At 41.7% G+C, this 71,311-nt stretch overlaps 5 protein-coding genes across 5 annotated transcripts in view; all 5 read left to right on the top strand.

Moving 5' to 3' along the window:
• LOC133019493 (ubiquitin carboxyl-terminal hydrolase 2-like) overlaps positions 1–6,036 on the top strand; it is a 10,004-nt gene extending 3,968 nt beyond the window's left edge. Inside the window, exons 2-12 of the mRNA XM_061085999.1 lie at positions 1,556–1,603; positions 1,728–1,851; positions 2,633–2,744; positions 2,873–2,983; positions 3,076–3,140; positions 3,232–3,335; positions 3,471–3,551; positions 3,662–3,740; positions 4,370–4,477; positions 4,577–4,697; positions 4,848–6,036. Coding sequence (XP_060941982.1) covers positions 1,556–1,603; positions 1,728–1,851; positions 2,633–2,744; positions 2,873–2,983; positions 3,076–3,140; positions 3,232–3,335; positions 3,471–3,551; positions 3,662–3,740; positions 4,370–4,477; positions 4,577–4,697; positions 4,848–4,953 — 1,059 coding nt within the window. The 3' untranslated portion in view covers positions 4,954–6,036. The remainder of the gene's footprint in view (positions 1–1,555; positions 1,604–1,727; positions 1,852–2,632; positions 2,745–2,872; positions 2,984–3,075; positions 3,141–3,231; positions 3,336–3,470; positions 3,552–3,661; positions 3,741–4,369; positions 4,478–4,576; positions 4,698–4,847) is intronic.
• An 11,575-nt stretch (positions 6,037–17,611) lies between these two features.
• Positions 17,612–38,429, top strand: tlcd3a (TLC domain containing 3A). Its single transcript, XM_061086440.1, has 5 exons — positions 17,612–17,908; positions 25,535–25,621; positions 28,134–28,353; positions 34,746–34,841; positions 36,399–38,429. The coding sequence occupies exons 1-5, from the start codon at positions 17,787–17,789 to the stop codon at positions 36,702–36,704; spliced, it is 831 nt and encodes a 276-aa protein (XP_060942423.1). The 5' UTR covers positions 17,612–17,786; the 3' UTR covers positions 36,705–38,429.
• A 6,665-nt stretch (positions 38,430–45,094) lies between these two features.
• Positions 45,095–54,597, top strand: LOC133019764 (smoothelin-like protein 1). Its single transcript, XM_061086320.1, has 13 exons — positions 45,095–45,619; positions 50,451–50,511; positions 50,587–50,739; positions 51,454–51,594; positions 51,773–51,904; positions 52,189–52,242; positions 52,333–52,485; positions 52,581–52,643; positions 52,770–52,827; positions 52,933–53,052; positions 53,135–53,240; positions 53,381–53,532; positions 54,471–54,597. The coding sequence occupies exons 1-13, from the start codon at positions 45,095–45,097 to the stop codon at positions 54,595–54,597; spliced, it is 1,845 nt and encodes a 614-aa protein (XP_060942303.1).
• A 1,725-nt stretch (positions 54,598–56,322) lies between these two features.
• On the top strand, positions 56,323–62,851 carry LOC133019353 (adapter molecule crk-like). The gene is made up of 3 exons (XM_061085792.1): positions 56,323–56,825; positions 59,261–59,859; positions 61,318–62,851. Exons 1-3 carry the CDS (start codon positions 56,612–56,614, stop codon positions 61,450–61,452), a joined length of 948 nt encoding a protein of 315 aa, XP_060941775.1. The 5' UTR covers positions 56,323–56,611; the 3' UTR covers positions 61,453–62,851.
• Positions 62,852–67,378: 4,527 nt separating this feature from the next.
• LOC133019069 (14-3-3 protein epsilon-like) overlaps positions 67,379–71,311 on the top strand; it is a 15,239-nt gene continuing 11,306 nt past the window's right edge. The window contains exon 1 of the mRNA XM_061085423.1: positions 67,379–67,574. Coding sequence (XP_060941406.1) covers positions 67,511–67,574 — 64 coding nt within the window. The 5' untranslated portion in view covers positions 67,379–67,510. The remainder of the gene's footprint in view (positions 67,575–71,311) is intronic.

Genomic DNA, 71,311 nt, shown 5'->3' with positions numbered 1-71,311 from the left:
TGAGTCACCACGTTACTCAGTCACTTTGTTCCCTCAGTCAGGATGAGCTGCAGGTCAGAGGGACGGGTGTCACCTGTCAATGAGCACTCACACCGAGAGTGAACGAGGGATTACAACATATTAATGAGTTCACAGCAGTTATTCACCGGTGTGTTATTTGGTTTGTGACGTTCAGATCAATCTCTCGCTTCTTTTAAATGGTGAAAGTGAATTTTTCTAGTTGTAACAAACACTCAAATCACTTCACACACACACATTCGTACAGTGCTTCTATAATCTGGGATCTTTCTATCACACATCTTTGAGGGTTCAGATTCCTGCCCGAGGACACTCAGGCAGGCAGACTGAAGGAGCCACAGCCCGCCACCCATAATTAAAGTTATTAAACCCTTATGTAATAAAATCTCTCCTGAATCATGAGCATGTTATTTTCAGCAATATAGCAAAAGTTCAATATAACTCTGCGTCGATATGTAATTGATCTAAGTGTTAGTCTTTCTCTGCGCATAAAGACGAGTTTCAAACCTTCACTCAAAAGATCTGTCTTTAAACTTAAGATAAATAATGATAATTATCGATAAAGACTGATTTAAATTTGGCCAAATCGTTCAGCCCGATGTAGAACAGATAAACTAGACAATACTAGTTTGTTTTTGAAAGAAATAATAGTTTTGTATTATCCATCGCTCCATTACCTGTAACACTTATTCTTTGAGGGTCCTGAGGGGCCGGGAGCCAATCGGACATTGAGCGTGAGGCGATTGCCTGTCACCATAGCAACCAAGGCTATAGGACAGACCCTCTGGGGGTCGGGTGAAGGACACAGGGTCTTTTCTGACTAACTTAGAGGTACAAAGTAGAAACACAAGTTAATACACAACCAGGCTGCAGCACAAAAATGTGTAGCTGCTGGTTGACGCTTCACGTTGTGTTCTGAGAATCTCAGGCAAACTTTTCCCATCAGCCTGCATCACATGTTTGTGGGACGTCACGGTGGTGTGTGTGTGTGTGTGTGTGTGTGTGTGTGTGTGTGTGTTCATCGGTGCAGGGAAAGGTCAGAACACACTGTGGCATTTCTCATCAGAGCGTGTGGAACAGGAGCTCATGTCTCCAGCACGCTGCTGCTGCTGCTGCAACAGTGTGACCGTCATACCATGTTGTGGAATAAATGCTCCACAGTCCTGTGAGGCTGATTCACACTTCAGGAATGTAGCACGGTTTGCTGTCATACAGTCATGTGCAAGCTGCTCAGCTGGGATGTGCACGAGAACACACTGATGAGAGGGAAAACTAAATATAAGTTCCTTAGTTCTGTCAACGTGTGGATACTAGAAAGACACATCTGCACAGTGAGCTCCAGGTTTGTCGTCTGCTTTCATGTTGTCCAGATCCCGTCAGAGTTTTTCTTTATCGACCAACAACCTGTTCGTCCCTGGTGGTTTTCTCCCGTGTGTCTCATGTTATTCGACTCCTCTCGGTCGTTCCTGTTAAACTCATCATCCCCTGACATTTGCGTGAATAAACAAGAATCTCTTCTGTTTTTTTCTTTGAGCAGAACAAGAGTCCTCAAGGCCTGGTGGGACTGAGGAACCTGGGCAACACGGTGAGTTCTCTTACTCCACTTTGTAATAAACTCTGTATCTCGCTGCACTTTGACCCACTCGCGCCATCATCTGACTCCACATCTACATTTGATTAATCCTTCTCTGTGTGTTTGTGATTTTCAGTGTTTCATGAACTCAATCCTACAATGTCTGAGCAACACTCCGGAGCTGAGGGACTACTGCCTGAGGAACGTCCATCACACAGACCTCAACAACAACTGCGGGTCGAGTGCAGCTCTGATGGAAGGTAAGACGAAACTCCGAGCGAGACACGTTATCAGATCGCTACGAGGAACATGAGTCACTTCATGGCTCTGCAGTAGGTGACATTTTATTGGTTTATATGTCGTTTAGTCTCCAATTGCAGGAATTAATTGCTCTGCTGCAATAAATCATTGCTGAAGACGTGACAGCTTTGGACCCTGATCACTGAAAGACACAGAGAACAAGCGTCATCCGCCGAGTCCCAAAAGTTCCCTTAAATCCAATCAAGCTGCACCAAATTTCACAGACTCAACGATATCAGTTCCCTAAACGTGCCAGACTTTTTACATAAAGATCCTTTTATTATTTTCTGAGAAATCAATGAAACGCTCTAAACTATCTCCTGGATCTAGACTAAATTTTCATCGGATCTGCCCTACAGCATCATTTAACATGGAAATACATATTGGCAGATAAACCACCTAACTGAATTGAATCACAGAATACTTAAATCATTATCTTGTATTAAATAATAGTACATAAAAGGACTCCTACATGGCTTTTGTGTTGTAGTAAAAAACACTTGTTTTCCAATATTCGGTACAAGTCCCTGTTTTTCTTGTTCTGGAGTTTTATAATGTGGTTTAGTTTTTATATTCCCAGGCTTGAAACAGCATCAGTATGTTTGTAGTGCTGCTGTCCGTCCTCATGTGTGTCTGACCCAATCGCATTGTTTCCAGAGGATCAATTCCCTATTTTTGAAAATCCACACTTCATTCAGAATTGTAATAACCGTGTTCTCTTTCCTCCGTCTCCTGTCTCAGAGTTTGCTAAACTGACTCAAAGCCTGTGGACGTCTGTCAACAACGACGCCATCAGTCCGTCCGATTTCAGGAACCAGATCCAGAGAGTCGCTCCCAAATTTGTCGGCTGCAAGTAAGTTTCTCCCTCGTCCCGACTCTCAGCTTTGTTCTCATTTAAATCGACTTTATATACCTAATATAAGAAGTAAAATGCCTGTTGAAACATTGACGTTAACGGTTTCTCTGTCCGTCTCTCCGCAGTCAACAGGACGCTCAGGAGTTCCTGCGAATGCTTTTGGACGGACTCCATAACGAAGTGAACAGAGTGACCGTCTGCCCCAAGGTGTCGGCCCACGACCTCGACCACCTCTCGTAAGTCCCCGACACCTTCGCTGCTCAGTAGCTCTGCTGCACGTGTGAGTTCAGGATTTCTCCTAATATGTGAAAATGATCGTTGTCCACAGGGACGAGGAGAAAGGCAACAGAATGTGGAATATGTACCTGGAGCGAGAGGACAGCAAAGTAGTGGGTGAGTTTTTGTTGTAAATGTGGCTGTGAAATGATCTCAAACCACAATTGAACATTAAAGTTAATCCTCCATCTTTTGTCTCCGCCTGTAGATTTATTCGTCGGACAGTTGAAAAGTTCTCTGACTTGCTCCGTCTGTGGTTTCCGTTCCACTGTGTTCGATCCGTTCTGGGACTTATCGATACCTATTGCACAGGTCAGCACACTCACACTCTTGCACTCACTTTCCAAAGGTTTTCTACACATCAATCCTTTATAAGAAGTAGTAGCTAGTCTATTGAGTCCTGAAGTCTGCACTGTATTGACACCGATATCCTCCGTGTCTCCACAGAAGAGCTCAGGCGAAGTAAGTCTCAAAGACTGTTTGAGACTCTTTACTAAAGAAGATGTGCTGGATGGAGACGAGAGGCCGGTAAGAGGCCCCGCCCGCTCCCTGATTCTATTCTGGAGGTGACATGTGATGTTATTCAGCAGCAGCAGCATCTCACTGACTCAACCTGTGTTTGTCTAATTTTCTCTCAGACGTGCAAGAAATGCAAAACCAGAAGGAAATGCACCAAACGATTCTGCATCCAGAAGTTCCCTCAGATCCTCGTGCTTCGTATCCTTTCCCTCACGCCTTGGTGACACTTACAGCAACTTACATACCTACATACCTTCCTACCTACCTACCTACATACCAACCTTCCTACCTACATACCGAGCAATCCATCTAGTCTGTCTAGTCTGGTCAAATCTGGTTATCTTATGAGTTTGTTCATGCATCTCTCACAAGTAGGTTCCACTCAGCTTTCCAGAGCTTTCCGTACGTACGTCTGAAACGGTGGCGTTGTGTTCTTGGCTCGTTCGGATAAATAAACACACACGTACAGCTGCACAAACCTGCGGGTGGTCGTTGCATGTGTTGCTGTTTGTGTTTAAGCTCAGCCTCCGCCTTCATTCACACAGACACACAGACCTGCAGCTCTTTATTCACGTAATGTCTAAAGGATGTAATAAAGAAACGTAGCAAACACAGTCAAGTTTAAATGAGAGATTTAACTAATACTGAACTTGTCAGTGCATCATATTTGATGAGCTGACAAACAACCACACAAAGTGAAGTACAATCCAATATAAAGTACATTAAAGGTTTAACTGAATACATTTACTGTATTTGAAATGTCTAGTATGTCGAATACAATGTTGATTTGAATCAGTTTGGTTTCCTTGACCGAACGCTCCTCTCAGACCTGAAGCGTTTCTCCGACTCTAACGTCCGAGCGAGCAAACTCTCCACGTACGTCAACTTCCCTCTGAAAGAGCTGGACCTGCGGGAGTTCGCCTCTGAGAGCAGCGGTGAGTACCCGGCGTCCCGGACGAGTCCTGCACTTTTTTCCGAAGCGTCGGCTAGATTTGATGAGCTCTGACTGACTGATGTTGTGTCTGTCCCTGCAGAGCGTCCCGTGTACAACCTGTACGCAGTGTCCAACCACTCGGGAAATACTCTGGGAGGCCACTACACAGCGTACTGCAAGAACCAGGCGCTGGGGGAGTGGTACAGCTACAACGACTGCAGGTAGCAACTCCCATCCACTCTCACATCATCATATCACTTTATAAACCTGATAGAAAGCTGTGTGATCTTATAAACATTAAAATTCTCCAAGAACACAAAGCCATGTGTGTTTCCAGTGTTTTAACGACCCGTGTGTTGTGTTCTCTGCAGGGTGAGCCCCATGTCCTCCAGTCAGGTCCGCAGCAGCAACGCCTACGTGCTCTTCTACGAGCTGACCACATCCCCACACGCCAAATATCAGACATGTCGGCTCTAGACGCCGAGGAGGAGGAGGTGGAGAAGGAGGAGGAAGAGGAAGAGGAAGAGGAAGAGGAAGGAGCTGCACCAACGACTGAGCCTGTGAATGCAGACTCTGCCTGTGTGGAGAGAGCTCCTCCTAGTGGAGAAAGAACTGCCATTACAAGGTTGCTGTGGAGGAAGAAAAAAGAACCTTGAACCTCATGAAGGTGGATGTGAATGCGTCGCCACCACGGTGGAGGAAGAAAATGACGTTTTGCTTCATTCTAGTTTATTTTCATTTAAAAAATAACATTTCCAGCTCTTCATGGACCCTTTTGCCAAGTGTGTGGATTTGTTTTGCCACTTTGAATATGGACACATGGACTTGAAAGATATCCCACACACTGACTCCAATATATTATGTATTCTTATTTAATATGATGCCAGTGATATGACAGCGGACGCTGGTTTTCTGCTGGGAACAGTGGAAACCCACGGATGCACAGGGGAGGTTTCATGTCACAGCACATTTTTATTTTTGTACAGTATTTATGGGCAGCGAGGTGAATGTATCTCAACTGCGGGAAAGCCTGGTATACCAAAGCAGCTGTATAAATATGCATCGGCACTACTTCCCCCCCCAGGAAGTAAAGTAAAGCTGACTTTACATCGAAAACTCAACTGAGGCTGAATCATCCGCTCATTTTTATCATATCGTTATTTATTCAGGCAACAGAATGGAAGCTGGGAAGGAATGTTAAACCAACAATACAAGCTTTATACTGTGTGTTTAACCAGATGCTCTTCATTCAGCTCATCCTCTCCGACAGATATCTTTGCTAAACTACATCGAGAAGCAATTACAAATTCCTCTGGCCACTCGGGGGCTCGTGGGATGAGATGAAAACACAACGTTGGACTCATTATATCTTTCAAGTTACTGTTGTAGACATTTGAGCGAATATTTGCACTTTCCAGGAGACAAAAAAACAACTTTAACATACGTTGAATGTCGTATTTCTATTGTCATGATGGTTTTATTACCTGTGTTCTTTTGTCTTTGAGCTCCCGAGGAAAAACATGTTGGAAAATATTAAATATCCCAGTATTTATTCACTAACCTTTGTGTGTCTGCTGTTTGCTGCGGTGCAGGTAGGGTTCAGTGGGTTTAAAAAGAAACTTTCCTTTGTTATTAGGTTCAATCGATTCCTGTTACCGAAGTGCAGTGACAAATCTGTGAAGCTGAGGAGGAACTGCAGCGTCGGCGATAATTCTCTATGAATCAATTATTACGAGTGACTCTTTGCACATAACATTCAGTCATTTCATCCGTTATCCTTTATATAAAAACATTGATCGGTGATATAATGTCCAGGCTTTTTGTCAGGTTGGATTTGTGCCAGTAGTGCGACCTCTGACACACATGCGGCAAGGCCATGTGACAGAGGGTGCTAGTCCCCATCTGCACCACTAGAGGACGCTGTGTGTTCTTTTGCACTGAAGAAACACTTCACCCACACAGAATAAATTGTCAGATCATTGTTGGACATGAGGAATAAGAAGGACCTGGTTTATCAGGTGAAAATCACACAGTAACTGGTTAATATCTGATATTCAACAACATCCATGTATATTATAAAACCACTGAAGGTTCGACTGTGGACGTCATGTTTCCTCTCTTCGTTAACTCTTGTCCTTGAGCTTTTTAATGCCTGAGGAAAGAGAAATGAGTGTGTGTGTGTTTGTGTGTGTGTGTGTATCTGTGTGTGTTCGCGCCTCAGACAGATGTTCTGCTGGTAACAAGGCCGATATGAGAACAGATCACGTTATCAGCAGCAGAGTCTGAGTGTTGCTGCAGCTGTAACACAAACTGAGCCTCTCACACAGTCGGTGTTGAGTCTGGAACTAAAGGGTTGTGAGTGTCGGGAGTTTCATGGACACACAGAAGAAAATTGACCTTCAGCGAGTGTAGAAATGTGCAAGCGGAGCCGGTGTTGCTATCGAAGGCTCATTCTGAGATACTGACATCACAACGACACACAATGATCTCAACACAAAATGTAATACATTCAATTTTCCCTTCTACACACTGCACCTTGGACCCATTAACGTTTAATGGTTCAGGTCACTTAGTTATCAAAGTGAGAATTAGGATAAAGCATTAAAACAGCCGTTATACTCCGATTCTACTTCAAATTTACAATACTTAAATTTAATATACGTTCTGTGTCTTTTGCATATAGTTTTTCTTTTGTCCTTAAGTTGCTTAGTTAGATTCTCTTTTCACTTATTATGTAAAACTGTTGATAGAGGTTGAACCGTGTTTACTTTTTTGATTGTACTTTTTTGATTCTTGATTCTTGAAATCTTGAATAGATACATAAATATAAATATTTAGGTATCATAGATATATAGGGGTTCATTTATCATATCATGGTTGTGTGGACACAAGTTGAACACAAGTACAAACACACACATACTCTGAGTTCTGGGGGGGTCACACGTTAGAGCCTGTGCAAAAATATTGGATTATATAAGACTAATTTAATTGAAATATTTCATTCTCATCTTTGCAAACATGCTCCGATGGGCGGTCCCTTCCCCCAGCATGTGCACACACCCCCCCGCCGGCCCCCCTCCTCACCATATGGGCCAATCACACAGCTCGGGGTATTAACAGTGATTTGGGGGCAGCGATGCTTTCAGTGTTCTTAACGAGCACTCGCCATGTTGACACTTCCACAGCTAATGACCGAACCATAAAACCTGTGGCCGCCTGCCGGGGGATGGGGGGGGGGGCAAAGTCCACTCTGGAAACCTGCTCCTGAGTTTGACCTGTTCATCAACTCACTGTATCTTTATCTTCAGCTGCTGTAACAATGATCAATTATGATTTCGTTGGAAATGATTTATTTGGGAAGAATCACATTTTCTGTCAAATATTTTTTTATCTTAACAATTAATAATACACATTTTTGATTAACAGTGGATTATTAACAGGTAAAGATTTATCTGACAATGAGTTACCTGCATTTACCCAAACAACTGTAGCACTAACATTAAGGGTTTTGACCCCTAAAAAGAAAATAGCCAAAATATATTTTACTTAACCGCAGCTGGTTTATATCTGCTGTCATAACCCATTCTCAATAGTTATATATAAGTACACTATGCATATGTAAGATTAACTCATCATCCGATATAGCTGTTCAATGTTTTCTGACTCAAATGCTAATTGAAACAACATGTGCCTGTGTATGTTTATCTTCTTTGCTTGTGACCATGAAAGGAATCTGTTTGGTTCTTTGCAATACTGCATAATTTACGACAGCATCAGTACAAAGAAGTTTAAAAAGAGTAAAGTCATAAATGTCCCAGTCTTGTGGTTTAGGTCTTAATTCCAAAGGATAAAAGAAAGTTCAAGTTTAAAAATTTTTATTGTGGCCTAATAGTTTCACATTTTGAACAATAAGCTTACTGGCCTTATCACTGACGGTTATATAAGAAGATTAGTACCAGTGTGAAATCTGTCCATAAAATATGAAGCTCAAGTCAGCAGCCGATTAACTGAGCTTAGCTGTTTGTCCACAATCTGCCACCCAGTTTGTCTAAAGCTCACTTGTTAATATGACAACTTTATATATTGTTTAATCCATACAGGGTAAAAATTACACTTTTCAACAATCGTATTAAACTTGGTGTCACAGAATGTTCGAGTAAGACTGATTCTCTTTTAATGCTTCAGTTTCTAGCGCCAAGCCGACGTGACGTGGACCAAAGAGTCCAAAACAACAAGGAAGTATCGATGTATTTAACTTTGATTCTTTCTGAATTTAGACTTTATAACTTACGTTATCAGGTAGAGGAGGTAACAAAATAAAGTAGCACTAAAATGAATTCACATTTTGACCACTTGGGCTGCTGCCTTATTATTATTTGCCTTATTAACTATTAAGTCAAGACAAGTCGATTATGTTTGAAGCCCAATTCACTGACGATGTGGTTGAAAACTCCATATTTAATTCTATAATTTCCAAAGACAATAAATAACGTGTCGTGTTCGGTCTTTGTCAAAGTGAAACCGAGTAGAAACCATCTTTGTCATGAAAGTCACGTACACACCGAAACCTCAATATCCTCATAAAATGAGCAAACAAGGCAGGTTTGCCGGGATGTACTTACACAATCAACATGTGGACTTTGCTCCGATATTTTCAGCTATCGTCACATTTACCAGATATAATAAAAAAAATCACAAACGCCACTTTAAAGTAAGGGAAAAGTGTCATTTATTAAAGATATATAGTGATTTCACAGTTTTTGCTCCATATATAAATATAGACTTTCAATTCAGAATCCAAGCGGTAATTTATTTTTTCCCCTCTGCACCTGCTCCAAATATAAAAAAATACATATTAGGAAAACTGTATCATTATTGTTAATATTTACAGATTTAAAAATTAAAAAAAATAAAAAACCTTAGCAGTATCTTTTAAATTAAAAAAAAGTGACTTGTACAATTTTTTAAATTAACTTCTATGTACCAAAACAGGTTTTGATCAACTATGGGATGTTTCCCGATCTACACATGTCTTCCTCCCGGCCCATTAAATTATCCTAAGTCTAGGACAACAAATGTATATTCTCTCATTGGGCCTTTCAGACATTTGGGCCTTTTTCTTTATCCATTTAATATGGTCACTAATTAATCAGTTTAGGAAGGTTATTGTTTACTATGCTTTACAATTTAAACTGCTGTTTGGCTAGAGCTGTCCTCAGATCTTCCCGGTGAACTTCAACAAACCAAAGATCCCACCACCTGTAAGAAAAAAGATAGACAGATGCTTTTCAGTGTTTGTTCCCGACCTGTTCACACATTACATTCTAGTTTTTTGCCACATTTTTACTTTGTTTATCTTGTATTGCTAGTTTGGGTGTGTTTGCTCGCTGCTCATCAGTCGAACTTCCTCTGGTTCAGATTTACGGCTGATTCACACTAAAGTTTATTTAATTTCATTCATAGGAAATTATTAAACAAACAAATAACAGATTGAAGCAAAGCTCGATATTAAAACTCTCCTGATAGGTCGTGATTAAGAAGTACTAGATGAAAGGTTGCACTTCGTCAAAATGCTCAAATACCAAGTCTGAGTAACAAAGCCAAATTTATGTGGCAGACAATGTTAAAATGATGGATGTTGAGTTATGTGATAATAAGATGACAAAGAAGGTAAGTTGCGTATCATCTTATCATTTTTACTTGTCTCAAAATCATGAGGTCGTGAGTTTGACTCATCTGGACTTTAAAACAGCCCAGTTGGGAGTATTTTGCTTCTACCAATCCAAAACTTTTCATCGGTTTTGTTTTCTTAGTGAGAACCGGCCTCGTGCACTGTACTCACCAACTGCAGCCACTCCAGCGATGGAGCCAATGGTGATGCCAGCTATGGCGCCATCGGAAAGCCCAGGGGGAACCTCTTCCTGGGGCTCAGGTGTGATGGGCTCTGTCACAGGGGGCTCAGGGGTCACAGGGGTCACAGGGGTGCCGGGGACTGTCACAGGGGTACCGGGGACTGTCACAGGGGTAGTGAGTCCTGGCTCAGGGGTAGTGAGTCCTGGCTCAGGGGTAGTGAGTCCTGGCTCAGGGGTACCGGGGACTGTCGCAGGGGTAGTGAGTCCTGTCGCAGGGGTAGTGAGTCCTGGCACAGGGGTAGTTAAGGTTGTCAAAGTGGTTTCTGGTGCTTTCGTTTGTGTGGTTGTTGCTGGGATGGTTGTACGAGTGGGAGGGTCAGGTGTAGTTGTGGCGTCCTGCCCTCGACACAAAGCCACTGTGACAGAAAGAGCCAAAAGAAAGAAAAGAGTTGAAAAAGAGTCATTGAAATCTAGCATTTTTAATTTCAACAGTATTTGCGGCAAAATGTTGAAGACACGTCCACGGGATGACGTTATTTAATTATAGCGGTGCAGGACATGTTTTACAATGAGGATATGTCGACGGTAATAAACGTAATCTTTGACTCACCAGCACCAGTTTAGTGAGACGATAACTGTGTCTAACCCTTTTAACAAACACTTTCAACATTTATGACTGCAGCTATCAACCTTCCACCATCAACCATCAACCATAAGGAAATGCAGCTCCTTTATTTTCAGAGGCTCCCTTCAGATCGTTGTGAAGCAATACATTTTTTTCCTGTTATTTATTAGATTCCTCCACAATAAATGAATGTGCCAACACCATGACATGAATAATCACCGGGCCATCGAGGTGAGCTGGGTGTTGCACGGGTAAAGGTTGAGCTTGGGTTTGGTACAAGCCAATAAAAAACAGTACAGTTTCGACTTCTGAGAGAAAATAAGGCTCACTGTTCCACGCCTTAATGTCCATTACGTCATCTCAGTTTATTGCATAGAAAAGAGCGAGATTAGAAGGAAACATAACCTTATTTGCTGATATAGTTTTTTACACTTTTTTGTACTTATGGATCAGAGGTCTCACACCGAACCATTGTTGTCTAAACCCACTGGTATAGTTTCAGATGGTTCCCAGTGGGGGGTAATAAATTCTGGTTTGACTTTTTCTCATGGTACAATTTATTAAATGGTTATAACTTTTAATACTGGCTTAATAGATGGTAAATAAATAGTTACGTAAAGCTTCGTAAATCATTCATAAGCAATATGAAGAGCAGGGTTTGTGTTGCCAGGTTGAGATAACGGGTTCAACTACGTTCTTGTAATCTAGACTAACATAAGCTTAGCATCTTTAATCAAAACAATCCTTAATAAACAACTAAACCTTCTAACGCCTGTTATAGAAAAGTGAGAAACATTGATTAATGGAAGGCAAACATTTATTACTGCATCCTTATCCAGCAGAAAACACAGAAGCGTGGGATTTCAACCAACCTTGCAATAAATATGTTCTCTATATGACTTGGTTGTATAAGGCTATGATAAATTGTTTATTACCAAAGGATAAATAACAGCATCAAGTACAGCAACTCTTTATTTAGGGAACCTTATTTGATAGCGGTACCAACAATTTCTTTAAAAGGTCTGTATGGATCATTTTTTTTTACCTGCGCCAAGAAGGAAGAGAGTCACGATGACGGGATTCAGCTGCATTGTCCCAGATCGATGTGTCAAGCGTCACAAAAAGTGGTTCTTGAAGTCAGGAGCTGTTTTCCGAAACACAGACGCACAAACACAGAGACACAGTTCATATCTGTGCAAACACACGCATCATATTTCACTCTTTCCTTTCGGCAACATTCAAGCTTATCCAACTTTCCTCCGTCGCAAACTGGAGAAGTATTATCACCACAGCAATTATTTCCCCCACCCCTGCATTGTCAAGTGTGAAAAGACAAACTTATTCGCGAATAAAATCCACCTGAACTCATTTAGTCCCCCCCCCCCCTTCAGGAACAAATTGCAACCCAGATCTATCATTTATGTAAATCATGCAGAACATATCAGAGTTTAGTCGATTCTCATCCGCATACTTAATTCAGTTAACATCTGTATATATTTCTCAAATATAATGTATATGTGAACATCAGAGAGACAAAATATTTCTGCCTGATGATTTTCCCCGGAAAGGAGTTTGAGATTAAAGGAAAGTAACACAAAGATACTTGGATTCTCAGATAAATTAAAATAGCTTTTGTGTGCAGTCCCAGACTTTGCGTGTTCAGATCTAAGAGGAAAGGTGCGACTCACCTGAGAGGTTGTCAGTGATTCTTCTGTCAAGAGACGAGGATATCTCCAAACACTCGCTTTTATTACCGTTTTTTATCACACCAGTCCATCATCTGCAGCCCTCCCACCAGTGGGTGGCTGTTTGCGCAGGGATACAGGGAAGACAAAGCACATAGTGATGTGATAGGTTTATTAATCCTAACCATGGGGACATATTTGTTTTTTTATGGCACGCTCGCTGCATTCGGCCGACTTTGGACTTTTTCTGAATAAAAAGCGAGTTGAGAGTGTGAGAGGTCAAGGCTGCAGCGGCGTAATGAACATCCTTTTTTTTTGGCATAAAACGGATTAGACCATTCCACTTTTTAAACTTAAACAGGTCTTTGTCAGGATATCAATACCTAGTGGAAATGTAGTTTTTGCAAACCTCGACAAACCAGGCTCTCCTCGAAGGAAGTTACTGTGTTGGTGTATCTATCTATCTATCTATCTATCTATCTATCTATCTGTCTGTCTGTCTGTCTGTCTGTCTGTCTGTCTGTCTGTCTGTCTGTCTGTCTGTCTGTCTGTCTGTCTGTCTGTCTGTCTGTCTGTCTGTCTGTCTGTCTGTCTGTCTGTCTGTCTGTCTGTCTGTCTGTCTGTCTGTCTGTCTGTCTGTCTGTCTGTCTGTCTGTCTGTCTGTCTGTCTGTCTGTCTGTCTGTCTGTCTGTCTGTCTGTCTGTCTGTCTGTCTGTCTGTCTGTCTGTCTGTCTGTCTGTCTGTCTGTCTGTCTGTCTGTCTGTCTGTCTGTCTGTCTGTCTGTCTATCTATCTATCTATCTATTTACTATCAATCTATCTGTCTATCTATCTATATATCTATCTGTCTATCTGTCTATCTATCTATCTATCTATCTATCTATCTATCTATCTATCTATCTATCTATCTATCTATCTATCTATCTATCTATCTATCTATCTATCTATCTATCTATCTATCTATCTATCTATCTATCTATCTATCTATCTATCTATCTATCTATCTATCTATCTATCTATCTATCTATCTATCTATCTATCTATCTATCTATCTATCTATCTACCTACCTACCTACCTACCTACCTACCTACCTACCTACCTACCTACCTACCTACCTACCTACCTATCTATCTATCTATCTATCTATCTATCTATCTATCTATCTACCTACCTACCTACCTACCTACCTACCTACCTACCTACCTATCTATCTATCTATCTATCTATCTATCTATCTATCTATCTATCTATCTATCTATCTATCTATCTATCTATCTATCTACCTACCTACCTACCTACCTACCTACCTACCTACCTACCTACCTACCTACCTACCTATCTATCTATCTATCTATCTACCTACCTACCTACCTACCTACCTACCTACCTACCTACCTATCTATCTATTTATCTATCTATCTATCTATCTATCTATCTATCTATCTATCTATCTATCTATCTATCTATCTATCTATCTATCTATCTATCTATCTATCTATCTATCTATCTATCTAAGCTATCTTGAGTTACAGGACTTCCTGAGTGAATTGCTCTTCTTCCTTTTGTCAGGACCATTAGTTATAATATAATATATAATATAGTGTAAGAAGATATACTAGTAAAGACTGAGAAATAAAGTAGCTGTCTGAATGGTCCTCACTTCGCTCTGCTTGGCGGGCTGTCCATCAGTCCGAAGCTGAAAACACACGGTGGCCTCAGCACAGGAGCATTTTATTCACACTGTGGACGAGTCTCAGCTGTTTTTTCCCAGGGATCAACCTGCCAGAAAAAAATGATTTCCTGCAGCCTAAACCGTGTTGTCTCTGCTGACGGCCGATACAAAAGAGAAACCGTTGACATTCATGTGTAAATGTGTTTGTCTCTTGGAACAGAGCTTCCAAGCTTCCACTATTCTCCGCTATACGAGAAATAATAAATGAATAGAAATAACAATACCATCTGAAAATTGACGAATGTCGATATTTTTCACTTTGGTTTGTGTAGATAAAACCAGAAAGTAAATGAAGTCCCACACTAAGTTGGTTATTTGGGAACATTATTCTTGTGGCAGCTGATGCAGGCTGGAGCTGCTTCCCTCGTCTTGTGGGTCAAATTTATCAGACACAACTTCCTATGGACACAAAAACGTGTTTAAACGATATATTCAGATGTTCAGTTGTACTCAGTGAAGACTTGTCGTTAGATGCTGGTGTTTCAAATCAGTGGAGTTCCCTTAAAAGCACCTTCTTGTAGGAATTCAACATTTCTGACCTTAGTGCTACTTCACCTGAGAGCGCCCGACAGGAACATGAACAGTAAGAGGGCTACAGTTTCATTTCTCTGACATTAGTGAAGGGGTTTTACAACAAGGCAGGATTTGCTCAACTCAGTTACAACAACTGATATCTTTACTTTATAATACTTGTGACATCTTTGGGTTTTTTTGGTGGCGTACCATTTCCTTGTTTTTATGGTACTGCACTTTGGTCTAGAGGAGAGACTCCACCGAAGCATCCTTGCAAAATCGAGCGGGAGTCTGTAGCTCAGGAGGCACTGTTTCCTGTATGGCACCTTCGAAACTTATGATAGTCTTGAGAGCATGTCACTGGAAATAGAAACTTAACAAAGGCTAGTAAATGTAATAAAACCATTTTCACATAGAAATAAAAGGCACATTTAACAGTCATATAAATCTTAGTTACATCTTATCTGAAGCGACTGATACGCTACCTGAATTCTCTGGTTATCTCGGAGAGGTGAAATTTTGAAATGCACCTGTGCTTTTAAAGTACAGTAGTTACTGTTATCTATGAGTCATGGACAATTCGAATTCGACTTTAATACTGATTTAACTTAGTCAGTGATTAACACTGAACAGTTTAAACAGAGTATATTGGAAAGGTTTTTCATTATTTAAGTTTCCTTCAGGGAATGTACTTGCGTCATATAAGAGAACGACAATAGTCTTCCAGTAACAAGAATTATTTTAAGACCTGAAGAGAAAATTGCATTGATTTACCATCAAATATATGACATCTTGTAGTCTGAGAACCCATAAGAATTAGACCTGAAACCGATTAAATGGGATTAATCAATAATAATAAACAATTTTTTATAACCAATTAAAAATGCCAAATATTCGTTCATTCCAGTTGGTTTATTTTATTTTGTGAGAGTGAATTGAAGAGATGACTTTAATTTTATTTAAAGTGGACTTTGACTTTTTAGTTTGGTCCATGTCTCATCTACCGACGTGGGGGGGCCTTTTTGACCTGTACTGCAGACAGCCACCAGGAGGCGATCCAAATAAGCTGTCATGTCCTGCATATACAATTTATGTTGAGACAAAACAAGTGATGGCCATTTCCACAATGTTCTGACATTTTTAAGACAAAAGAGAACCATTATTAACTAAGGAAATAATAACAGGATTAATCAGTTATGAAAGTTGGGGGGAAAAGAGGACAAAACAAATAGAAGCTCTCGAACATGTGAGTTAAATAGACTTTGTAAAGTAATAAGACAGAACTTCAAGGCAGAAATATGTGTCTGGCACCTTTTTCTGGTCCATCGAAATTGATTGTGAGTCTATAAAACATACTTTCAGTCTTCAATGAACTTACAGTGCGCATCATCATCCATTCATCGAAATACCATAACCTAATTGTTGCACTGTTAACCCAAGTGTATCATCTTAAAATACTAAACTAATGTTTAGAAAATCCATAGCGTTGAGAGCAGTTTGCTGTGTGTTGGTGTAACTTAGACGTCTTGTCACATGAAGCCAGGCGGCCATCAGACACTCCTCATCAAGACCAGTGCAGCCGGGTCAATTGAGTTTAAAAGGAACGCTTACTTGACCGCTGATAGCCAGATCCGATGGCTGATAGTCTCAGTTTAGATAAGACGAACCACAGATAGGCCCATTGAGACAGTGTGGGTTCAACAGTGTTCATGTTTCACCATTCAGCCCCTTATAACACATGTACTGTTGTTTCAGACTTAATTCTGTCTAAAAGTGTATCAAAATGGTGATACTAGAAGTACAAGTACCTCAAATGTTAGTACTTGATTGACTGTACTTTCTATCATTGTAGCATTATTTTCACTTTGCTTGTTTTATTTTTATTTATTTATTGCTTTATATGCTTTACTTAATCTGAAAAGTGTCCTTTGGTACCCTGAAAGTTTCAATATAAAGTTATTATATGTTATCATTATAATATCATTATTGTCGTTGTTATTGTTTTTTTATTATCATCATTATTATTTTGTATCATAATGCCACTATCCTTATTTGTATTATTATAACAATCATTCATACTATTACAATTGATTCATTATTAACATATAAAATAAAATAAAACTCAGAATAAAAGACAAAAACTATTGATTTAAATTTAGAATATAATACAAACAATATATTTAGATTAAAATTACAAGACAAACTCATAATTTTAACTAAGAATCAAAGACAAACGAATTATTTTAACTAAGAATCAAAGACAAATGTATCATTTAAATTAATAATCAAAGACAAAATAATAATTTTAACTAAGAATGAAAGACAAACTTATAATTTTAACTAAGAATCAAAAACAAGCCAATCATTTTAACTAAGAATCAAAGACAAACTAATCATTTTAACTAAGAATCAAAGACAAACTAAATATGTTAATTAAGAATCAGAAAAACTAAATATTTTAATTTAGAAACAAAGACAAACACATCATTTTAACTAAGAATAAAATACAATCTAATTATTTCAACTTGTTCATGATCCAAATGACCTCGGTAAAGTTTGACCTTCAAAATAAGAGCATCGAACCCCTTTTACTCCCCACCCCCCTTGTAAAACTCAACTAGTTCCGGCGCAGGGTCAGGACTTTTACTGCGACAGTGACCACCGGATATTACGTGAGTCCCCTCACCGCAAGCTCGACAGTGCGGTGTGTGTGTGCGTGAGTGCATGAACGAGTGTGTGCCGCCCGGTGTGGATGTCCCTCTGTTCCCCGGTGAAGACGCACCGAGCCCCGGCCTTGTGAGCATGCCCCAGCCCGGCGTGTGACCCGCCGGACGTCGCGGAGCGGCCGCAGGGAGCCAGTCCAGATCCCCGGGGCCGCGTTGGGAGCTCCGAGCACCGGCAGGATGTTGCAGGTTCTGGCGTGTGGCGCCGTGGTGTTCCCCGGGCTGTTCCTCGCCTTCAGGCGGCTGCTGCCCTGCGTGTTCCGCCGCTGGAGCGAGGCCGACGTGGTGCTGGTCAGCGAGAGGTAAACCCGCCTAGCCCGCCTCCATTCCCCGGTGTCTTCTCTCTCTCTCTCCGCGGTAGCTCCGTTATAGCATCGCGGGCTTTAAGCTAGTAACGGTGCCGCTAGCTTGCACCGGCTGCCGTGCTCGTTTAGCCGCAGTGCCGCGGGTTCCGATCCGCCTCTTCGGGCCTTGTACGACCCCGGATCCAGGGTCGATTCCCGGGGATTTTCCCATTCAATCCGCGTTATTTAAATTTCTATAAGGATGATTTGCAAATATGTGTCCCTGAGATTCTGTATGAATACAGGCATGATATAACGGGACGGGAAGGAGGGAGGGGGGGTTGGGGGTGATTAATACCAACGCAGGCACAGTATTACTAGTGTGGATGTGAGTAATAATGTATTTAGTACTCGCATTGCAAATACTGCAACCTTGCATGTATTTGAGAAACTAGAACCCTGCATCCAGCAGATACTCCACTGTATACATTCACATAAACATTCCAGTAAGAGATCAACAGACTTTGGCTTTATTATCAGTGAAAAATACAGTATTATTAGTGTGGATGCGAGTAATAATGTATTTAGTACTCTCATTGCAAATACTGCAACCTTGCATGTAATTGAGAAACTAGAACCCTGCATCCAGCAGATACTCCACTGTATACATTCACATACACATTCCAGTAAAAGATCAACAGACTTTGGCTTTATTATCAGTGAAAAACACAGTATTATTAGTGTGGATGCAAGTAATAATGTATTTAGTACTCGCATTGCAAATACTGCAACCTTGCATGTATTTGAGAAACTAGAACCCTGCATCCAGCAGATACTCGTCACTGCTCCACATACACATTCCAGTTTGAGATTAACCAACTTTGGCTTTATTATCAGTGAAAAACACAGTGTTATTAGTATTAATGTGAGTAATAATGTATTTAGTACTCTCATTGCAAATACTGCAACCTTGCATGTATTTGAGAAACTAGAACCCTGCATCCAGCAGATACTCGTCACTGCTCCACATACACATTCAAGTTTAAGATCAACCAACTTTGGGTTTATTATCAGTGAAAAACACAGTATTACTAGTGTAGATGTGAGTAATAATGTATTTAGTACTCGCATAGGTACGTTGCAAATACTGCAATTGCAACCTTGCATGTAATAGAGAAACTAGAACCCTGCATCCAGCAGATACTCGTCACTGCTCCACATTCACATTCCAGTTAGAGATCAACCAACTTTGGGTTTATTATCAGTGAAAAACACAGTATTATACGTGTGGATGTGAGTAATAACATATTAAGTACTCTCATTGGTATGTTGCAAATACTGCAACCTTGCATGTAATTGAGAAACTAGAACCCTTCATCCAGCAGATACTCGTCACTGCTCCACATACATAGACACATTAGAGATCAACCAACTTTGATGGGTTTATTATTATAAATAACAATAAAAAACGAACCAGTGTTTTTATTTCCCCTACTTGATGTTTTATTACTTTAAATGTGTGTTATATATATTTGTGTCCTTTTGATTGATCAGTGTTGTTTTCCCCCTTCACAAGGATGATTTGCAGATATGTGTCCCTGTGATACTGGGAGAATGCACTCATGATAACAGTGATTGAACAATACTACAGCAAATACAGTTTATCAGTATTCTTGTGAGTGGAATTGATTTGGTGGTACCTTGCTGATACTGCAATTACTGAAAGACTAAAACTAAACCCTGCGTCCCTCAGAGAACTCGTCTCCACCACATAGATCAAGACATTTTAGTTGGAGGCGAACAAACTTTTGCTTTATTATCAGTGAACAACCTCAGTATATATAAAAATAAAACAGTATTTCTATTTCCTCTACTTGGAAGTATAAGATATTTGTGTGCTTTTGATTTATCAGTGTTTCCCCTTTTTATAAGAATGACTTGCAATTATCCCTGTGATAATATAGGACAGCATTCATAATAATGTGTCCTGAAAAATATCTTAGCATAAATGCATAGTGAGTCCTGGTAAACATGGTACAAGAAATACAGTTTTATTAGTTTCCATGGGAATGAAGTTGATCTAGTATTTGCAAATACTTAAATTACAACCATGCGTCCACCAGGGGACTCGTCACTGCTCCACACAGGTAGAGACATATTAATCGGAGGTGAACAAACTTAGAGTTTGTTATAGATCAGTGAGCAAACTCAGTATAAGTATAAATAAACAAATACCAGTCTTTTTATTTCATCTACTTGATATTTATATATTTGTTTTCTTTTGATTTATCTGTGTTTTTCCTTTTACAAGGATGATTTGCGTGTATGTGTCCCTGTGATAACACAGGAATGCATTCATGATAACATGGACTGAAAAATACCAAAGCACAAAGCACAGCGAGTCGTGGAAAACATGGAACAAGAAGAACAGTTTTCATAACGTCCGTGTGAGTGAAATTCATCCGCTCTTTGCACGGAACAACGTGTGTGAGAATACTCTACTGCCCTTCTACTTGTCATGGTTCATGGTTCATGGTTCATGGTTCATATCCTCCCGAGACCAAATGCGACACCTTGCATCCACCGGGGGACACGTCACTGCTCCACATCCCAAGTGACATTTCAGTTGCACAAGAACCAACTTCAGATTTGAGTCAAACAAACAACAGTTAATCTGTGTAAATCAAATACAAACAAACACTCGATTCACGTGCGTCTTCTCTTTGTAGCTGTGTATCTCCAGGGTATCGGGCTGCAAAGTGGAAGAAATGAATATAGTGTGTCTTTGTGAGTCAGTGTGGCCGGCTCACTTGTGCACAGCTCAGTTCAATGCTCATTTGTACGCTGTCGCTCTCGCTAATCCGCCTCTGAGCTCTGGTCAGAGCCGACTGCTGAGTTAGCTATGCACTGGGAAACACAGAGGCCGACCCCTGGATAACGCTCCTACTAATTTACGAATGCTCATCAGATGGAGAATGTTGTTCTTACAAGCGTCTCTGCCTCGGGGGGGATGTCATGCTGCTTGCTCCCCAACACTAAACCAGTCTCTGATATCTACTGTGGTCTCTGCATTTTGTGGAAGCAGCCTCAGTAGGTTTGTGTTACGACGATTTTTAAATTAACAATTATCAGTAATAAAATAATTCATCTGTCTTCCACTGCCTTGCACAAAGACCATCTTGTTAACTATGTCAAAAACTGACTATTTGGTCAAAATCAACAAATAAAACCACAATATAACCTACTTCCTCAAGTTTACTAAAGGTGAAGAAGCTTGGTTTGATATTGGTACGGCCATCTTGCATTTTGGCTTCTTTCGAGTTGCTTGAGAATGCGTAGCAGTGATTATGGCGTGGAGCTGCAGGTTAAAGGTCAATCCAACACACATGCTTGACCGATTCCAAGTCAATCTTAGCTGTCAATCATGACGTCTCAGATAAATGACAGATAAATGAAGTTTTCTATCATGGGCCTTAAAGGAAAACTGTTGAAAACCTAAAGATATTCATGTTTTTAAGATTTGACTTTTCTCTTTTTAAAATCGTTTCAATAAATAAAAAACAATGGTGGATTGTTGCCCTGATTGTTTTATACCTTATCCTAAGTTGTACTCTCATGATCACTGTTTGTTAAAACACACACGATTCATTTGTTCTACCCCGTTATAATTGCGCCGACTAACAATGTCAGGGACGGGTCACATGACTGCGTTAACATGTGATGTTTAGCACTTGTGCTGAAACATACAGTGCGTGTTTCACAATGATCCTTGATAACGACAGTTCATCACCAATCTAACGCTATTATCATATAGTATCAGAAGAACCCTTGACCTACTTGACTCGACAAGGGGTCGTAATGCTCCACATCACCAGCTGTAGAGGCTGAAGGCCACAGTCACTGTTTGCCTTTTCTTTTTTTCACACAGCAGTGGAGTTCTTAGTGCATTTTCTGAATCTGCAGCCTGTAATGTACAGTTTACTCATTCAATGAGGCTTACATGACCAGCTGCCAAATACTTAACGTTATAGATCTAATATAATTATACAAGAACACAGTAAAATAACCATTAATGCATGTCATCAGTTTTGCCTGTCTCGTGCGTGAAAGATCTACTTGATAATATGTCCAATACAAGAGGGCCAACATTAAAGCCTTAGAAATAACTAGACTTCCATCCACATCTCTCACCTATACTATTTATCCTATAGAAAGCAAGTTACATAACGCTGTATTGTTGTTCTGTCAGTTATATAAGAACAGTGTGAAGGACGGATGCTTCACTAGATGTGACAGCAAATGTCAAGTACATTCCTTGGGTCCTGGAACTAGACATGTAAAGATAATAGAGACAATGAAGGAGATTGAAAAGAAGAAAATGTATTTATATATTTTGAAGGTTGTTTGCCTCATGATGACCATGTAATATTTATTAGTCAATTTCATTATTTGTCGATTTCTGTTAGGAAATGGAGAAAAAGATGGAAACAGCAGCTCAATGCTTCCCAAAGTGTTTTGTTTTATTAGATATTAATATTAAGATATATTAAATTAATTTAGATACATGTCCCATTTGCTTTAAGGTGGAATTTTCGCGTGAATTGATACAACAGAAGTAGCGCACATTTTGTTGATTAGTCTAATTGGTAAACCAGTTAAGGAACAGTGCATCTGATTGATAAGTTATGACAGTGATGAGTTTTATCTTATCATTTAATGCACTTTACCCCAGTTGCCTTTTATTTTTTACCTCCGCTGTCACTTTTCTTTTTTTCTCCGCCCTGCTGCAGCGCCGGTGGAACTACACATTACGTAGCCCATTTACTGGAGGAGCAGGGAGGAGAAAAAAAAAAAAAGCACAACTCCTCCCGAGTGTCAGACGCCGTGTGACAGAGCGAGCGCTCCGTGGTGAACGTAACAGTCGGAAACCCGAGGTCGCTCGCTGGCCTGACGCAGCAGGAAAGAAAAAAGACAACATTGCCAAAACAAGGCTGCAAAGCATTCTTTCCTTTTTCCCCCCCCTCCGCTCGCTCCTCTAACCCGTCAACCTGAACCTTTCATCAGCAGAGAGAGCGGGGGGGTTTACTGACAGACACACAATGAATGGGTTGTGTAAAATCTGGGTCTTGTGACAGAGAATGCGACCGTACAGCTCCAGCACGCAGCGAGCCGTGGGGGGTGCAATGTGTGTGGGGCACGGGAAGGAGGTTTTAGGGGAAGGGCTGAGAGAGAGAGAGAGAGAGAGGCCAGTTAGCATTTTCCGGCTCAGTCGCTAGTTGCTAGTCATGCGGCCGGCGTTGCCTTGCCAATGTTGGTGTCACGGCCACATTCCTATTGGATACTGGTGTGAGGTGACAGCAGGTTCACGCCCGCTAGTACACTCCTCGGAGCCAATGACACGAGCTCTGCTGCAGCATTGGCTCGGCTCTTTTCAAGAAATCACACGATGCGTCATCCTGTCACAGGGAAAATGTCATATTTTGTGGCAGGAACAGATTGTTTTGTTAATTGCTGGAAACATTCTGCCCCTTTTTGGCTTAGGCTGCCTGTTAATTGATGGCGTGTCATGCTGCGGCTGCCAGTTCCTGTCCTCTCCTGCTTTGTGGGTCGACTGCGTTTTTAGATCTGGTGTAATTATCCATGAGTTGAGCTAAAATTGTGAAAATCACGACCTCTGGCTTCCACTGCAACCCCACAGTGAGAAATATTGGACTGACATTGTGCAGTTTTCAGATCTGTATAGAAATAGAACAAGACATATCAAATTTGATGAGTTAAATCATTTCTTTTGAAGCATGAAGGGGCTGAATTTACTTTAAATCTGTTGCATTACAAGATATCACAGTTGGAGGTTGCGCAACTAAAGGGTAGTTTGTGGATTGCCATATATATTTTGCTAATCTCACAATTGTTTTTGGTTTGAATTTGGTGGCCTTGGAAGAAAGGGTCTCACAGAAAACATTAGGTTTGAATCTCTGAGGTCAGTTCACAGAAATACACTCAATTTTTGAGATTGTGTTGGTCAGGGTATAGCCTTACCTAAGGGTGGCTGCGCAGAGGAACTCATTGGACCCATGAGTCCATCCATATCCTTTATCCTTCGTGGAGGAGCTGGAGCATGACCCCGTGGACAGGGTCTGGCGTATGGATACAACCATCCAGGCTATAATTTACACCTAGGGTGGAGCTGGGGATGCTTGAGTACCCAGAGAAACCCCACGCAAAGTTTAAGACAGGAAAGTTCAGGTCAGCTGGCAGGTTCGAACCCAGAACTTTATTTCTGAGGAGCACAACCATGTTGCCTAGGACCATGAACGTCTTACCCAAACTTCATGGAGTCCAATATCACAAAGCATGATTTCCAACTTTAATTTTCGCTTCCTTGTCCCAAATGTGTGCTGTACTGTACTAGTACAGTATTAATCCTATGCTAGGGCTGTAAATCATAACAAAATGTGGAAATTGGAAGTTAGACTTCTTTCTAGAACACACAAACCTCACATCCATGAAGACAAAAGACTGATTCACTGTCCCAGCAGAATGCAGCCTCAAGGGAAGAACTGTGTCTCCCTCCACTCATTTTGTCGTGGGTGGTGATGTAATTCCAGAACGCTGAGACATTTAGTTATAAATCTTACCACAACACTGTGGTGTGTTAAAGGGGTGACTGTCTATTATGGCTGCAGCAAGTGCTGGGGGAATAAATTACATGTTTTTTTGATTTCAAAGCAGCTTACTGTCAGTGCTGCAAAGCTGGAGAACAGCCCGGCTGGAGAGCTTGTCTGTGCAAAACCAGCCATTCATAGTTTGAACAAATTGGTATCATAATTCAATGTCTGGTTTATAATGGACAAAAAAACCTCTGTTGCACCATTAGGAAGAAAAATCATCATTCCTCTAAGGACACAACATAAATCAAGTTTCCCTCTGGCCACTGGACACAACATCCGGTTTTCTTCATCATGTAAACTTACAATCAACCAGATGCCCGAGCAGAAGTTCATACCTTGTGAGCATAGTCTTAAGATAGATATGAATGTTATGAATGCAATGCCCTACGCCACCTCACAGAGTTCAAATAGAGATACACCAAGTTCTCCTATGTCACAGTTCTGTTTATAGATGATAGCTGAGCACTGCTAATCCCGATGACTGTTCACTGAAGTTGTAGTTCCCCTGAGGGGACACCTTGCAAAACAAAATGTTGATTGAGCTGCTAGTCAACAAGCCTACAAATCAGATGTCACTTCTTGGGTTCGCCCAATGTGACCTTTCAATTCCTTTCCGATATTTGTTAGTGAGTCGGTTTAATAGTTGTTTCCCATAGCTAAGATACAACCAATCAAATGTCAACCAGTTTTAAAATGTTGAAAGTCTAGATCTGGATTTGATTGGGCTGTTTCATCAAAGGGTCAGAATCATACTTAATAAATAACAGTATTATCAATGCTCAATTAAATGCGTTGCTTGAATGCTTGATACCGGGCAGGCCTGGTGCTGTGGTATAATTACCTCAACCAGTTTCCCGCTCGGGACACAAATGCCAACAGGCCTTCGTCCTAATGTCTTTTTATTTTGTGTCATAACGTAGCCACCCACAATGTGATTAACCAATGTCTTTTTATGTGTCTGTCTCTTTCTCAGAGTGGTGTCCTCCATCCATGCCATCATGGCAACAACTGCAGGAGTCATCATTGTGGCATCATGCAGGGACAACGTCATTAACGACAGGTTAGACTCCATGTCATCTGTTCCCTTCATGAAACTTTCCACTCGTGCTGTTAACCTTTACTTCTCTGAATCCCCTGGTTTCCTATTCCCTTACACTTCATTTATACATTATGATGATGTGTTAATCCTCAGCTATAAGCGTGTGAACGCACTGTTAGCATTGTTCTGCATCTTCTCACATGTTTAGCAAGTTATTTACTGGGGCTTTTGTCCTCTTAGAGAACCACTTAGAGATGCTGAGGGTCACATGTTTCCACCCCCGCACGCAACATAAATGTACTGCTGTATGTGATAATACTGCACTTCCTTGTGTGAATTGGAACTAAACCGATCTTAAGACTTGCACCGATTTGCTTGAGTAATCGCAGCAGGATTTGTGGACATTTTGTCTGTAGATATAGAACTTAAGGGATGAAACAAGGGTTATTTGTATGTCTATACGATGATGGTCCAGGGCTAAATATCCTGGAAGAAGCATAAACACTTGTACCACCCTACTGCAGCACTTTCACCCAAGTAAGCGAATGAAGGCAATGCTATAGAAATGGCCAGTTTGAGAATATGAAAAAACTGCTTCACGTCAAAGATGTTAACTCCATAAAACTGCAGTGTTGTCAATTCAGAACGTTCTGCACAGTGGTTCCTGTCGTGTCATGTGTCATAGTCTGGTTTTTTAAAAAAGAGGAACTTCCTTAATTCCCACAAAGTATTTCTTCTCTCCAAATCTTTGCAAGGACTGTCTTCCCACTTACCTTATTCAGCTGCCTCCATCCAAGCCCTGCCTGCCTCCCTATCAGCCACCTGGCAGCCTGATAGGGTTAGCATAGCGTTAGCCTCCCTGTGCAGAAAGTGCACTCCGCTAAGCTAATGCTAGCCTATTAATCCCACTGAGTCAGCGGCCAGACCCGGGCAGCCCCAGTTTCAGGCCGTTAATCTCCACCAACCGCTCCCCTTCACCCACAGGACTTAAATCCCCCACAATGCTGCTCAGTTCTGCTGTCCTCTGACGTGCAAACGGCACGGAGCTTATCAGACACATGCTCCAGAGTCAGACCGTGAATACTCTTAATGCATCACAATCTGTCAATTCGTTTAGCTCTGCTTCAGCCGCAGTGCATTTTCAAAGGTGTTGCAACGGAAAAACCCGCAAATCCTGCAAAAACAATGGAGGGGTGTTTATATACAGCTGAGAGGAGAGGCTCCATCCCAGGGGTGAAACCCCTTTAAAGGAACATTCAGGTTGACTATCAAGGTAACAACAGACTCGGATGGGACAAGATAAATGAGTAGAAACATTCTAAACAACGTCACTGTTTACAGACCAACTCCGTGCTTCAAATTTGACCCATCGGGCTTTCTGTAGTTATGAATGCTTGATTTTCCAACCTGTATTTGGGGGGTGCAGTGTCCTCAACCTCAGGTTCACACCCTGCTCCTCCAAATATGGTCACTTCTGATTACAAAAAAACAACACGATGGTGCTAAAGCCAAACTCGAGGCAAGTTTACAAACCAATGCCACTTGCTCCTAAGCCACAAAGCTAAAGTAATAAGAGGGAGGTATTCCTAAAGCCGTGGAACAACAGTACACACAGAATAAGCATTGCCACACTAATGCTCTAATACAACGTGATAGGACAATACCAACAAAACTACATATATGCTGTATCCTACAGAATAAAATGAACAGGGAGTATTATCTATCTTGCTCAAGGGCTCCTCAAAATTCTTATTTACCTCAAGCTCATCCTTTAACAAAGGATGTGTATAGGTATGATTTGGAGCAGTGTTTCTTTATTGTGTGCTTCCAAAAATAGCCCATACGAATTTTCTATTGCCTGTAACAGAGCAAGTATATTCGCTAACGCATTGAGTCATGTTGCCTTCATTCCTCCCCGAGCTGTTTGTTGTGCCTTGCTGCTCTTAATCCATCCGCTGACCTCAAGATCCAGCGAGGGGTCGGAGGTCAGTAGCTCAGCTCTGCCCTGCAGCTTTGCTCCGTTCTGTCCACATAATTAACCATCACCATAATCGGTGCTCATTAGTGAGCTGCAGCCATCCAAGCTGTTTATTATACTGTACGTACATAAGCCTGCCTTCTGCGTGCAAGCACGTGAGAGAGTGGGAAGGCGAAGGCATAAGTTAAATTAGGGTTTGTGTGTTCGGGGATTAAAGTTCTCTGTCGCAATGGCCGGCCTCAGTCAATTGGATTCCAGTGAGGCCATGAGATCAGTGTGAAGGCAGGAAATGGCAAATTCGGGGCGTTGTGACATCCCGAGCACATCACACGGATGTTCATGACCCAAAAGCAAATAATAATAATATTAATAAATATCAATTCAGGCTAAACTTACAGGCTTCTTCCTTTTCATATATTTTAGCTTGAAAACCAATGGTGACCATAGCTTTGATTCTAATAAAATCTTGCTTTACCCATATATCCTTATCTTGTTTAATATCCCCAAATATGCAGATGTTGAATATTTTCATGTATATATTTCTTTTCCTATCAGGCACTGGCTGGCCACATCCTTCGTCATCTGGTACGGCGTGCCCTACATGACGTACGACCTCTTCGCCATGTACCTCAGTCACTACCACCGTTTCCGAGTCAAAGGTCACGAGGACTACAAGCAGCACTCGCTGAAGACGGTGAACTCCTTCGTCCGCAGGGAGTTCCTGCTGGTGCTGCATCACATCGCGCTGCTCACCATCCTGCTGCCCGTCACACTGGTGAGTGACATGGAAACTGAATGAGTTCAGGATGTTCTGGTGGTGATGGATCTCTAGTTTACTAAATTAGCTGCTGGCAGATGTCAAACCTCATCCAGTACAGGAGCGAAAAGCATTAGCATCACAGATCACAATCTTCACTGGGGCAGAACTACAACTGTCACGGTGTTGATCAGTGTGTGATTCCAATTCTTTATTTTTGTGACTAGGAGTCATTGAGGTGGTGATATTAAATGACCCGTTTTACCTGTTTATCGAATTTGAGGGCTGAAATATAAGAATAATCTTTTTCCAGATCAACAGAAACTAATCTAAACTAAATTTCTGCGAATCTTTCTGTTTTTATTATTATTTTTAGTTATAAACTAAACATCTTTAGTTTTTTAGACCAAGCAAGTGATTTTTAATATGTTAGCTTGTGGTTTGACAAATTAAAATGGCCATTACAAATCATGAATCAATTGATAAAATCAGCCCTGTTCTATTTAGGAACACACACACACACACACACACACACACACACACACACACACACACACACACACACACACACACACATATGTGTGTGTGGGTGTGTGTTTGTATATTACCATTTTCAAAGAATACTGCAGTGACTTTTAACGTTTCTGAGTATATTTTTCTTCTATTCCAAGCAGCAGCCATTTGTTTAGTTCAGTACAGTACACAAATTAAACAGGAGAGTTAAAAGTCACTTGTCATAAACAATACGTCATGTGCTCTCTTGATTCTGTCCACTGCCAGTAATGCATTATTAGTTTGTGCTACAGTATAATGTAGTCCATTGTTTTTTCAAATCAATCCTTGCTTTAAACTGCATTATCTTCTAATGAGTACCTCCTAATGGTTTAAGTGGAAACAAAAAATAGACCTGGTCCTCACTGTCAAGTAATTCTCGAGTCTCTGCAACTCAGGTTTCAACCTGTATTGAAATTAGTTTAGAGCTCCAGCGGCTGTCTGTCGTGTAGGGGAATGCAGTGCATGTGGTTTGAAAGGGTTTACTGCTTTGCAAAGTGGTTTGCATTAAAGTCAAATATACATAAGAGATGCATTAGCATGTTAATCCACCGTCAGTTCACCACAGCATTATGGATACAACCAGATAATCTCAACAACATAGAGGACACACAGTTTGCTGACTGTAGCTCATAGATTCTACTAATTATGGGTTTTAGGTTCATGTAGAAACAAATGTCTCTCAAAAAGAAATCTTCAGATTAGGCTCAGTCCACTAGATCATCAGCGTTACTGTAATGGAAATAAAGTAGTAGTTTACTGGTTAAAGATGGCTGTGCTCGTCTGTCTGATCGTAGACTAATGTCTGAAATTATAGACTGAGTATAAATATTAATGACATGACGGTTCCCTAAAAGTGAAACCAAGTCGTTTGAATTGTCCCCTGAGAGCTGGCTGCAGTATAGGTTCTAAACCCCACCTCCTTTTGTGCAGATGGAATATCTACCAAACTAAAAAATCTAAATACTCGAGTACATGTATCGATGGACCTTGCTACCACAGTTTCATACACCTGGCTCCAAATAACGTAATCTGCGCACGATGGCAGTTTTTTCATATAAAGGATAGTAGTGCTCTATTTTTGGATAGTGGGAGAAGTGTTCAGGTTAAAACCCCTCTCACAGGGGTTTAAGGGACAGGGTGACCTTTTCAAGCGTTCCCTAGCTTTTATCTATTTTCTCTTATCAGAGTTGGGTGATTGGTTGGATCATTGATTAGCTTTTACACATTTATCTGATTAATTGTACCTGAAATTTGAACTTTGGTCAAACTGTTACCGAATAGTCATCAGTTTTAAGCAATAAAATCCACTTATTCACTTATTTACTGTGTGGTCACGGGAGGACGTATTTACATTCACGCTCAAGTGTTCAGGCCTCAAATGAATAAACAACAGGAAAAGAAAGAGCACACTTAGCTATTGATCACTTTCTTTGAAGAAATACCAACAAAAGACTATTTATGGTTGTCTTTTACGTCCCTGTGTTGTAAAGGGACTAAATGCTTTGAGAGTGGACAGGAAGAGGTTAAAAAAAGGATTTAAATGGATGAATATGCAGGTAGTTGTTACAGGAGAGGGAGGAAGCAGGCCACAAAAGAAGAGCGGTGCTGTGGGGCACGACGACCTTTGAGTGCAGACATGACCAGCACACTGGAAGCCCACTGAACTGTTAACCCTCAGGTCACCATTGCTCATTTATAGCAGCAAAGTTAATTCCTGTGAATTCATGTGAGAAAGTCTATGTTCTATTCCTGCAATCGGTTCGGGTTTCTTAGAAAACCTATAGAATCGGGTCATTCAAGAGTTTCTGCTCCAGGCTGCCTTCGACCTGTTTAGTTTACAGCAGCAGGTCAACAGGACAACTCTCCTTTCCGACTCCTATCCCAGGTTAGCGAGCCAGGTGCAGGTGAAACCCGGCCCTTTGTTTTGAGGTAACAGTCAGCGGCAATATGAGATCCCATTACTCTACATTATTCAGCTTCAGCTGCAGCCATCCTCTCTTTTCTGTATACTCACCACCCCTCCCTCTGATTCTCCTCTTGTTCCCTCACTCATCAGCTTTCTGCCACACCGGTTTGTCTGTGTAATACATGGGCTGCTAGATTTACCCAGGAAGCGGTTACACAACAGTGATGTGCATTAGGAGGAAAATACCAAACCCTTAGGTGTAGATGATTTTTAATAAGTTCAATACTCTTAACAGAAAACTTAGTACACACTTTGTATTTGGAAGACGTGGTAGGAAAAGCACAGTTTAAAATAATATCATTTATTCTTCTTTTAAAAATTCCATTTAGATGTTCCAGTTTCAGGCTCCAGGTATTGTTTATGCCCAGTAACTGACCTGGCATTTTGGGATAATTTAACATTCACCCGTATTTTTCTTCTATGATAGTTGGAAGAAAGAATGTTGGTTGCTAAACTGGCAAATGATTCTGAAAGTGAATCTAATAAAAGCTCAGAGATTGCATCCGTCCACCAAGGCCATGTTTTAATGTGTTCCTGCTGACACACAAACAGATAAGTGGATCCATAACCTCCTGAGCAGAAATAAATAGTTCAGCTCTTAACCAAATCCCGGAATGTGGTCACAAGTAGAGATACACAGATTGTATCTGTCAGTTGATACTGGCCTCTATACTGAGTATCCACATATCTGTTATTTGTCAATGTCATTGTACATCTCACTGTGTGTACTACACGTTACAATCATCTGGTCATGTTGGGCACATCACGTTCTGTATTTGGAAGAAGAGAGAGCACTTCAATCAGATACCGAGAGATAGATGGGAAAGGAAACGTCTTATCATGAGTCCTTAGTTACAACATCTGGACATTGTGTCCTTCACGAGGATGTTGGACTCTACTGTAGTCATATCAGACCTCAACCACTGATCCTGAACCAGCTGATAATGGGTCGGGTATCGGATCAGGATACCTTCTGGTAGCCAGCGCCTGTTTTAATAAGTTCAATAATCTTACTACACAGTTTGTATTTGGGCGAGATGTGGTAGGAAAATTACAGTTTTAAATTCTAACAACATTTATTGATATTTAAAAATTCCATTTAGATGTTCCACCTTCAGGCTCCAGGTATTGTTAACGGTAATTATTTCGGGGAAATATTGGCCAGGAGGAAAACTCGAGGTGGATCAAGAACACCTGAGGGATTACATATCACATCTGAACTGGGAATACTTAAGATACACCTGAGGTAGCTGAGGGGGGGTGTCGGGTTATAGCTGGTTTGCGAGATGCGGGTCTGGACTATTGTAATTACAGGTAGTTAGCTGTCACCATCTGCTCTGTATATGTTACTTCACTACACAGGTTTTAATGGTGTTGCATCAACAACTTGTCAATATTGCTGAGCTTTAACTGCACAATATGTAGTTTATGTTCATGTTAACATTCTAGCTCCTGGCTAACGGTGATTCTCTGGTTGTAAATTCTTTTAATTTGCACATTTACAACCAGTTGTTGTTGTAGAAATCATTGGAGGGATAAAAGAAAACTTCAAATACACCCATTGTTCTCAGAGGCTGCAGGAAGAGTGGTGATTTAAAGGATTTCGGTTGGAAAGTGCAAAGGCCAGCGATGGTTAGCAGTGCATGGCGATGATGCATTATTATAATCATGGGGGTAATATGGGTCGGGTAAACCTTAACTTGTGTTTTGTACAGCAGCTGAAACACCAACAGAGATAAAGTCAGATACAGGTGTATAACCCACACGCCAGTGGGAGGTGGGCAGTGGTGGGAAGTTACGAAGTAGAAATACTTTGTTACTGTACTTAAGTAGATTTTTCACATATCTGTACTTTACTTGAGCATTTATTTTCCTTACGACTTTTTACTTTTACTTGTTACATTTGAACAAAAATATGTGTACTTTCTACTTCTTACATTCTCAAACTGGCTCGTTACTTGAGCAGTGGAGCCGGGCGCACCTCTCTCTCTCTCTCTCTCTCTCTCTCTCTCTCTCTCTCTCTCTCTCTCTCTCTCTCTCTCTCTCTCTCTCATCTAGGGTTCAAAATTTGTAAAATTATACATTACATACATTAAATTCATATTGTTGTTATTATTTTTCAGTCAGTTGAGATAAATCTTGAGGAGAAACATTTTTGATTGTTTTGTGTCTGTATAGGACTACTATAAAAAGCACTTTGCATTTTTAATTTTGGTACTTGTACTTTTACTTTTGATACTTAAGTACATTTCAACACCAGATACTTTTGATAATTAAGAACTTTTAATATGAGCTACATTAAGACTTTTACTCAAGTCATTTTCTGACGGGTGACTTTTACTTTTACTGAAGTCACTTTCAGGTAAGATATCTGTACTTTTACTCAAGTATGGCTTTCAAGTACTTTATACACCACTGGAGGTGGGGGGTAGGGTCAGGCAGCCAGGTAGATGGTAAGCTGTGGGGGGGGATGGTGTAGTGTTCCCCACTGTGGTCTTAGTCATTCTTACATGGGCAGATGGCAAGGCCACGTCTGGAGCCACTCATGCTTTATTCATGGTCAGCACACAGTAAGCTAGACTACCGGACAGTGCTCCTCCTTTTGTCTGGAGTGTCTCTATCCATCCAGATGGATCTTCACCTATTCTAGGACGGCCTCTCTAACCACACGGCACTGCGCCACTGGTCAATATTTGAAAGCTTCAGTTCATTACTAATGTAGAAGACATGGCTCCCTCCTCCGCCCCATCAGCCCACCTCTATCGGGCTTTTATTCCATCCTGAAGCTGTGGTCGAGTAAAGCATCCTCGGTTCGGGATTGAAACATGATCAGTGCGTCAGCGGCTAGCGGATGTGTACAGTTCATATTTGTACTTGTGTTTTTCCATAGAGATCACCACACCTCTGTTGACTCTTGTTTAGAAATGCACACAAAGAGTCTATAGCAAATTTTTAGTTCAAACAAAGCCTTGAGGATTGTTATTGTTCTTTCATTGATCCTAATGCTTGAATGTCATCAGAATAGACTCCACCAATGGTTTTCCCTAATGCAGATTTTCTTGCTCCGGCTTTGAGGACAAAATTAAGTTATATGGATTCGTGGGTACCAATGTTGATACTGATATTAGTAAAATATTCCTAATGCTCTTATATATCGGCCGATGTACACACGTTAGAAAAATCATTTAACCTTTCTGATATAAATGTAATTGAGACTTGATATACAATGACAAATAAAATGAAATGAAATCTATTATAAACATAAATATTGATACAAATCTGTCTGGTAAAGACTTAAATTGGCTGAATTTATTGGCAAACCGACCTCACGTGGTTCGCTCTCTCGTGCAACTGAGCCCGAGTGACGGGAACACAGACTATAAACTGAAAGGGAAGTTCTCGTGTGAGAGAGCTGCATTGAAAGCCACTTGCAAGTTCGTACACAGCTGCTGGTTAAACTGAGGCCTGGCCGACTGTGTGGACTGTAAAAACATTATAGATGAGTGTGCAAGAGAGAGAGAGAGAGAGAGAGAGAGAGAGAGAGAGAGAGAGACCAGGCGAGCCCAAGGCCGATGTTGCTGCAAGGAAACAAAAAACGTACAGATCTGTTATGTTGTTATGAAAAGGATAAAAATGTTTGGTTCCTAATGAAACTGGTGGGACAAATTAGAATATGTCAGATACTACATTTTAGTTTTTGCTCAAATTCGAAGATTGAGATTGTGGCTTCACCAGAACCAACCTTTTTAAAGCCTGATATTTCTCCATGTCTGTTGTCGCCTCCTCTGCTGTGACAGGTGTCGGACTCGTCCTTGAACGTCAGCTGTGTTTGTCTCCATGCTCGTGTTTGTTTGCTCACACTGTTGCTCTCTGTTTGTCTGTTTCTCAGTTCTTCAGGCAGGACCAGGGGGATTTCTTCATTGGCTGCCTGTTTCTAACAGAGCTCAGCACTCCCTTTGTCTCCCTGGGGAAGATACTCATTCAGGTGAGACACAACCTAATATACACATGTGCATTCACCAGACTCACACCAGGCAGCCACACCAGTGTCATGTCTTTGCCTCATTCATTTAATATCTTTAAAAGCTCTGTTTTGATAATATGAAGAGTTAAAGGGCCACCATCACTTTGTCAGACAGGTCAGTTGGCACAAAGTTGGACAATCATTTACTAGAATAGCTCAGCAACCATGACCACGCAGAGTGGGCCGGGTGAGACTGTCACCATGAACTGAAACTGTGGGCATCCTCATCCTTAAGCTTGTCACCGCTTTAGGATGTCTTGCTTACTAGGTTACTACAAACAGAAGCAGCGTTTTACCTCAAATCATTTTCAGGCCCTTAATTACACACCAAAAAAAATTATAAATTCCAGCTAGGTCATCGGCTCCACTAACTCCCAACACTTACCTCTATGCACCAGTTAATTACACTTGGGTAAAGAGTATTACATTGACGTCCTATTAAAATTAAGACTTCAGTTGTCATAGAAACTCAAAAGGTGTTTAGTTTGTCCGGTCTGGGCTACTGTAAAAAACATGGCGGCCTCCGTAGAGAGGACCCGGTCAAGATGTAAATATAAAGAGCTTATTCTACGCTAAATAACAATTCGTACAATTTAGATGTTTAGTGAACAAATTACTCTGATTATTTTATATTCAGTTTCTGCCTATAGATCCCTTTCACCTACATTTTACACACTGGACCTTTAAGCCATCCAGCAGTGTTACAACTCTCTATTCATCCATTTTGTTTTACAGTTTCTGCTCGGCTGTGCCTTGCATCTACAAAAACACATCTCTATTAAATTTGGGATGCAACTTGTCACTGTAGCATCGACTGTTAAGGTGCACGGCTCATCCCAGATAATAACAATATAAATGCAAGTCGTTAGCATTCAGCTAAAAGGCCAAGTTTACTCTCCCTGTCTTCCACACATACAGTGGTCCTGGCATCTTATAGTCAGACCAGCACATATAGTCAAAGGCAGTGTGTCTTAGAAAACAGAGCAATCTAAGAATAGAAGAGTGTTAGTGTGAACTCCAGTGAAATCAGTGGAGCGTGAGCTTTCAGGTCTTTACTGACATCTGGTGTCAGCAAAGAAAAAGAGCAAAGCAAAGCTGCACCGTTCTTTTCTGTCTTTTTTAAAAAAAACCGCTGCCCTCCTTTTGGATTCGATCAACAGAAACTCTGCCAGACACTTTTTACTGCTCTCAACAGCAGAGTAGATCTTAATGGATTTCTGTTGTGTGCACCAGGATCCTCACATTGTTCACTCCAACCCTGAGATGAGGCTTTCTCACTTCTATCAGAGATATAAAACCATTACATGATATCATCGGGCTGTACTTTGGATCAGGTTTAGCTCATTAACAATAATATAAACTGATAATGAGAATGATATTTACACGAAAGGGAAATCAGGAGATACTTCAACGATTGAAACTTGGAAACAGGGTTCAAACTTGGAAAATGTCTTTTGTCTTCTGGCACAACTTTAAACATTTCATCCCCATCCTCTCTCCCTTCTCCTCCTCCACCAGCTTGCCCTCCAGAACTGCTGGCTGCACAAGGCCAATGGCGGCATGGTACTGTTCACCTTCTTCATGTGCCGCATCGCTCTCTTCCCCTACATGTACTGGATGTACGGCCGCCACTATGGAGTCCCGCTCTACAGCGTGCCCTTCCACCTGCCGCTGTCCACCAACGTGGGCAACTTCTGCATCCTGGCGCCACAGGTCTACTGGTTCGTGCTGCTCTGCCGGAAAGGCTACCGCCTGTACAAGCGCAGCCGATGTCCCGATCCGTCTCCTGCGGTCACAGTCACTGACAATTCTAAGGACAATTGATATCCGGTTCACGATTGCTCGCTCAAGCTGCTCACTCAGCTACTAACGCAACTACTTCTACAGAGGCACTAGTTTGACTTAACATTTTTCGAACCCCACCATTGTACTGTAGTACACCAGGACTGCCTGCTGTTGTCCCACAAATCCTGGGCATTTTCCGCACACTTTTAATTCCTCTGTTACAAATCTGCTGCCTACATGGACCTCTCCACCGATCGAACTCTAACTACTGAAGTTTGCCGACTGGGGTGTTTTTTTTGTTTTTTTTTTGGATTTGGCTCTAGCCTGGATCTTGTTGAAGTGCAACCCTGCGTCCGTCTACATCCTCAACACGGAAGAATGGTCATGTTTGCTTCACTGAGAGTAGAACATGGAGTTAAAAGCACCAAAAACTGAAGAGGAGCTTCCATGGACAGACATCTTATCTCTTACTCCTACTGTGTTTACAGCCTCTGCTGATTTGAAAGGTCTGTTACAGTGTGTGTGCATGAGTGTGTGTGTGTGAGCGGCTGTTACGACAGGTTGTATTTATTTTTATGGTTTTTCTGTAATGTGTCCGATAGTTTCCCATCTCATCCATTCACTAATCAAAGAAGAAGGATTAGGAATAGCGGTGGGAGTGAACTCAGGCAGTATTGGCAGGAAAAGGTATGAAGAGAACAAGTCGCCTCATCCACACTAGAGAAATAACAACAGCTACAGTTGTTAATACCCATTAATGTGATGTAATGTTAAGGTTTCAGCCCTGTTTATTGTGTTTGTAGTTTCCCACACTGCATGCCCTCACGGCAACAGCCCCACATTCCTCACCGGAGCATCCAGCCCAGATTTATGGTCCTGATTCTTTTGTTTTCAGTATCCACCCCCTTCAATAGAGCCACTGTTGTTCAGCATGCAAACTGTATCCCCATGAATTGATGCTGCGCTCGTGGACTCTCTGCATTTTTCAAGGGTTAGGAGGAAATATCATCCTGTGTTTGGAGAATGGTGTCACCGACGAGAGGTCTTAGCTGAGGGGAAGCATTCTTCATTTTCATTTGAAACCATTAAGAAATATGCCCCATGCTGGATACTGAAAAGACCTCAAAAGAATCACTTTCAGAAAAATATAAACCAGGCACCAAATAATAAGTCGACAGGATGAGATTTGGACTAACCTTCACCTGAATTAAGTTCTGAAGACTGAGTATAAACTGAGCATGTGAGGATTTTTACTTGAGGGTCAATTTGGCTTCTTGCTGCTGAGAGTTTATTTTCTGGATCCACAGTCTTTGTTTGGAAACGTCACAGCTGTCACAGAAAAACGCTGACAGTCTTTGACCGTTGCTACGTGTTGAAGATTACTTTTCTCCTATAGGCGCTGGAGACTTGGTCAAAGCCGTGGGACAAACTCAGGGTCAAGGTCAGAGCAATAAGGTGGGCAGGGGGGGCTCACCAGGGCAAAAAAAACAAGACAGAGGTTTGACATTTCTGAGCAATTTATCCACATATATAAACACGTATGAATTGAGGATATTAGAAGATGAAGTTCAGTAAGTGTTGAGTTTCCCCAGGGCTCCGGAGATTTGTATGCACTTCACACAGGGCTGTACATACTTAATGTTTTTAGACATTTACATCATGTTTTAATCATATAAAGCTAGTTTTAAACCTTGATCTTATATCTATATCATGCAAAGCAATTACCTTTGGATTCACAGTTGCATAATGACATTTATCGTAGACTTAAAGGCATTTCATTTTGAATATTATATTTCTTCATATCAAGTAATGAGTAGAAGATATTATTTCTGCAGGGTTTGTTTCATTCACAGTCTTAGACCCTGTTATTTTAAATCCTTGGATAATATTCTTGGTCATTCAAGCTTTATACTGAACTAACTGATTAAGAATGTGTTAATGGCCTTTTTTTACCTATGCAAAAAGAGGCTGCAGTGCATCTATACAACACTAACGTCAAGCCATATCTAATCGACCCACGCCTCCGTATGTCATGATCTTTTTAAATATTTGGGGGAAACTACATTCATTTCCCACTGTACATTTCTACCAGGACTCCAAACCACAAAAGCTTGAAGAATTATGTGTGAAGTTTTCCTCTTTTATTTTGTTTGTTCTCCACATATCTTTCAAATTTACCCTCGAACTGCTGAAAACTGCAAAGTGTATATTTACAGTTTTTGACGCGTACAGCAACAACAACACTATTACAGATGAAGCTCTGTCGACAAATGTGAAACGAGGTTTGCTGTTTGGAAACTGACTCGATCGATCGGTTTCTGAGCTTGAACACAAACAAGATGCATCACTCGAAGCCGAATGCTTAACGACACTCTGAAACCAAGTGAGTTAACGGACTCTGGTCGTTGGTGAAGTTATCTCAGTAGCATTTTTCTCTAAAAGGAGGCGAACAGCTTTTCCTTTTCATATGTGAATTTTTTTGTTGAATTTTTGTTTTCTTGAATGTTTTGGTGACGAACTTCTTTAGTTTTTTTGAGTTTCTTCCGTTTTACAATAAAACAACCCAGTGCTTTCTGCTGAGCAGCAGCCGCATCAGAACCATTAGAATTTTCCCGCATGATTAGAATATAAAATATCAAATATTAGTTTTTCCCACTGATATAAGTCAAACTTTTCATCTCTCTGCACCATAGACTGTAAATAATCATGTGTGGTGTCTCCACCTTCTCCCTGCTAAACAAATGGAGCCAAAATATCTCGGATTCATCTTTTAATGTCACGTGGAGCCAGAATCTGCAGAGTAGTGATATCCGAGTGGAGCCGTGGTGTCAGGATCCCGTCAACATGCAGACTCAGCCAGTCGTGTTAATCATGATGTTTCACCCAGTTCTATATCATCGAATAACAAAGAAAAAAACAAAACGTATCTGACAAGTTAACACGGGAACAAACATCAGTTGTGATAAAATGACAGAAACTATCTTTGGGACATTGTGGCGTCTGTCGTGTTCCTGTTCCCTTGTTCTGAAATCTTGTTCTTGCGGTAAACAGCCGTGTCTGTTGGAAGCAGCGTTGAACAGAGGAGGTGATGAGTCGTCCTGATTGTGGACAGACGGTCTGTTTGCTGACCAACAGTACGAGGACGGGGGGGGTAATGGGAGATGAGCTGCTGAATGATGGGCCTGTTTGACCGGTTTGGCCGGAGCCCAGCAGAGTGCCGGCCTCTTTCTGTCCACGGTTCACTGGGCCGCTGTTACTGGAAAAACATCCCAGTCTCTTTGTTCTGCTCTCGGCTCAACTCTCCCTCTTTTAATTTATATTTTAACTGTCCCGTTTTAACTCTGCTCGGCCTCTTCCATCCACTCTCTGGGTGCGTAGTGTAAAAAGGCAAATCAGCCACCAAGAAGAAAATATGGTGAATTTTACTCTTACACTTTATGATGTATTTAAGTGCTTGTTAAAGGTCTCCACTCTCACTGTAGTCCCATTGGTTGTTACATAAATCAACCGTTCTCATTTATTATTTTTATTTAAGAATTAAAAGCTGCAGTTCATTGCTTTTATTTTATTTTATTTATTTGATCAACCCATCCTCTTCCCTTCCATCCATATCCTCTCCAGCCTCCTCCTGGTAGCTGATCCCGGGTCTGTTGTGTGCCACCCTCCTCTCTGCTGCCATCTGTGGTCGGGATTATCTGCTCGGCCACTCAGCAGTTCTCAGGCACACGACCATCGGGATTAGTTCAGGAGTAGTTGGGGCTTTTCTGTTGAAACGTGAGCGTGTCTCTCATTTCATTTACCTCCTTCAGATGCATGTATATCTCAGATTTGAGCCAGGACGACCTCACTCTCCACTGAACACTGTAGAAACCCACACGCTGCTTTGTTTTCATGCTTTTCGGAAGATTTCCACGATTTCAAATTGGCAATTTTCATGCATAGCTTTGCATTTGAAAGAACATCATGGAAGAAACACTTTCTGAGGTGTAGTGACCTGTTTGAGCTTTGCAGAAAAAAATCCCCCCTCGATTTTTTCACTGAAACTGAACCTCATATTAAGCTTTTCAAAGCATTTGTTTCATCTCAATTTTGCTCTTATTCTGACGGGTCCATTTGACAGTTATGGAAAAACTGTCAAAATTAACTGACAGTTATACAAATGAAATTCAGTGAGCTGGACCATTTAAATTTTAAAATGAGCCTTTTCTCTCTTGGCTTAAAAAAATAATCGTGGAATAAATACAGATAATATAACATTCCACTGTTTTTCATCAACGCTTTATTATATTTTATCAATCAATGATTTTGTTCCTGTTTTTTTTGTTGCATATTTTAGGGACACATGTCCAAACTTCAAATGGAATTGCTATATTGACGCTTGATTTAAAAAAATAAACAGATTTTATGGATTGGCCAATGTATGTTTTTTTGATTTTGTTTTAGAAAATACCTCAATCATGAATTAATCAGACTTAACGTGATTTAAAATGTGAGGACATCATTTTAGAGCCACAGAGAATCCCTCAGAACACAGTGTGGAAGCTTCCTGGTTAAACACAGATCACATATCTAAACAGTCAATAGATTCTTAACTTACAAAGTCTTAAGTTCCACCTCTGCTCAGGGTTTGATGAAGTCTGATGACGTGTGTGAGTGTGTGTTAAGAGGTTTATTGTGAGACTGACTGAAGATGCAGTTTCTTTTTCTTTACGTGTGATTTCAACATATTTTGTTCCTTGATTTGCTTCTATTTATAATTTCTGACACGGCTTCTGATCCTTAAACTCCCGGGGGTTGGTAAACCAAAGACTGTCAGGCACTTTAGTCGATCATAGTGACTGTAGTGGCATGAAGAGAGATCTGTTTTGATTTTTTTCAGTGTTTTTAGATCTGCTGTAGATGATTTTTCTTTTAAAAATACATGAATTACACCAGATTTCCCCCAAAATAAGACCCTCGAGTCTTATCGTGTGTGTTCGGATTCTCGAGGGAAACCGACCTGGTGGGTGTGTGATCTGAGGAGGTGGTGGAGCAAATACACACTAATCAGGTGTTAAGTCCATTCTCCAATAACATGCAACTGTCACACAGAGGACGTTGACGTGTTCTGGCTTCTGAAACTACATTATGATTATAATTCTACATTTCACAGACACATTAAATGCACAATATCATTTTATGTCGTCTCTCGATCTAAACATTGACAAAAGAGGAAGTTTGCTTCTCCAGGAATTATCTACAGACGTTTCCTCGACAAAATCAACAGACTTGATATTTAAAATAAGTAAAAAACGCTGAATTAAGCGGGTTTTGTGTTAAATTATTTGTTTAATGTGTTTTCTTTGAGGCTCATTGGCAGGATGTCTGCAAGTGGGGCTGTAAATAGCACGGGTTGTTAACCAGTGAAGCAGCGATGGCTAACTTTGGTGGTTTTCCCATCATTTAATGCAGAGATGCTCTGATAGAATTCTTCCCTCCCAGCATGAAATATCTCCACGTTGCTGACATCTTAGCTAGAACTGGCTAACGCTACACATCGGGAAATCAAAGAAGGGATTTCCAGATTACAGTTTTGTCTGGGTGAAACCTCTATACTTTAAAGATGTGGTATCAGCTCGGTGCATAACTTTGCGTACTCAACGACCATACAGTTGACAAAGGATAAAAAAAAAAGAACACCCAACCTTGTTTTAGTATTTTGCTGCTTTGCATCGTCACATATCTGCACAGAGTTGGTCCTTTTCTCGGTATAAACAAAGAACGCTCGAAGGAAATAGTTTAAAGCTACATTCATGTCATGTTGGATTAACTGCAGGGGTGGGGGGGTCAGACTATATTATAATATTTGCATGAAATAGGAGTTGAGAATAAAAGAGAGACAGATTCTGCTTTTAAACTTGTAGCATCAATATTCCATCGTTTGCTTTTTCTTCTGAAATGATGTGAATGCGGCATTAGACTCAAGAAAGAGCAAAGCTGGCAGCCAGTGTTTACAGGTTGTGGCTTTATTTACTGGTTTATTACCATCATCACCATTAAGTCCTCCGGGACCATGACACTTTTGGTTTTTCACCACAATCGAATCAGATTAAAGACGGTGATTGAAACTATTTTAAAAAAAAACAGATCGCTATGCATCTATAGCTAGAATGAGAATTCAAATTAAAGGCTTTATGATCTTATTTAGTAGGATTTCACATTTTGTAGCATTTAATTTATATTTTCAAATCATCGCGCAAATCCCATGATGTTGTTTTTTAACTGGAATCATTTTAGGATGAAACCCTGTAAAGCATAGACTGGTTCTAGTCTGGACTATGTTTGCTGTGTCTGTTGATTTTAAAGCTTTTCATCAGTTTTGGCAGAAGTGGAAGTTTTGGGAGATTTTAAATCTGCTCTTCATGTTATTCACCTCATCTTTGCTCCGGGTGTGTGAATGACGTGAAGGCGGAACCTTCACAACCTTCAACACTTCCTGCCCCACTTTATTTTTTGATTTTTTCATACATATCTATCGATCAGATTTGATGCATCTGTCCTTTTTTTTTTTGTAGCGTGACCTTTTCTGAGGAACTTTGTTATCTAAAAAGAGACTGGACTGTTTTATTTGGAATCTAACTTAAAACAATTGATGTATAAGATGAGTTATGTACTGTAGCTGCAACTAGTGAATTCAGAGCACCCCTTTAAAATTCAATAAATTTGATTTGATAGACCATTCAGAGGAAGTCTCTGCTTTATTTGACCTGTGTTGTCATGTCTCCTTGTTATGTCTCCTTGTTTCCTTTCATTCCCACTCCTCACCTCCTCATGTTTGTTCTAACCTTGGTGAGTGGGTACGAGCTCCTGTGAGAAGTGAAGAACTGACTGATCCAGGTGCAGCAGGTTGAAGAGTAAAGCTGAACTGTAGATCCACTTAAAGACTCATTAGGTTCAAACACATTAACATGAAATCCACTTCATTAAGTAATCCCCCCATGTGGCTGCAGAGGGCGCTGTCGCTTAGTAGAAGTTGCCTCGTGTTGCTTTAAATAAAAAATACCTAGATGTGTTCAGTGTCTGGTTGTGGTGCCTTCAGTTGTAATGTGAATACATGGCCGCTTGAGGGCGCTGGAAGCTCAACCTGACACCAAGAGTTACACAATCTGAGACAGTGGTGTAATGATCATCTGCTTACAACTGTATCATACATTACAGACTATTTATTCAATGTTTATACCTTTATATTCATATATTAAGAATACACATTACATATGTATAATAGTTATTTCCTGTTTTTACGTGGGCTGAGATCCACAGTTATAACTTAAAGAGAACATGAAAAGGGACAAATGAAGAAATGTTGCAGTTGAATGAAAATATCCTGTAAATACATTAAATTGAATTAAGAATATATAATTTTAAGAAATGCACTAGACATTCAAAGAGATTACATTTAAATTTAGATATAACATTCTGGCTGATTCTGACATTACTGGAGATGTGTGTCATCTCTATTCGCTGACTGGTAACCAGTGATTAGCAGTAAACTAATACAAGCAGCTCAACGTAAAGGGTTTTAGGTTTTATTTAAACTGGTATAAACTCAATTAATCAGTTTTTCTCCACAAACTGGTTGTGTGCAGGTTCTCAAAATCAACTTCTAACTACTCAAGCTTCTGTATTTACAATCCCAGCCTTTATTTGTCTTTAAGCAAAGAAAACATGGTTCTTTATTTGGACTGTGGTACATTTATAATATTTAAATGAACCCCAGGAATCTGCTGCGCCTCCTGCAGCAAACAGACCAAACATATTTTAATAATCCCGACCCCTCCTCCCTATTTTGGTTCTTTTCACGCCGCTGTCATGTCCCCAAATACTGAGTCGAACCTGTTGCTCCCGGCTCGGGGGGGGCCACAAATAGCTTAAACAACACAGTGAGCAGGGGCAGGAGGGGTGAACGTCCAGGGAACCCGTCGTAGGAGCAGCAGCACGGAGGAACGTCTCTGCCACTTCAACAGGATCCTTTCGGAAGGTTAGTCTGACCACGCTCCTCCACACTCAGAGAACCTGATCTGCCCGGGCTGTACGTAACCTCTTTTCCCAGGATGACTGTGTGCATGAGATTTCTGTGGCTTATAAATAACGGCTCCTCTTGCTTTGACCAGATGAGAGGAGAGAGTAAGAGAATACACACGATGAGAGAAGTCCTCCATGGAGCTTGATGGGACTCTAGGACCGAGGTATCTTGTGACCCCCCCACCCCCTAAGTCATCCTTCTAAACCTATCTGGATCTTGCAGTTTGCTGGAGAGCTGACATGGATCACTGCAGGTAACTCTGAAGGAAGGAGTGAGTAGAAGAAAGACAAGACAAGTAGGAAGGTTTGGTGTCTGATCTCCTCGTCCACCACCCTGGTTCCTAACTGGGAACTCTGGGATCTGAAACATGGAGGCCACTACAGAAGGTGTTCAGGACGCCCTGGTTGAATTCAAGTCCACCTTGCAGGCTGCGGTGAAGGAGGTGCACGTGGACGTCAGTGCCTTCAAGCAGCGTATAGAGCAGAGGATAGACGAGCTGTGCGTGTCCAACGGGCCCCTGGCCGAGGCGGTGACCCGGCTGGAGGAGGAGAACCTGCAGCTCAGAGCCAGGCTGGAGGTTCTCAGCCGCCTGGTGGAGGGCATCTCCGGACTAACAGTCGACAGGAGTCCTGAAGTGAAGGGGAAGAGCGAGGGGGGGAGCAGTTTAGAGAATGGACATGCACAAACACAATCCAAGACCCGGGAAGACAAGACGGGTTTGCTCTCGTCTCGGAGGTCAGAGGACAGCCTGTCAAGTCTGTCTTCATACTCTGATCCAGCCGGGTCCAGTGGAGGATCGGGCCAGGCTCCTGCTCCTGCTGCTACTGGTGCTGGTCCCAGAAACACCCCAGCACCTCCTCCTTGGAGAGCAAGGAGACATGCTGACCTCAACGTGAGTAAACTTTGGGTTTTTCTACAGCAGACAAAATAAAACTGGTCACAAGCTGCCAATGGACCAAGGTAGACGAGCATATATACTGGTATTGAATGTTTATCATATCAACGTGGTGAACACGATGTACAGGGTGTGAGAAAGATGCTGTTTTATTCACTCTTGTGTTTGTTCGCCTCGGCTTCCTCCCACTGACACATGCATGAGTGTGAAGGATTATCAGATGCCACCACTCAGCACCTTGGTTTATTATACTGTCATTTTTACAACCCTGTTAAATTATCCCATTGACAATTGGAGTCTGACCGATATATGAGTCGGGCCAATACGAACCTTTCACAGACATAACATGTGTATTTATGTTTATATCTTAGGTTTAAGGTTTATTTTCTTAAGTTAAGTTTCATCTATTTGGTTGTATTTGTTTTTTATGTATTACTTCCATCAAGGAGATTGTTTTTTTGTTTGTTTGTTTCGACGAAGGAAGTCATAACATTTTGGTGCAGATCAGGATTCAGGATTTTTTCCTCACTTTCTTTAATATTGGCACATAGGACAGGTTGTTTGTGTACATTCTTATTTCCCAGTGAATAATTAATGGACCTTAATCATAAACCATTTATTGAACAGCTGATTTATTGGTATTGAAAGTTTTTTACTTTCGGCCTCTGGCTCCAGTGAAAACCATTTAATCCTCCAACACAAAACCAGTGAGATTAACATTGAAATGACCTCGGTCCCATTACTCTTTAAAGCTGGTGTAACTTTCTTCCTCCTGACCCACATGACATCAACACAGTGACCTCACTGAAATGAATCAACTCGCTGCCGTGTCGACATCTTCTTGAACTTGGCCAAAGGATCCGGAGAACTCGACCGCTCCGAGGAAATCCAACCCGACTTTCGAGGGGCGACTTTTTTAAAAACTAGTTCTACGAATATTTGTTGCACCTGACCCTGAACATCCTCCTCTCCAGGGCACATTGTTTATAGCTCTGCTCTGTGTAGATCATCCATCAGGACACCAGGCCTCTCATCCATCACAACACCAGGGGGACATTCTTCAGCCTAAATGTCGTGACTGTAATTGTGTACGTCCCCGATAGTGTAAGGGAAGCTGGGCCTGTAAAATAATGATCCTTGTAAAGATCAGACGGGCTCAGGGAACTCAGTTTATACCTCTTCTATAAAAACCTCGGTCTATAAGAATCAGGATTTGTGGCGAGGCGCCTCAGTGAGAATCTGAGGACTCTGCAATATGTTTGTCTAATGTATATTTAACCTCTGGGGGGGGGGGGGGACGTTGTATAAGCACCGACTTATAGGCTCTGCATCACCTGCCAGGAAATACCTTCAGCTGGAGACCAAAATTAACACTTATTAATTATACAACTACCTCTATTTATCTGGAAATTACTAAATCTAAAAAATGATCAGCACCTACCACCGCCGCCCCCCCCCCCCCATCGCAGCCCTCTATGACCTGCTTCCATAACCGCAGGTCCTCCAAAGGCCACGTGTATTTTTGGGTGAGTGATTTCAGACTGCATCTCTTCAGAGGCTCAACACGCTCGACTCCGACTTCAGCTCATCTTAAAAACAGCGAAAGGTGAAAACACGGCGTGTGAATTCAGAGGAGCGAGAAGTCTAACTTATCAATTCACAATCGATACCTGCTCGTTAAGTTAGAACTGAAACACAAACAGAGAGAGTGAACTGCTTTATATCAAAGCCCAAGAGCTATGGAGCTTTAGGGGTCGATGCAGACACCAATATTTTGGAGTAAAGAATTTCCAATACAGATATCAAGGCCCATCTATACATAAACTGCATTGATTCCTACATTATCAAACTCTTGGGTCATTTTAGGCATAAACTTTGTTGTAATATTATAAATAAAAAAAAATGCAACAAAACAAATTGAAATTGATTCAAGAAATTATCCAAGTATATACGTCTGCATTGTTTATTCTGTAAAATCAAACTTATTTAACATCAATGCAGAAACCAATATTGTGGAGTAAAGAATTTCCAATACAGATATCAAGGCCCATCTATACATAAACTGCATTGATTCCTACATTATCAAACTGTTATAATATTATACATTTAAAAAAGCAAATGCAACCAAAGAAATTTAACTTTATTCAAGAAACTATACAAGAATATACGTCTGCATTGTTTATTCTGTAAAATATAACTTATTTGACATTAATGCAGATAACGACATGTCCATGAAAGGCTCATATATGAGACTGATAAATCGTCAAGCTAATTGTTTTTGCCTTTTTAATGACGTACCTCCCACGTAAACTTTAAGGGTGTATAAATAATTTCCTGTCCTCGACTCGCTCAGGAATCTCCACCTCTCGATTCCCCGAGTGGAAAGTTAAATTTCCGTGTACGTCTCACACCCCGAGCGAGACGACCAGCTGTCCTGTCGAAACACACGCCCTGCCAACATTCCTCTCCGCTGAGGTCACCCGGGCTTTTCCCAGCCCCCCCCACTCTGACGTACGACAAGATAGCCCCCTCATTTAATACCGAGCGTTTTTTAAAATTTGATCTCATCTTTCCTTAGTGGTTTTTAAGGTGTTAATATTTTTCCGCACAGCTTAGCTAGCGATAGTCGACCTAACTTGGGAATCCAATCGTTTTTGTAACTTTCCAAAACCGACAACAGTGGTCACAACATCAATGAGTTGAAATTGTGCCTTTATAAAATGTCCATGTCTCATGTTTCCATTAAGCTGAAGCCAAAACGTCTCATGATGTCATTTCACTAATGTCCACTAGGTGCCAGCTCCTGAAAATCTGTCAACGTCCTCCTCCAATGAATCATATAAAGTTAATGTTACTTTCATCACAGCGGAAAACTGCTGAGCAGATTTCCATGGCACCTATTGGAAGCCAACAAACTCTAACCGGCTCATACAGCTTACTATTCACTTTCTTTAACATTATGTTTTTTATATTTTTGTCAATTTTCCAGGGAATAATTCATTGATCGTGATGAAACAGAAATCTGGCACATTTATACTGATATTTATTAGCGTGTGAAAAATCTGTGCAACTTGGTTGAATTAAAAGAGGCTGTTGGACTTTTTACAGAAGGATGTTCTCTACTGAGTTACACATCTCGAGAGGTGCTTGTGTAAACTGTCAGCTAATCGTCTCTGTGCCACTCGGCACTGGAGCAGGAACGATCTGGACTCAAAGTGAAGTCGTGACCTTAAAACAGGAAACAAGGGGCTAAATGAAAAGATGCTCAGAAGCAGCATTGAGCTGAAACTCCAGAGGAACAACCCTCCTTCAACAAGCTCGTTGAATATGTCGATAATGTAGAATAGTTGAAGCTTAGAAAAGATGCATTGCTTGGTTGTCTGGGTTTTTTATAATGCTGGTTTAGTGTTTGACATTTGCAATCATAAAGGTTAAAATGTTAAAATGTTAGGTTTTATTTCATCGTTTAACCCCGAGGATCTTTTCCCTCTCACCTCTTCACCGATGCACGTGCCTGTGTGTCTGTGTGTGTATGTTTCTAAGCAGCCCGAGTCGACCTGGATGTAAACCCAGAGGTTGAAGGCATTAACAGGGTCAGACGGTGGTATCATGCTGCTGCTCCCTGAGCCCACAGATCACCGCGGTGCTTATCTCCTCCGTGGTGACGAGTTGACGGACTGAGTGCAGCGGCTTTATTATGAGGCTGCCAGGCAACTGCAGGTCTCTGGAAAGCAAAAGGTTGCAGAGGGGTGTTGGGGGGGGGGGGTCTAAATGCAGGACGGAGCTTCTGGCTGATATACCGAGGTGCTGGTTGAGCGGCTCAGACCAACTCCCTGATTTCCAAAGCATCCATTTGGGGCTATATTGGGACGTAAGAGGAGTTGAGTGGAAACTCTCGCAAAGAGGCTGATTGCAAAATCTAAAATAGGCTCTCGGAGGGAACATGGGTTTGTTGGCCCCAGCTGTCATGAAAGGAGAAGGTTTCAGCAGTGGACAGCTGAGGAACACACACACACACACACATTCATACACACACACACACACACACACACACACACACACACACACACAACTTAACAGATTTAAAGCTGACATTTTGTTATCCCCGCAGCGCGACAAGAGACTTCTGTTTGTTTGTTGTGAGCGGATCAGTGTTGCTGAGGCAAACACACTCACACTTTCACTTTGCATCACTCACTCCCATGACGGGTTCAAGCTTAAGCCAAATGAAGGAAAAGCTGGTTTGACCACTTTGAAAAGTCAGAAAAACAGAACGGAGAAATGAAAATCAATATCAAAGTACCTTAATCTCACTCAATGGAATACATATATATTTCCCAGGGTCAAAAAAATACAATCAATCTGATTTCAGCTCCCTGAATATGCCTGATGGTTTTCATCCAGATCCATGAATTGTTTTCTGAGAAACTGGTTAAAAATGTAAAACAAATATCTTGTGTTATTATTAAAACCTTTTGTTCAGATCTACTCCAACACTTAATGACTTCCTTCCTGAACTGCGCCGCTTCCTTCCACTGAATTTCCTGGAAATCTGTTCAGTAATTTTTGCATAATCCTTTGTTTGAGGCAGTTAAAACAATATACATTAAAAATGTGAACAGACAAAAGCAGAAAACATAAGCATGGATTCCTACACATCTCTGTGTGCATGAGTATAAGTCATCTTACTCTTCATAGTGGATGATGTTGTTTATCACATCGCTCCTCCATTACTGTGGTTTGCTCTTTCAGTCTTGGACTTACACATGAAAACTCTCCAGCCTTTTGAGAATTGCATGTTTTGAACTTCTTGTCTTTCCCCGAGCAGGGCACTGATGCAAAGGGAGAGAAGCAAGTCAGTGCAGCTCCAGAGGAGAACGGGAAACCAGGTGGGCTGATGGTCTGACAGGTTTCACACCAGTCACCTGACAAGCCGAGCTCACCTGTGGTCCTGCTTTTTTCAGAAAGCTCCTCAGTGGATGTTGGTGATGCAGCTGGAGGTGATGGAGACGCTCCTCAGGCTCATCGGCCTCTCGCCTCCGTCACCAAACCAAACCCTGAAGCTGCCGTCATCACGAGTTCCCTTCAGACTGCAGCCGAGACACAGACAGGGACAGGTCGGTTCACTGAAGCTCACATCACCATCTAACCCCATGTAGACGAATGTCGCGAATTTGCCTCAAACCCCATTCGGGTCTTTTTATCCCACTAATGCCTGATGGTGCAAATACTACACATACCATGAAGGTATTGGAAGTACTCTGCTGTCATCTAGTGGTCGGAGTGGAAAATACATACTAGCCCCTTGGTACTGTGCAGCAAAGTTATTTTGAGATATTAAGCTGTATTTGAAATACTGTGATGATGGAACAGCAATGATTGTACAGAAACATATGTTGTTATTCAATTTCAAGCAAAAGCAGCATCAGTATAATAATCTACATACCAGAGACTGGAAAATTTGTTAAATTACGGTTATACCCCATTATGCCTAATGTCGCTAATTTGCCTCATACCTAAATTTTATATCTATTGTATATGCTATATTGAAATCCACAATTTCCACTTAATTTAGCATCTGTATGACAGCCAAAAACACAAATAATATTTTTTTTATATATTGGAAATTAATTCAGGCAATAAGGGGTTAAATGTTATACAAAAGGAAATAAACAACTTTAGAATATAAAACTATAACTCAACAAATGGTTTATTATATACAAGTGAAGTTATTGTGCATTTATACCTGAAAACCTGTAATAATTCATGTCACATGTCAAAATACCGTTTATCTTCGCTCCTAAGAACTCAATCCACATTTTCTCTTTCAGAACAGGAAGAATCGGCTCTTCTGAACAAACCCTCCTTTCCTCTCACGTCCATGACAAAAACCAGCTCCGAGGCTCCTTCTGCCTCCCAGTCTCCAGCCTCCGTGGTTCCAGTAAAACCAGTGGAGTCCGCTGCTAGATGTGGTGAGTGGAGGATTCTAGTTTCTCATGGATGCAGCTGTTTCTCTCCAGTCTCGTCCCAGGTGGTCGCCCTCCATGGAGATGAAGATATATTTCATAGACGTTCATAGTTTAGTCTCTGTGTCTGATTGCTGTTAAACATCCATCACACTTTGACTTCACTCGATTCTCCCTTTTTCAGATGCTGACGAGCCTCTGCCGCATCTTCCCGTCACTGCCATGAAAACCAAACCTGCTCCTGAGGCTCCGCTGAGCTCCAGATCTGCTCCGGGTCCGGCAGCAGAGCCCAGAGCTGCAGAGGCTCCAACTCCCAGTAGGTTTCATTTGTGGACACTGGGAGCAAGTGAAGACACGTCGTCTGGGACAAATAATTTTGTATTATTTGAGCCTTTTCTAGTTTTAGTTTTATCTTATTTTGTTCAGGGCATCAACTTAAACTGACACTTTAAACTCTTTTCCCCCTAAAAAAATGATTGTTCAATTCAATCATGATATAGACTCAAAAACACTCAAATGCAACCTCATCTCATCATATTATGATTTTCTTTTCGTTCCATTTGTGCCTAAATTTCCTGTTTTCCATCTCCTCATGTGCAGCTTCACCTGGAGCCAAGGATCCGGGCTCTGGAAGAGAATATCCATTTAGACGTGGTGGGAACATCACATGGCTGCAATATCCTGATGTTCTCAGATTTAGATTCATCTGTAGATTGTAATGTGCTTCATTTGTTTTTTCGTTAGACGCTGGTGAACCCAAACCACACCTTCCTCTTCCTGCTGCAACCAAACCCATCACAGAGTCTTCGTCACCAGCTTCACCAGCTCAGTCGTCTCCGGCTCTGTCAGCGTCCACGGACCCGACACTGAAACCCGGAGAATATCCCTTTAAACGTAGTGAGTTTCAGGATTTGACTCAGGAGTAAATGTTTTCAATTCACTCTATTTCCTTTCATCTCTTCAAAAAATATGTTTTTCCCTCATTGATCCAGTTCCAGTTCTGAAAACCCCCAGTCCCAGTCTGAAGAGGAGTGTGAGCTTTCCTCAGCCTGCAGGTAAAACACACACAACCCTCATTAGGCCTGAAACAGTTCACTGAGGCTTTCAACTTTTCAAAACCGCTCTAGAATCTTAAGTTTTTGTCATTTAATAATTGTTTTGTTTGTTTTTCTCCTATTTAGAAAAATTACTTCCTTCCAAATCCATCATCAAATCTGGTTTCTCACCTCATTTGGACAAGTGAGTTTTAACAATGAATCTTTTGTTTGACTTCTTATTCACTTTGGTTTGACTGATGTTTCTGTTGGTCTAAAGCCACGTGGGCGACTTGTTGTTTCTCCACAGGAAGAAACCTGGAGGAGTGGAGTTCAAACAGGACCTGATGAAGTCTCAGACACTCCCCCGCTCCAACGGGGCTCAGGCCAAACGAGCTCTCTTCGAAAGGATGAACTCAGAACCGACCAAGTGAGTGGGACTGAATTAATTTCTCCATTTAATCCTGATCCAGCCACAGACACAAGTGACAAGCTGCTTTTCTCTCGAACAGGCCGAAGGACTCGAAGCCCAAACTGAAACGCTCTCAGAGCTTCTCCAGCAGTGGAATCAAACAGATTCTCTTGGAGTGGTGCCGCTCGAAAACTATCGGATATCAGGTATGAAAACTGGGTATAAGATACTACACATCTTAAATCTGTTAGGTTAAAACTACTGAACGACTGATTTATCGTTAAGCCAATAAACATCTACCGATATGAGCATTTCACAGACACATCTGTGATATTTTCCCTTTCAGAACATCGACATCCAGAACTTCTCGTCCAGCTGGAGCGACGGGATGGCGTTCTGTGCCCTGGTTCACTCCTTCTTCCCTCTGGAGTTCGACTACAACGAACTGAACTCCGCCAACCGCAAACACAACTTGGGTCTGGCGTTCACCACTGCAGAGTAAGTGACTGTGTGTGTGTGTGTGTGAGAGTGTGTGAGTGTGTGTGTGCTGTTGTAACTCAGGTAATTCAGATTTCCAGAAGGAAAGAAGTTTAGTTTGCTGGCAGACGCAAGTTTTGTGATGGAAAATGAAATTTGAGAAACTTAAACCTGAACTGTGGGATCATGCAACTCGGCCAAAACCAACTTTAAAACACTCCTGAAAAGTTTAAACAACTTCTATTAGAAAGTTTTTGAGTCTGGATGAAAAACAGAGACAAACTTGACTGTTTCCAAACAAACTCAGGTCTTGAATTTCTTGAGTTCAGACAGAGAGCAGATCGGTGAGGCTGCTGAGGCCTAGCCACACATGTACATGACAACATGAAGATATGTTTAAGCAGAGAGTATATAATATATATAAAAGAACTTCCACCCTCACAACATCTGGGTTGTGTAGAAGACACCCTAACCAAAACTGTTCATTTTCTTTATGATTTAAAATAAAGGATAAACAGTAGATATAGTTCAATTAGATAAGATGACGTCACGCAGAGCAAAACACTTTCTGTCTTTCGTCTGTCAAACATGGTGATTATCCTCAATCCTCCTTTAGATGATCATCAAAAACGAGACATTAGTATTTTTTTCATTTAAATTTGGAACCATAATCGATTCTTTATTTGCCAAAATTTAAATCAAATGTCCTTTTCTTCTAGGAGTAGGAGTAAATCTTTATTTTAGCTGTTTAGCTCCATTGACAAAATTGACTTCTGATCTCTAGATGAACTGAAACCAATTCTGGTGGAACAACATTAACAGTCTCTGGTTTAACTGCAGCACAAAGCAGGACGTGCTTTGAAAATGACTGATTGTTTCATCATATCTATTATTTATTCCATTCGAATCACTTTATATTTTATTCATCCTTATGACCGCATGGTGCTTCCTTGTTCCAGGGTGCAGGCCGACTGTATGCGCCTGATCGAGGTGGAGGACATGATGGTGATGGGAGAGAGGCCCGACCCCATGTGTGTGTTCACATACGTCCAGTCGCTCTACAGCCACCTGAAGCAGTTTGAATAACTCTGTATCAGAGTCGATGAAGAAGTCCAGATGTTTTTTAAACCACAGTGTGACGTGAACACTTTTGATTGGCTGAATTAATGTGAAGCCTGAAATCAACCTCTGACGATGAAAAGCAATAAGAAACCAGTTGTTCAAATAACTTCAATCCCATCTGATCAGTTTTATACTGTGTGTGTGTGTTCACCCTCATTTCCTTCAGTATTGATTGCAGACAACTGATTCTAATAATGCTCTGTCTTACGACTCGTGCGCCTCCGATTGTTTCTGTATTTACAAAAGAGGCTTTTTGAATTAAAATAAAATAAAAGGGAAGTGAAAGAAAAAGTTAATAGTTTGTAAACCGGCTGTCGACAGGGATGTGAATGAGTGAAGTTACATATGAGAGATTTATGAAGTGTTGAGATGCTGCAGGAACGATAAATGGAAGTTTTGCCTTTTGAATCTTGAAATAAAGCAGTTTTCTAATGATTCTTTGTGTTTTTATGATTCTTGCCGACTTCACAACAAAGACCCACGATCAGGACGTAGAGTATAAGTGTGATACTGTAAATATTAAAGGCGTTTCTACACAACAAAGTTTGACACAAAAAGGGACAAGTAAACATTTAAAGAAAAATTTAAATCTTAACATTTTAATGACACAGTTGCAGTTATAACTGATAAGTTCAAACATAATCAGGAACTGTTTTGGTAGTTTTTAAAGTAGTTTGATGAAAATGTAGCTTTGATTCACTTAAAATGAAAATTTGGGGGGTTACTCATTACATTCGTTAAGGCTCTATCTAAATAGAGGACAACCTTAATTAAGGAAGTGAAAAGGGTATATTTTCTGATTAAGAGTTATGATATTAATATACTTATGTTTTACTTCAGAAATTAATCAATTGTAAGTGACAAGTGTCTTGAGCAGATGTGTCAGCAAAATAAGATAAAACAATTTAAGTGGCATGTTTATGCAGTGGTATTATTATGTATTTATGTTTTATATAAAGCTTTTGTAAAAAATCATTTTTATATATATTATATATTATATACAAGTTTTCAGAATAAGATATGTTGAAATGGGCTTCAGATTTAACCGCGAGTTTACATCGCCATCTACTGGTGGACACTGTTTAGTGCACAGTGCCACTTACCAAAAAAACGATTTCAAATCAGAAGATATTTGCTGGTGTATTTGTGCAAGTACAAATATATAAAATATAGAAATACGAAAGATAAATGATACATGAACAACTTCTATAAGCCCCAGGGGAGGGACTGTGTAATACGTTGTTACTTAAACTTTCATTTGAACTCTTTCAAGAAGCCAAACCACCCAAAGTCCTTTGGGTGATATCAAAACTTTGTTTTATGTAATGATAAACAATTTTCTGATATTTTTATAAAACATCCCATTTAAATCAAAAACAATCTGCAGAAAAGTTTAATTAGTTGGTTAATTGTGCTGCGTTCACGGCTCCAAAGGAGTTGGAAAATCTAAAACATCTAAACTAATACAATCCTTTGAGTCATTTCTTAGATTTAAGTCTTTACACTCGGTAAAGTAAATTATTTAACAGACGCTCAGAAAACAGCGAATGATCATTTAAATTAAAACAAACATTTGACTCGTTGAATAAAGTCAGTTAATGTTCAGCTTTGATTTGCAGCATTTCTTTTCCGAAGGGTCCCTGAACGCATCGCTTCCCATGGCCCAGGCATCACTTCCGGTAGATGAGGTCAACGTTTCCCCTGATCCGCCATTTCAGTCCCAGTTACTTTCTTGTTGCACATTAGTTTTCAAACAATTCTGTGATTTTTTTTACGTTTTCACCCTGAAGTGAAAATCCTTGTTCGAGCCTCAACGTGAACTCGCTCCGAGCCAACGCCTCGATGCTACTTAGCGGAAGTTGCTAACCTGTTAGCATCGTTTCCCCCGGGCGGGCTGGGCGAGTCGAACCCGAAGTTTCGTGTATGAGTCGCGGGTAGACGGAGAGGCCCTTGAAGCCTCGGACTGGATTTCGCAGCCATGGCCGGGAATTTCGACGCCGAAGACCGAGGGAGCTGGTTCTGGGGGAGGCTGAGCCGCCAGGAAGGGGTGTCCCTGCTCCAGGGGCAGCGGCACGGCGTGTTCCTGGTGCGGGACTCGATCACCAGCCCCGGGGACTACGTGCTGTCCGTGTCGGAGAACTCCAAAGTGTCCCACTACATCATCAACAGCATCAGCAACAACCGGCAGTCAGGTAGCGTCCATTGCTTCCTGTCTTCACTTCACTGCTGAGATTTGTCCTGATTTGTCCAGGAGTTAGTCCCATCCCCGCCAAACCCCACTGACAAAATGTCCACTTTAACACAATCACACACAATTCGCCAAAATACGTTCACTTTTGCACATTTTTATATCATTTTACCTTTAATCAGAGTGTTTTCTTTAAATCGGCGTGTGTTTAACGTCATGTTCTGCACCAATTTAAACAAAATTAAAACTTTATTAACATGTGCTCCCCTCATCCGCCCGCTACTTTGGACGCTGTTGCTAACGAGCTAGCTCCCCTGGTTAAAGCAGAAATCTGACTTCAGCTCCAACTCTTTTAAATTGAGAGTATCCACTTGTTGCTTTATGTAACCCGATCCTCTTGTGTAATGTATGTTAACACAACCTGGCTGTGTTGAAAGTGAAAGTTACGTTGAAAGTGTGTGTTAGCCAAGTGGAGTTAAAGTTAGGCGCTTTTTACATGGAGTCTGGTGAAACTTTTTTTTAGCTAGCTCGCCATCAACAATCACTTGCATTGTAAAACCGTAAAACTTGTTGTAAGGGTTTGAACACATGTGTCCCGAGGTGGGTTGTGTGTCCGTGGGAAGGCAGCAGAGGTGCAGGGAGGTGGGCTGGGTCCTGGTGGTCCTGGTCCTCCTCCTCCTGCTGCTGCTGGAGGGATGAATGGAACTGGGCTGTCACTACTGGGGGGATGACTGGTCAGATTGGCGTCTGTGGAATGTCTGTGATCTTTCCCCTGGTGCACAGCCCCTCTCTCTCTCTCAGGTCTGCTGCCTCTGTGCCTCCAGCTCCTCGTGGCTGTTGCACAACTCTCAAGGGCTTCCTGAGGATCGGGTGGTTCCCATCCAGGTGTAAATCAACAATCGTGGGATATGTCATCGTAGATTAAGTGATTGATGGGTTGGACCGAAATCAAAGTTAGGTTCATTTTGAATGATTTTAGAATAAATAACAAGAAGTTGACTATCCCGTTCGAAGGTCTTCTGCTCAGGTAGATGTTTGCAGCCACCAGCGGATGTTATGAACATAACCTTAGTGTCATCAAGTGTTTCGACCACATAATCAGCGGTACAGGTCAAACCTGAGGGTTCACAGAGGCTAAAGGTGAATCTGACTGGCTACTGGTTTGTAGGGCAGTTCTATGAAAGCCAGAGAGGCGGTGGACTAGTGGCAGAAACTTGGACTATGGGCAGATAAGGTCTGTGGTTCGTCTCTGGTTGGACTCCACGGAGAAACAACAAAAAGACAAACCTGGATTGATCTGTCCAAAAATCCAAGAGGATTCTCCCTACCCTGTCTAGTGCCCCTGAGCAAGGCACCTTACTCCCCCAACATCTGCTCCCCGGGCACCGTACATGGCTGCTCACTGCTCTGTGTGTCCTGCACCAGATGGGTTAAAGGCAGATGTTAAATTTCCCTACAATTGCATGAGTGTGCTTGTGCATGTCTGTGCATGTGTTTGGGACAAATAAATGTATCTTAATGTATCTTAATGTATCTTAATGTGGCCGCCAGGAAGATCAGACAACATTAATCCCTTTACGTCTTTTTAAATGAAACACCGTCCCAACATAGGACAAGAAGGAGAATATCCCTTGTTTGCTATGCCGCACTAATTTATGCAGATGTTAGGGACATGTCTTCATATGTGAATAAGAATAAAATCTGTGAGCAACTTACACCCTCAGAGAATGAACGCCACAGAACTTCTTTTATCATCCAGCTTTCATCCCTGAAAACGGATATGCAAATCAATAAATTCCGGAATACACAACAATGGCCTTTTTAAATAAGAATAATCTTGTGTACGTTACACAACTCTACAGCGAGTAATCTGGCCAAAAAAGGTGATATTTTCGCGAACTGGAAAACACTACTACTAATTGCTGAAGCTCCATCAGGTAATATTGTCAGTATTATCTGATATTATTGGAGCATCTCACTGATTTACCACAAACATTTGCATAAGGTAAACAGCAAAACAACAACACAACAGTATTCCTGTTTGTGACTCTGTCCTAGATGTGTGCCGGGTATTTGGGCGGCTCATGGAACCCCTGCTGTGATAATGCTGGAGCTCCATCTGTTCACTTGCTGTCACGAGGCCCACAGCTTGTCTGGAACATCAGATTATTATGGAACATGCATGTTTTGGTGTATATGATGTAAATGTATGAATGAGAAGTTGCCAAATGGGCCTTTTGTCCTATCGAATGCCCGTTAGTTCCCACATCAGGACATGATTAGACGGTTAATCCTACATTTACAATGTCTGGAAGAGTGCGGCCACTCGTCATGCAACTTCAGGTTCTGTCTACATATGTCACAGTTTAGTTGATTGATTTGTTTCACTTGTGTTTTTAATTTCCACAAATTCACAAAATCCCTTTCCTCCTCTGCCAGGTTTGGCTCCTCCTCGGTTTCGGATCGGGGATCAGGAGTTCGAGGCGCTGCCGGCCCTGCTGGAGTTCTATAAGATCCACTACCTGGACACCACTACACTCATAGAGCCCATCAGCAAGGCCAAGCACACGGGCTTCGTCCCCTCTGTGGGGGTCCCGGTGCAGCCGGACGAGGCCGAGTTTGTCCGGGCACTGTTTGACTTCCCGGGAAACGACGATGAGGACCTCCCCTTCCGCAAGGGTGACATTCTGCGTGTGCTGGAGAAGCCTGAGGATCAGTGGTGGAACGCCGCGAACCAGGAGGGCCGAGCCGGGATGATCCCCGTGCCCTACGTGGAGAAGTACCGGCCCGCCTCGCCCACCAACGCCGGTCTGGGTCCCCCTTCTGCGGGGGCAGGACAGGGGGGGCAAACTGCAGGGGTAGCGGCTAGCACAGACGGAACAGGGGCGTCGCCGCCCACCCCTGTGGGGGACCCAGGCCAGTACGCCCAGCCTGTCGTCAGCACTCAGCTTCCCAACCTGCAGAATGGGCCTGTGTTTGCTCGAGCCATTCAGAAGAGGGTGCCCAACGCCTACGACAAGACGGCGCTCGCTCTTGAGGTAGCTATCCCACCCTCCCTCCCTCCCTCCATTCATTCTCTCCAAGACTGTCTTTCTATTAACCTCTTTCACTTCTCTGGTGTCAGTTAGGAAACAGTAGAGGCAGCCTAGATTGTCCAGGTCCTTAATGGCTCACTCATGCATGTGAGCACACACACAGTCTCTTTACAAATGCGAGCTGACAGTGCACATGAAGACACTCACAGTGGGATGTCTTTATATAGAAGGACAGACATGGATCCTGTATAATGAGTCTTCTTTATGTTGGATTAATGTGAATGCTGCATTCATTGCTGCTGATGAAAAGAGGCACATTGGCTTCAGTTGTTTTCTCGGAGCAAATAAATCAACAGTTTGTTCGGATTAGAATAAAATGGAAATGGGGGTGGAGGTTAATAAAGACAGTTTGACAAAGACAAGTCACCCTGGTGGATAATGAGCTAACTGCTAGTAGGATTTTTATGTAGTTAAATAAGTAGCCAAAGGCAGCTTGTTCATAGTAGCCTTGATAAATCATTTGTTTTTCATAAAATCTCAAACTGTGCATCACAGTTAAAGTAACATCTTCAAATGTGAGATTTTGACTGACCAATTAAGCTGCTTTCAGACATGCATGGCATCCCGGACAGTTTCCCTAAATTTTCCAACGTTTTGCGGGAACTTTAAGTTAAAGTTAATGTTTGAAACAACAGTTCAACTTTTGTGTAACATTGGTAAAAAACAGATGTTGAAACATGAGGATTTTCATAAGAGAAAAGTAAATAAAATAGTTGCTAATTAATTTTCTTTTGAATAACTCTATTGAATAAGACAGTAATCCTTTCTACTCTCCATCAAGTGATATGCTTGTTGGGGCTTTTATAAACACAGAGAGAACTGGATTAAGAAGAAAGCTGAATTAAATTGTATTATTGTAATGAGTCATCTCTTAAATTCCTGTGCTGTCAGTTGTTGAAGCTCTGATCTCTCTTTCTTTGTCTTTCCCACCTCGTTTATTTGAGTCCCCTAAAGAAACGCTGACGCCACCATTTTGTATGATATACGAATAATTGAAGATGGTGTATATTTGGTGCTGTTGTGTGAGATGAATCAAACTGTGATTATGAAGCTCTGCTGTGGTTTCAATGGGACACAGTATATTTGTGCCGTCCGCCCGGTTGTAGACGGTGGATTTAAGATTCAAAGTGTTTATCTATCAGTAATTTACAACTCACAGGGATATTCCCCTTTTTAATTATCTATTTTGCTGTTCTGCATTCGTAAAAATGAAGATGGGTCAGTCAATTCTACGTCAATACTGTTCTATGTGCAGGCCTGATAGAATCTGAATCAGACATTGATCTGGTATCGATAGCTTCGAGTTGCATGAACTGATTCTGCCACAGGGCGGAGAGAGAGAGACAGTGTGTCAGCTCCATCTCTATCTCTGCATTCATCCCTGGTGTTGTCGTTTCACAGGTGGGAGACATGGTGAAAGTGACCAAGATCAACGTGAACGGCCAGTGGGAGGGCGAGTGCAAGGGCAAGCGAGGCCACTTCCCCTTCACCCACGTGCGGCTGTTGGAACAGCAGCAACCCGAGGAGGAGAGCTGAGAAGCATCCCCTGCGCACACCCCATGTTCGGAAAGATTTCTACAAGCACACAGTATATATGAACTTACGAGTAAAACCAATGAGGCGCACCTGACCCTGCCAGCACAAAACGTGTGTGGGCTGATGTTGCCTAACGTCGTCTGTCACACTAAGAGTTTACACTAAGGTTAGGCTGATATCGGGTCGCCTATATGAGCTTCTTTTTTTAATTCAACGTCACACATCATCTTTGTCTTCCTCCTCGACCGTGGCCACATGGAAAGTCTTCATACCCAGCAATGAAACATTTCCAGCAAGTAGATGGTGACATTTATGGATATTTATTGGTGTCAAATTTAAATTGAAAACACTCATGGGAATTCTTTATCTGCAGCTTCATGGTGGTCCACAACTTCCAGTAACTTCAAGGCATTTTCTTTTTTAACTTTTTGTATAATTGTTGTTGAGCAGGCGTAGAGGTAAAACATTGTTTTAAGGTTCACTCAAACCTAACCTGGTTGGTTAATGATGACTTTCAGATTGGTTGATACAGCACAAGGCTCTACCTTTTTGTCTTGTTTCTATGATTGGGCATTATTTATTCCACACTAGATCCAGTAGCAGTCTCAACTGGGATGGCACTGGGAGGTGGAGAACTCACCTCCACCAAGGCCCAACAGTCCCGATCCTTTCAATCAGGCTGCATCAAATTGCAGAAACTCAGAGAGACCAGTTCCCTGATTGTTTTAATCAGAATCTATGCAACCAAACTACAGTTGTAGAAATGAACAGTTTGACATTAGAACAATTTCTTCATCAAAGACCAGGGTTCTTAGTGAGTTCCCCCTCAAAAGAAGCTTCTAACATTATTAATTTAATCAGGTATGATTGGTGTAAAAAGCAATGAAAGATATTCAGCGGAGAAGGCATGAACATCGACAAATGAAATAGTTTGAATTAGAGTCTGACTGATGTGAACTTTTAGGGGTTGATGCCAATACCATTATTTGAGATTTTTAAACTTTCAATACCAAAATATCAGCTGACAAACATATTTATTTTTTAAAAATTGGCAGTGATTGGGAGAATGTTATCAAATTACGACGAAGAAATGTAATCCAGGCTACAAAGAAAATACAACCAAAGACATACAAAATTGTTCTTCAAATATAAACACAAATGCACATCTTTACTGCATTGTTTACTCAATCATGAGCAGGTAACAATACGTCTGTGGATGATTCATATCGGCTGATTTGTGTCGGCTGATGTTTCATTCGGGCTCTAGTTTGAATATTGATTCGGACAGTTCCAGCTGTATCAGGCACCAGTGACCGATATCAGTCAAACCCTAGTTCACACCCCCCAGTATTGAAGTCTGCACTGCACATACAGTTACACAGCAGAGTCCACCCCCCCCCCCCCCCCTCTTTTCTTCCCTGCCTGCGTATCCCTGGATGGTTAATTTCATTCATCCACAGAAGGGAAAAATAACTGATTGCCGGAGACTCAACGCTCAGCTTCTCTCACAGAATCATGAATCAGTGAGTTTTCTTCTTTTTTTTTAAGTGCCAGACTTTGAACCTCAGAGCAAAACGATCAAAGACTTTTCCTGACGTCTCGTGGAGGAGGACAGTCGGCGTCGCAGAGACCACGTCTCCAACTTACTACATGCTACCCACACTACGAACCAAGTCCTCTTTTTTTTGTACTAAAAGTGGAAAATATTATTATAGAATTGACTTTATATGAATATACACACCTTACATGCTAAATACTGTAGAAAACCTCTTTCCTTCGCCTGTTATTTTTATGTTCCTCTTTTTAAACACTATCGGGCGCCAACATGGACGACTTCAAACGCAGCCGAGTGAAAGAACAAACTGAGCGGCCTGTGGCGGAGGATGGAAGGATTCCCCGTGGGCCCTTTTAAAAAAAGATGAGAACGAGGGATTTTATTTGTCTTCCAGCAAGTTTTTTTCATGACTTAGTTGCAAATGTCTTTAAGAACAAACTCCACTCGAAACACTATGCTTTTCGTTTTTTATTTAAAAACATTAAAACAGACATGATGCCACTGTCATTTCTTCTGCCACTAAAATGCTGTGATTGTCACTTTCTGTAGGTTTATCCTTTCTCTGCTTTTTCCTCAATGAAAACACATGAGATGATTTCACGTTAATAAACAAGTCTACGGGTCATTGTGTCAAAATCCAAATAAAGTTTTAAATAGTCGGTTTCTCAGCTAAATGTGCTTTCAGGCCTCTTTCTTAAAAGCAGGGTTTTTCTATTAAAGGAGACATATTCTGCTCATATTCAGGTTGATCATTTAAATTGATGTTATTACGTCAAAGGTTACCAGGCTCATGTTCAGGAAACACATCACTGCCCTCAGACTGTCTATTGCTGCTGTTTTCAGCCTCTGTCTGAAACATTTGGTTTTAGCTCCTGTCTCTTAAAGACCTCCCTCCCAATAAATCTCCCTCTGTTGTGAACGGTCAACTAGTTCCAGCGCGTGTAGGAAATGTGGCCTATGCTTCCATTTTACCTGACTTTTTAGGGGGCGTGGCAGACTAGCCACTAAGCATGTTGCTTATACTGTGGGCTTTTACATTCACATAAAAAACATTCAGAGGAAAGAAAAACTGAAGAAGCATAACATGTCTCCTTTAACATTATCTTTTGTTTTAGCCGGTTTAGGCTATCGAACACTTAAAAGCTGTCTTTGAAATGCTTGATAAACATAATAAATGGTGATGACACTGAAAAACAATAACCAGTGAGAATAACTGTTTTTGAGAGACATTTTTTAAATGAAAGAAAATTTGGTTTCTGACACTTTCTGAGACAGAAAGTTGCACGTATAATCTCTTCCTTATCATGACCCATGAATTGGAAAGATGAGAAGTTTAGTCGTAGCGGATCTGAGACCTCAGTCAGTTTCAAATAATGAATGTTGAGAAGGAGAACATCACATACAGTCATCAGCGTTAGACCTTAACACTTCCTGGATTACACATTCGGTCAACGGTGCAAGACCTTAAATTATAAAAAGCAGCTAGAAGAATGAATATCTATATTTGTGCTTTCATGCCAACATAGAACACAGAATTTTTAGACGTCCCAAAATGTCATTTTGAGTTTATAATGTATTTATAAATTGTGGAATTTTACACTCATTTCTTTTGTCATTGGGGCTCAAATTTAAGGAAAGTATTTTTTGTATGGAACATAAATCCCCCACTTTTTTCCATTATTTGTTTAACATGTCAGAGCCACGTCTGTGGGTCATATGCAGCTCTCTATCTCTCTCTCTCTTTCTCTATATAAACACTTTCCATGGTTCACAGGCCCAAGTTTGTGTGTTTGTTTGTTATTGGAATTGATCACATTAATGATTAATATGCTGATAGAAGTCAGCTTTGTGAAACTACACGATTCACGACCTGAGTGCCTCCCTGGTATACGTGGTATTAAGGTGACCGGTTAACACTAAACGACTGTTGGTGACTAAAGTCAAATGTCTGTACAGTGCTGCTGCAAATGTGGTGATTGGGGTTCAGTAATATTTTAAAACAGAACAATAAATTTGTGTAACAAAAACTGAAAATGCAAAGTGTGATGTCAAGTGTGTTTTATTTGGTTTTATTTTTTGCATAATTTTACACAACATTTTATGGGAAGTTGTTCCTTGTGACACTTTCAATGGAAAGACGTGATTATGTTTCACAGGTCTGGTCATTCTGACTTTTTAATCTTTGACATACTTGCTTTAATGCCTTCATGCAAAGCGTTACCTGGGTATTGCATTAACATGCATGGCGCTGACCTCCCACTAATTGTTGCCTTTAAGAGAAAATATTCTCATTTCAAAGTCATTGAAAGACATTATTGTGAGTTGCTGTCCCATCGCAATTAAAGACCAATGAACTCTCCCTAGACTTTAATTTTAAATAACTTTGATCACTCTACAATATGCACCTTATCTCCTTCACAGCTCAAGAAAAAAACAGATTGAGCCTCAACAATGCCAAATAATGTTTGTTATTTTCTATTTTGCTATGATAATTTTTGATATGTTGCTTTTGTGCCGTTTCACCCTGACTCTGAAGACCAGACTTTTTTTTAAAGAGATTGTACAATATGTCAAAGTGTTATTAAAATATATTATTTTAAGTTACATTTACATTTCTTCTGTAGCATGTAATGTGTTGATATAATCTGTTGATATACCTAGTGTGAAGTTCAATTTAAAAGCTCAAAGGATTTGTATCAATGTGAAATAGAGCTAAATACAATCTGCTTACATGTTGTGTCATTAAGTAAGAAAATAAAGTTTTTTAAATAATAATTAAAAAAGCAAGTTACACATTTTGTGTTTAATTTGGCATTGTCCCATTAATGCACCTAAAAATATACACAAAACTTCTTTGAATCAATGTTTTCACTTCAGATGGATAAAGTACTTGTTTACCTTTAAGGAGTGGCTTTATTTAACAACACTAAACAAGGGATTCGGGATTTTTAAACTAAAATCAGATTAAAAGTTCAATATTTATAAAAAAATATAATTTAATACACTTCTACATTCAACATATATGTACATAAAACGGTCTGGGGTTTGGTTTTGAGTTAATTTTGCATTATGATGTACTTTTTGAAAGTCAAGTGTGATATGAGCCAACAATAAATCTGTGTTTTATCATTTTTAAATATAAATAAAAGTGCCCGGTTGGTTTTATATGTATGCTGAATTGAAGAGGGGATCAAGTGGAGCACAATTTAATGAATTATTGGGATTTTAAATCAAAATTAATGTGTGGGTGTGCCGGGCGCGTCTGGTGCGGCCCCCTGCTCCCGGCTCTGGTCCCGGTCCCGTCTCTGGTCCTGATCCCGTTCCCGGCTCTGGTCCTGCTCACGGCTCTGGTCCCGGTCCCGGCTCTGGTCCCGGTCCTGGCTCTGGTCCTGATCCCGGTCCCGGCTCTGGTCCTGGTCCTGGTCCCGGTCCCGGCTCTGGTCCTGCTCCCGGCTCTGGTCCCGGCTCTGGTCCTGGTCCCGGTCCCGGCTCTGGTCCCGGTCCTGGCTCTGGTCCTGCTCACGGCTCTGGTCCCGGTCCCGGCTCTGGTCCCGGTCCCGGTCCTGGCTCTGGTCCTGGTCCTGGTCCCGGTCCTGGCTCTAGTCCTGCTCACGGCTCTGGTCCCGGCTCTGGTCCTGCACCAGGCTCTGGTCCTGCTCCCGGTGTCATGCTCCCGGCTCTGGTCCTGGTCCCGGCTCTGGTCCTGCACCCGGCTCTGGTCCTGGTCCCGGTCCCGGCTCTGGTCCCGGTCCTGGCTCTGGTCCTGCTCACGGCTCTGGTCCCGGTCCCGGCTCTGGTCCCGGTCCCGGTCCTGGCTCTGGTCCTGGTCCTGGTCCCGGTCCTGGCTCTAGTCCTGCTCACGGCTCTGGTCCCGGCTCTGGTCCTGCACCAGGCTCTGGTCCTGCTCCCGGTGTCATGCTCCCGGCTCTGGTCCTGGTCCCGGCTCTGGTCCTGCACCCGGCTCTGGTCCCGGCTCTGGTCCTCGTCCCGGTCCTGGCTCTGGTCCTGCTCACGGCTCTGGTCCTGGTCCCGGCTTTGGTCCTGCTCCCGGCTCTGGTCCTGGTTCCGGCTCTGGTCCTCGTCCCGGTCCTGGCTCTGGTCCTGCTCACGGCTCTGGTCCTGGTCCCGGCTTTGGTCCTGCTCCCGGCTCTGGTCCTGGTTCCGGCTCTGGTCCTGCACCCGGCTCTGGTCCCGGCTCCCGGTCCTTCTCCCGGCTGTGGTCCTGGTCCCGGTCCCAGCTCTGGTTTTGCTCACGGCTCTGGTCCCGGTCCCGGCTCTGGTCTCGGCTCCCGGTCCTTCTCCCGGCTGTGGTTCCGGGAGGGAGGGAGGGTGTGGGTGTGGACACTTGCACCGGATGCAGCGGCGCCGCCATGTTTACGCCTCTGGCACCGGTGGCTCTTCCAACCAGCGGAGCCGCGGAGCAGTAGCTGAAACCCGCCGAGCAGCCCTTCTACCTTCCCCGCCTGTTTCCCCCCGGGACGCCACCACCACCAGCCCAGCGCCATGTCGGAACGAGATGATTGCGTGGACCAGGCTAAGCTCGCCGAGCAAGCCGAGAGATACGACGGTAAGCCCCGGTGTCAGACCCGGGAGGGAGCGGAGCTGCCCCGGCTCTTCTGCCCCCCTCCTGCCGCCTCCTGCCTCCTGGCTCCCGGCTGCAGGTAGAGCGGTTCTCATGGAAGCGTCTGGAGCGAGGAGGGAGACAAAATGGCGGAGGTTTCTCCAGCGGAATAAGCCGCTGGATGGTTTTATTTAACCGGCTCCATGTGAGAGGACCGCGGGGATGAACCGGGTCGTCCGGCTCTTCGGTGTCTTATTACCGGTTACATTAAGCTAAGCTAGCCCCCTCCCCCGGCTAGCGGTGGTTAGCTGCCCGTGTGGGATGCTACCTACCGGGGCTAGCCTCCTCCTCAGCTAGCCTCCTCCTCAGCCAAACACAATTAAAATGCAACACAGCAGACACACACCCGCCGGGAAACACACACTTCACCCCGGGTGGAATCGGGAGAAACCACCCGACTCATCCTGGGTGTTTCTCCCCGGAGAGAGGTGGCGATTTAAAGCGATAACTTAGCATCGGCTAATGCTAACAATCATGTGTTCAGCAGGGGAGGACCATGCTAGCTGGTCCAACTGGTTTCAGCCTGTGGGAAACTTCATTGGGATCATATTCAGAATAAACAAGTAATTTTACTTTAAAAAAAAATTCATCACAGGTAATACACCATCAGCTGGTTTCATTACACTGCAGTATTTGTATTTAACTTGTATGCTGCTGCTTTAAAGGGGCCAGGGATGCTTGCATTTTACATACTGTAAATATAATTAATTCACATATTTACAGTAAATCCATTTATTAATGTCTGGTTATGTTTCTGATATTTAACTATTTAAATCTAACCAACGCCTGCATTGCTTGGCTCCTATAATAGAGGAGCCAGTCCATGGAAAACCACAGGGGTCAATACATATGTGCATGAATGCATGACTACACCAAATATGAGTTAAATAATAGTTATGGTCAATAATTCATCCCCTAACATTGTGCGTTAGATGTGCTGCACCTGCCAACACTGTCTGTAACCTTTCTGCAAACAGACTTCATTGTCAGTAGATGTTTTCCCTTCCTCCTTGTTCCATATGCAGCTGGTCGAGTCAGTCGAGCACCTCAGGTTATGTACGTTTCTCTAAAGAATACCTATAGAAACTGAGGAGCAGGGGAGGACCATGCTAGCTGGTCCAGCTGGTTTCAGCATACGGGTGGGCGATAGTTATCATCTACTAGAATATCTTGTTTTTAACGTTGTGCAAGCTCACGTTATCGAGATAAAGATGATTCATGCACCACACATTCACGCTCTGCATGTCGATATGTTTGGCCGATCAGATGGAGGCCTGCGTCTCTAGATGATAAATGAAACACATTCAGATGTTTGACTGGGGGTTTTCCGTCAGTGAATCATTGTCGGAAGAGAATCAGAAGAAAATAGAGAGAAAAACGCCTCCTGATTTAATTCTGCTGTGGTAACTTCTAGTGATCATGTTTGTCCCGGGCTCAGATTTAAATATGAGCACATGATTGTATCAAAGAATTGTGAAGTTTATTTATGATTAGGGTTGCAAAGGGGCGGCAAGTTTCCGGTAAATTTCCGGAAACTTTCCATGGGAAGTTAAGCTCGGAAATTTGGGGAATTTTGAAAAAAAACTACTCAAATTAAACGCTGAGCAATAAAAACATCATTCAAAACTCTATTTTAAAGATGTATGGAATGCAGCACACACTGCACGTTGAGTTTCAACCCTCCACTGTGCATTCTACCATCACATGCACAGATAACTCCCAGCATCCTTCACTCTACAGCAGGGCTATTGAGGCCTGCTGTAGAGTGAAGGACTAGTCAGGTAAGTTTCAATGATATTACTGGGAAAATATATTAGCATGCTGATTGAGGATTGTTCATCTGTTCATCTAGCCTATTTCCATTCATTTATCCATCAATTGTAAAATATTTTCACAGACGATTCCAATTGTTTGGCTAACTATTTATATCTCTGGCATTGCATTAGTGTTTTTTTACGAACTTTTTTCTCATCTTATTCTACAGAACAATGTCACGTGCACTCTCATGTGTGGAGGTATTTCACCCCATCCAATGTAGAAGGAAAGGCTGTGTACATTTGCAAATACTGTGCAAAGACCTATGTTAAGAATGACACAACGATGCAGAAGCATATAGTCAAGTGCCCAAAGTTTCCTCAGTGCTCAAATCAGCCTATAACAAAGCAAAATGTTTTTATTTATGTCTGTATATGACAAGGTGAATACAGTTAGTATAAATTATCCACACAATTTCCAGTATATTCCCGTTAATTCCCATGGAAAGTTTCCAACTTTGAATATTCCCGGAATTTTGCAACCCTATTTATGATCCAAGAACCTGAGGGGAGGAACAGCTCACACACACTGACTCCGTGGCTCTCTGTGTCTGTCACTCTCAGTCTCAATCACAAACAGTGTGATCGAGCACATGTATAAACTCAGTCTGGGTTAAAACAAACAGAGTTTATAAAACTTGGTAAATGTATGTGGAGCTGGCGGGGAGTGCTCTTTGTTTTGATGCAGTCGCCGCAGCGCGAATGATAGACACAGGAACAGTAAATTACAGACAGAGCTGCTAAAGACTGTAAAAAAAGAAACTTTTCACTTCCCAAACATGAGTGAAAAGACCCAAATAACATGAAGCAGTCGCTGGCATTGAAATACTTGGGTCACAGGCTCTCTTTGAACAATGCTCAGTAGTTGCAACCAAGAAAAAAAAAAAAAAATAGAAATATTATAAAATAGAATATCAATAAAATAGAATATCAAAAATTTAACATAGAAAATAAAATATATATATCAAAATATATCTTTACAGATGAGGAGAAAAATAAAACAATAGTTCAATTTGTGCAGTAGTTCAAATATGCCTATCACAATATTAAATGTTATTGCATGTTTTTCAAATATCGCACAGCCCTATTTCAGGCTCTTATAAAGAGAGTAAATCAATTAATGTCTGATTATTTTTCTGATCTTACCAAAGCCTGAATTGCTTTGCTCTTATAATGGAGAAGCCAGTCCATGGAAAACCACAGGGGTCAATCTATTTGTTCTATATGCAACTAGTTGTGTAAGTCTAACCCTTCAAGTTATGCACGTTTCTCTAAAGAAAACCTACAGGAACTGAGAAGAAAAAGAGCACGGTGGCGATCAGGTGTTCTGCTGTGCAGGAGGGGCAGTCGACTAAGTGATTGTGGCGTTCCCTCTTTCATGTTAGGCCCCTCCCTCATTCCTGTAAGGGGTTGCATCACATTGATCAGCTCGTAGGATCTCTGGAGCCTGACATGTTCAGAAAATGCTTTAACAGAGCAGGGAGGTCATGGAGTGTATTGGAGTGAGGCCTTGTTGGAGGGTGAAGTGATCAGCACACTGCTCCTCCTGGCCTGTAACCACCGAGTATCAGGTTTCACCAGCATGCTGCAGAGAGCCCTGCTATTGGCTTCGACAGATAACACCCTGTCTGTGCAGTTAAAAGCTGATTGATTCTTGCCTGAAGCCGAGCGAGCTCAGCTTGGTGGGTGTGACCCGTCGACAACTTTAGTTCCAACCACCTGACGACTACCAAACCAGTTTGTCGAGGTGGTTATCTTCCTGCAGTGTCTTCTTGAGCTGCACCGTGTGATTTGGTCCAAGAGAGTCCGTGCTGTCTCTGTTTATTGTCACTTGACGGGGAATCACCATCAGAGCTGAGTGTTAAGTAT

Source organism: Limanda limanda, chromosome 14 (genome assembly GCF_963576545.1).
Source record: "Limanda limanda chromosome 14, fLimLim1.1, whole genome shotgun sequence".
In the NCBI taxonomy this organism is placed as follows: Eukaryota; Metazoa; Chordata; class Actinopteri; order Pleuronectiformes; family Pleuronectidae; genus Limanda; species Limanda limanda.
This window is presented reverse-complemented; position numbering and strand designations above follow the sequence as displayed.

Bases quoted from the DNA above. Each gene is read 5' to 3' on its own strand.
- tlcd3a (XM_061086440.1), top strand. From the start codon at position 17,787: ATGTTGCAGGTTCTGGCGTGTGGCGCCGTGGTGTTCCCCGGGCTGTTC. The intron at 17,909-25,534 runs GTAAACCCGCCT...TCTCTTTCTCAG, and splicing joins GTGGTGCTGGTCAGCGAGAG to AGTGGTGTCCTCCATCCATG. The intron at 28,354-34,745 runs GTGAGTGACATG...TCTGTTTCTCAG, and splicing joins TCCTGCTGCCCGTCACACTG to TTCTTCAGGCAGGACCAGGG.
- LOC133019764 (XM_061086320.1), top strand. From the start codon at position 45,095: ATGGAGGCCACTACAGAAGGTGTTCAGGACGCCCTGGTTGAATTCAAG. The intron at 50,512-50,586 runs GTGGGCTGATGG...TGCTTTTTTCAG, and splicing joins AGAGGAGAACGGGAAACCAG to AAAGCTCCTCAGTGGATGTT. The intron at 53,533-54,470 runs GTAAGTGACTGT...TCCTTGTTCCAG, and splicing joins CTGGCGTTCACCACTGCAGA to GGTGCAGGCCGACTGTATGC.
- LOC133019353 (XM_061085792.1), top strand. From the start codon at position 56,612: ATGGCCGGGAATTTCGACGCCGAAGACCGAGGGAGCTGGTTCTGGGGG. The intron at 56,826-59,260 runs GTAGCGTCCATT...CTCCTCTGCCAG, and splicing joins CAGCAACAACCGGCAGTCAG to GTTTGGCTCCTCCTCGGTTT. The intron at 59,860-61,317 runs GTAGCTATCCCA...GTCGTTTCACAG, and splicing joins AGACGGCGCTCGCTCTTGAG to GTGGGAGACATGGTGAAAGT.